This window comes from Megalobrama amblycephala, unplaced genomic scaffold, assembly GCF_018812025.1.
Source record: "Megalobrama amblycephala isolate DHTTF-2021 unplaced genomic scaffold, ASM1881202v1 scaffold399, whole genome shotgun sequence".
In the NCBI taxonomy this organism is placed as follows: domain Eukaryota; kingdom Metazoa; phylum Chordata; class Actinopteri; order Cypriniformes; family Xenocyprididae; genus Megalobrama; species Megalobrama amblycephala.
In genome coordinates this window covers 116083-188171 of record NW_025953357.1, presented here as the reverse complement: position 1 = coordinate 188171, position 72089 = coordinate 116083, and the positions used below count along the sequence as shown (strand labels likewise).

Below are 72089 nucleotides of genomic sequence, written 5' to 3'. Positions count from 1 at the left end.
TTTTTATCAATGTTCGAATGTAGGTAATTTTCATTAAAAAAAAGCAACAAAAAATCTGAGAAAACTGTGTTTTTAAAACTACATCTGAATCATATTCAGTACAATGTTCAAAGCACAGATGCAGTAGATTGCTTCCATCAACACCCCCAAAGCTTCACAGTTCTGTACCACTACCTGGATTGACATTTCACTTGGTAACATTAGGCAGTTTTCATTTCTATGCTGATTTATTGTTGATGATCACATTATTTTCATATGCATCTGCTTACATATGAGACGTGTCTCTTCTTCGGCTGTGTTTTAATTGGGAGATTCTGTACGCATTCAGAAGATGTGTCATAGCACCCCAAAGTGTATGACAGTGAAAACACGGAAAGCCATAAAATCTTGTCATTGCCGATTGTGATTGTTTTGTTTGTTGATTGAGATAATTGAAGTGAATGTGATTTGATTTCAGTCTCAAGCTGATCACACAGAGCATCAGATTAAACAGCAGTTTGAGAAGCTTCATCAGTTTCTCAGAGATGAAGAAGAAGCTACAATCACTGCACTGAGGGAGGAAGAGGAGCAGAAGAAGCAGATGATGAAGGAGAAGCTGGAGGAGATGAACAGACACATCTCAGCTTTTTCACGGGGAAACAAAGACATGGAGGAGATGATGAAAGATAATGACGTCTGCTTTCTGAAGGTTTGATTTCACATCATTGATTGATTGATTGTTTGAGTGATGATTGATTGAGTTCTTGATGATTAATGGTGTGTTTGTTCTGCAGAAGTTTCCAGTCACAATGGAAAGGTGAGTGATCTGCTGGTGTCTCTGGTCTCTCTGATTCTGATCCAAAGCCACTGCAGTTCTGACTCCTGAATGTTCTTCCAGACTTCAGAGCTCAGAGCTGGATCCACAGATGGCTTCTGGAGCTTTGATTCATGTGCCAAGTTACTTGGGCAACCTGCAGTTCAGAGTCTGGGAGAAGATGCAGGACATTGTCCAAAACAGTGAGTCTGGAGAAGATCTGTGCTCTTACACACACTGGAAATGGGTGGACATGATTTACATGACACAAAAGCACTAGATTATTTCAATTTGCAGTAAGTGAAGGTGGTGAAGGTGAAGGTGTCGAGGTCGTGGAAGAGACCGGTACAGTATAGAGTTTTCAGCCCCCAAATGTCTACATATTGAAACAACATGGTTACGAGGCGATGAATCTGGTGGAAGAGATGCTTGCGGGCTATCTTTCACCCGAGTCTGCATCCCTGCATCCTTCAAATTCCAGACGCTACCCACCAAGCCGCTAAGAACAACATCAGCGCTGGTGGCTAAAGCTTATGCGGCAGCAGGTCAGGCAGCGGCATGTCTACAAGCGATCATATCAGGCCGACTTGATGGGGGAAATTGACGAGAGCGGGGAAGCTAGTTTTGAAGCAATTCAGGAGTTGAGGAAGGCTACTGATTTGTCTCTCCAGGCCACCAAGGAGACGGCCAAAACAATGGCTGTTCTATGGCACGTAGAGGCACCTATGGTCGAACCTGTCTGATATCAGGGATAAAGACATGAACATCCTTCTGGATGTGCCGCTGTCTCCTCTGGGCCTCTTCAGCGACTCATTTACATCTGTCATCGAGAGGTTCCAGGAGACAAAGAAACAGTCTGCGGCCTTCCAAAGATTCCTTCCTTGCCACTCTCAATCCCCTGAGGCTGCTGGGCGGGAGCAGCCTCGGCAGTCAGCCAGCTCCTCACACTGAGGGCAGCAAAAACAGTGTTGCCACCCATGCTCCCCTGCAGAAGGCTTGGGGACAGGGACGGGTGACACAGTCGAAGTCTTCACAGGATAAGACAGATCTGAGGACTGTCATTATCGCAAAGAATGCTTCAAAGAGGTCCTGACACCAGTGGCATGAAAACTTTGAGGACAGCCCCCTCCGAAGAGGGTCCTATATCACACTCCATGGTATCCGCCCCTCCTCAGTGCCCTCAGGGGACTGTTTTGCCGCAGCGGTCTCCACCGACCATCTGAGGAGGGCCGGCCGACATTTAATTTGATTGTTCCCTGCCGGTTCGCCGCTTCAGGGTGCCGAGTGGAATGCTCAAAAAACACCATGAGTGGTCGCTTGGCTCAGGGTCTCTGGGAGGACCATCTACTTTACTGGCACATAAATCGGCTGGAAATGATGGTGGTATTTTGAGCTCTCAAATATTTCCTCCCATACCTGAGGGGCCATCTTGTGTTGGTCCTCACGGACAACATGTCAGTGGTCTCCTACATCAACCATCAGGCGGGTCTGAGGTCTTGGCACCTGTGCAATTTGGCCCATCGGATGGAAGTCGACTTATTTGCTTCGAAAGAAATGACTTTTTGTTCAATGTGGTTTTCTCTCATGGTGCAGATGTGACCAAGGCTACATCTGTACACATTTCCCCCAATTGCTCTGCTCCCAGGAGTTCTGGAGAGGGTTCGCCGGGACAGGGTCCATCTCATATTGGTAGCCCCGTTCTGGCCAACCCGAGTCTGGTTTGCAGACTTTGTGTCTCTTCTCGACAGCTCTCCCTGTCAAGTGGGCTGCATGATACTTTACCCCCACCTGGAGTCGCTCCTTTGTGTGACTCTTCTGTGGGAAGAGATCCCTTAGTCATACACTGTGAGGTACTCTGAGGCTTAGGCCTTCTCTACATACAAGGACTCTGGCCTGGGACCTGACTATCATTTTGGAAGTTTTAGTATCCGCTTCCTTTAAAGGACTGGACTGCTGCTGAGTGGTTCAAAGTTATGTTCTCTGATAAAAGTAAATTTTGCATTTCCTTTGGATATCAGGGTCCCAGAGTCTGGAGGAAGAGAGGAGAGGCACACAATCCACGTTGCTTGAGGTCCAGTGTAAAGTTTCCACAGTCAGTGATGGTTTGGGTGCCATGTCATCTGCTGGTGTTGGTCCACTGTGTTTTCTGAAGTTTTAGAGCACTTCATGCTTCCTGCTGCTGACCAACTTTATGGAGATGCAGATTTCATTTTCCAACAGGACTTGGCACCTGCACACAGTGCCAAAGCTACCAGTACCTGGTTTAAGGACCATGGTATCCCTGTTCTTAACTGGCCAGCAAACTCACCTGACCTTAACCCCATAGAAAATCTATGGGGTATTGTGAAGAGGAAGATGTGATATGCCAGACCCAACAATTCAGAAGAGCTGAAGGCCACTATCACAGCATCCTGGGCTCTCATAACACCTGAGCAGTGCCACAGACTGATCGACTCCATGCCACGCTGCATTGCTGCAGTAATTCAGGCAAAAGGAGCCCCAACTAAGTATTGAGTGCTGTACATGCTTATCATGTTCATACTTTTCAGTTGGCCAAGATTTCTAAAAAATCCTTTCTTTGTATTGGTCTTAAAGCTGTATTGTATTGGTCTTAGCTTTCAGCAACTACCGACAAGTGACGGCAGTCGGTCAGAAATCGCGCCACAGAAAAAAATGGCATGTCATGTGACTTAACCAAAGCACATCATTGGCTAAACTAAGGTCTTCTCTTACCAACAAAAAAACGAGAATGTTCTCTTAAGGAGACGTGGCAAGTGTGGCAAGGAAATGAACACAAAGAGTATGTTGCCATATGGCAGCACTATGCGGTAGAGGGTTAAATACTAATAATAAAAATGAGTGTGTAACTAATAACACTGACAGTGATCAGAGGAAAATGTCTGATGTGTTTGATCAACAGAACGAGTGTCATAATTCATAATAATCTGTGTACGGTTCACTCTTGATCATCATATGAACATCAGAATAAAAGTAGATGTTGATTGTGTCTCATCAGCTCCTGTGATTCTGGATCCAAACACTGCAAATCCATCTCTTGCTTTGTATGATGATCTGACCGGTGTGAGATTCAGCGAGAACAAACAGCCGGTTCCTGATAATCCAGAGAGATTTGACCGGTGTCCCTGTGTTATGGGATCAGAGGGTTTTAACTCAGGAACACACTGCTGGGATGTGGAGGTTAAAGAAAGTTCAGCCTGGAGTCTAGGAGTAACTACAGCATCAAACCAGAGGAAGGGAAGTGATTTCTTCAAAACTGATGTCTGGTGTGTGCATTACGATCAGTACAAACAGTTTCTATCATCTGGTATCCGTGTCAAACGGAATCTTGATCGTGTGAGAGTTAATCTTGACTATGACAGAGGAATGGTGTCATTCTCTAATCCTGTAACTAACACACATATACATACATTCAAAACCACCTTCACTGACACACTCTTTCCATTCTTCTGGTGTTATAATTCTTCCTCTCTGAGGATCTTACCATCCAGTTAGTAAATGTTACTGTAGGTCTAGGGTGTATTACAGACAGGTTAGGTTAGGCATCCAGGGTAAGTGAATAACCTCAATTTTCAGCTCCAAAAAGTGAGGTAACTTGGGTGTGAAAGTAGCCATACCAAGTTATTCTCTGAGCATAACCTGCGCTGCAATTAAACACACTCCAATCTCAATTAAACACACCTGAAACGTCTAATCAAGGCCTAATTAGGCATACTAGAAACTACCAAACTAACAAAAAACAAAAAAATTGTATTGACCCAACCAAACTCATTTCTTTTGAAGGAGCTAAATTAAATTAAACTTTAACAGAACATTACCTTTAAAAAAAATAACAACAGAAAAACAGTCTTATTTTACTGGTAGTTACAGAATTATTACTAACAATCTCTTGCAGTTAACTACATGGATGAATTAATGTAACGATATATCACTTCATCAGCATCTACACAGTTAAAGTAACCAAGTAAAACTTCAAACTTTGTGCTTTTCAATAAAACTGCAACATCCAAACCTCTGTTAATTCTCAATAAGAAATGTTGTATAAAACATCAAGTAAACTGGATAGTAATAGATGCAGAGATCTAGAGAGATCTGTTAGTGCTTAATGTTCTGTTCCTGCCAGTCATTTGACTTTTGTTTTTTTGTTTTTTTACATTGAATGTATTTGATCGTAATTCAGAGAATACCTGTAAAATAAGTTTTTTCCCACCCTTTTTTTTAAATTAGGATATTTTACTTTAATTTTATGGTTTTTGTTTGGCAGCCACTGCTGCCAGACATTTGACCATTTTTTAAAGTATGTTTTTAAAGTGAAGGTGTTTGATCATAATTGGTTTATTTAAGTTAACATATTTTACAGGGCTTTTTTTGTCTGCCTGTCATTTGACCTTTTTATCATTTAAATGTTTTTTTTTAACTGTTTAATTACAGATTGTTTGTGTAATTTTGCACTCATTTATATAAAAAATAGAAAAAAATAATGTACATAAAATACAGTATTTTTCTGTATATGAAAAAATGTGAATTACTGTAATGTGTCATTAATGTCATAATACTTAAAATAACAGTGGAGTTGTTAATTTACAGATATTGTTGAGATTTGGGTACAATTTTAAATAACAAACAACTGTATAAAAAATCAGTTATTATCCATAAAATTAGCATAAAATTTTAAAAAATTTAAAAAATTTAAATTTGTTTTTTTTTTTTAATTGATACCACACAAATAACATTTTCTAAGTTGAATTGACAAATATTTTATTATCATTATTATTGTCTAGGCAGAGGCATAAATTGGCATCTATCTCTATGGAATAATTTCAATATTTAAGCAGTAATAATAGAAATTATAACAGACTGTGTAGTCTCAATTATGCATATGGAACTTTTGATATAAACTATTATTTTGTATTTACAAGAAAAAAAAAAGAATTTATGGTTGGAAAGCATGAGTCTTTGTCAAAAAACAAAAAAACAATAAACCGTAGAATAAACAAATGACTTTTTTTCTGATGCCTCAAGTTAAACTGCATTGTTTCATTTACCTTCTATCACTGTCCAAAACATTTTGAAGCAACAAAAAGGGAAAATATCCAGCCTGCCAACTGTATGCAATTACAAGTGCAAGAGAAGTCTGAGTATAAGCTCCTTGGCCATCACTTGACTGCTGCTGAATTTGCAAGTTGGGTGTGTAAGATCCAAAACTATAATAACAATATTGATTTACTAACAGCAAAAGTGGAAGGGTCTGAAGTAAACCAAGGAGAGATCAGCCTCAAGCCTCCTTTTCAAAGGTTTACAGACATACACATACTCATTTCGCTGGCACCCCACACACATGTGAACAAAATGCAATTTTGATTCATTTATTTATTTATTTTTAATTAATGCTTCTTTTCTTTTTGTGTCATTGATTTTGTTGCATTCAACATGTTACTTTAAATATATAACACTTAATATTTGATGATATAAGATGATTCGTTAATTGCATTTCATAGATTATGTTTTCAATAAAGCATTTTCAATGGGTTTGTAAAATATGGTTTAAGCATGTTTGGCCGTAGTTTTGTTGCATTTTCACTCTTCTGATCAGCAGGTGTCACCAGAATGTGGTGTTTTGCATTATTCAGTTAAGCATAAATAAACTAGTAATTAATTAATTTACTTTTTCACAATTATGCATTAGTTTATGCATGCTCCAGGAACGTGAATGACCTCTTATTCTAAAGATAGGTTCTTATTTACACTATTGGTTTGTTTAGTTATTCAGTTATTCAGTAAATCAGTTTAGTCCTATTAAATAGAATCATCCAACACAATGGAATGGGTTTCCACAAAATACTTATTTGGTGAGGAAAATACAGAAATCCTTTTCTCCCCCTCTCAAATCAACAGTAGTTCTGTGGGTTGGCTCGCCATCTCAGTTTCTGAAGAGTTGATCCAAATATCCAAAGGGAAAATATTCTGACCTGTTCATACAAACAGTGTATCTTGAGTATTAAACAATTAAAATAAAATATAACACATCTTTTCCACATCTTATAAATACCATTTTCAGTAAATATGTAACACACATTGACAAATCGTCATATACAATTGATGATACCATTTTAGACCTAATTGAAATATTACATTACATTACACTTCCCTTTTCAACAATTAATGCACATAACCATTTCAGAACAAGAATATGTAATGTAACATTCAATTTAAATTAAATGAACACAATGTTATTTGGACACTCACCAAATCTGTTGTTTTTCTTTTATTATTATCCTAATTTACACAACAACATTAATAAACATTTTGCTGCATAATTTCAGCATTTTATTGGAATTATAATTATTGCAATTTATATTGTTTTATAGTCAGGCAATTTCTGACCTGTGTTACACCTGCTATAGGAGAGGAAGAACTGTCTAACAACATGTTCGTTAGACACTATACTGACTAAGCTATTGAAAGATATGCTTCCAGAAGTCCTAGATCCTCTTCTAATTATTATTAATTAGGATACATACTGTACAGAAAACTTTTAAGCTGGCTATCATTAAACCACTTATTAACCCTCATGTGGTGTTCGGGTCATTTTGACGTGGATAAGATTTTCTTTTTCCTGATAATACTGGTTAATGTTATCACATTGGACTGAAACTTTGTGACTTTTTTTCACACAGGGTATAACTACTTCTCAAAATGTTTTTTGATAAATTTTGTACTTTTTGGGGGGGTTAGGGAGGGGGTTCACTTTGTCACTCTTGTGGTGTTCCCGGGTCAAAAATGACAGTCTTACAAAAAATTGCTTATAAATATCTCATTATGCTATATTATCACCAAATATTGGATTCAATCTTTTTGTCAACTTGTTTTAATTTAGGACTGGTTTTGTATTTCTTTTTGCATCTGATTAATCGTAGGCCTCATTTATCTGAGAGTAGGCACCTCAGATTTTGAGTGAAAAAAAGTTTTTTTTGTGGATAATTTTGTCAATTTTACAAGAAATTTTTGAAAAAAAAAAAAAAATTGCATTGTTTATCACACAAGTGTGCTTTAATGTTTAAGCAGGAAATGTGTTTTGAAATGTTTTTATTTATTACAAAAAGGTATAAAGTCACACTTGTGGTGTTCCTGGGCAAAAATGACCGGCCTACAAAACTGGCCTATAAATCACTTGTTACACTATTTTTCACCAAATATTGGATTCAATCTTTCTGTCAACTTGTTTTCTTTAAATTAGGACAGGTTTTGTATTTCTTTTTGCATCTGATTAATCGTAGGCCTCATTTATCTGAGAGTAGGCACCTCAGTTTTTGAGTGAAAAAAAGTGTTTTTTGTGGATAATTTTGTCAATTTCACAAAAAATATGAAAAAAATTTGCATTGTTTATCACACTAGTGTGCTTTAATGTTTAAGCAGGAAATGTGTTTTGAAATGTTTTTATTTATTACAAAAAGGTATAAAGTCACATTTGTGGTGTTCCCGGTCAAAAATGACCGGCTTACAAAAAATTGCTTATAAATCTCTCATTATACTATATTATCAACAAATATTGGATTCAATCTTTTTGTCAACTTGTTTTATTTAATTTAGGACTGGTTTTGTATCTCTTTTTGCATGTGATTAATCGTAGGCCTCATTTATCTGAGAGTAGGCACCTCAGATATTGAGTGAAAAAAAGTGTTTTTTGTGGATAATTTTGTCAATTTTACAAAAAAATATGAAAAAAAATTGCATTGTTTATCACACTAGTGTGCTTTAATGTTTAAGCAGGAAATGTGTTTTGAAATGTTTTTATTTATTACAAAAAGGTATAAAGTCACATTTGTGGTGTTCCCGGTCAAAAATGACTGGCTTACAAAAAATTGCTTATAAATCTCTCATTATACTATATTATCAACAAATATTGGATTCAATCTTTTTTGTCAACTTGTTTTATTTAATTTAGGACTGGTTTTGTATCTCTTTTTGCATGTGATTAATCGTAGGCCTCATTTATCTGAGAGTAGGCACCTCAGATTTTGAGTGAAAAAAAAGTGTTTTTTTGTGGATAATTTAGTCAATTTTACAAAAAATATGAAAAAAAATTGTATTGTTTATCACACTAGTGTGCTTTAATGTTTAAGCAGGAAATGTGTTTTGAAATGTTTTTATTTATTACAAAAAGGTATAAAGTCACACTTGTGGTGTTCCCGGTCAAAAATTACTGGTTTAAAAAGAATTGCTTATAAATCTCTCATTATGCTATATTATCATCAAATATTGGATTCAATCTTTTTGTCAACTTGTTTTCTTTAAATTAGGACAGGTTTTGTATTTCTTTTTGCATCTGATTAATCGTAGGCCTCATTTATCTGAGAGTAGGCACCTCAGATTTTGAGTGAAAAAAAGTTTTTTTTGTGGATAATTTTGTCAATTTTACAAGAAATTTTTGAAAAAAAAAAAAAAATTGCATTGTTTATCACACAAGTGTGCTTTAATGTTTAAGCAGGAAATGTGTTTTGAAATGTTTTTATTTATTACAAAAAGGTATAAAGTCACACTTGTGGTGTTCCTGGGCAAAAATGACCGGCCTACAAAACTGGCCTATAAATCACTTGTTACACTATTTTTCACCAAATATTGGATTCAATCTTTCTGTCAACTTGTTTTCTTTAAATTAGGACAGGTTTTGTATTTCTTTTTGCATCTGATTAATCGTAGGCCTCATTTATCTGAGAGTAGGCACCTCAGTTTTTGAGTGAAAAAAAGTGTTTTTTGTGGATAATTTTGTCAATTTCACAAAAAATATGAAAAAAATTTGCATTGTTTATCACACTAGTGTGCTTTAATGTTTAAGCAGGAAATGTGTTTTGAAATGTTTTTATTTATTACAAAAAGGTATAAAGTCACATTTGTGGTGTTCCCGGTCAAAAATGACCGGCTTACAAAAAATTGCTTATAAATCTCTCATTATACTATATTATCAACAAATATTGGATTCAATCTTTTTGTCAACTTGTTTTATTTAATTTAGGACTGGTTTTGTATCTCTTTTTGCATGTGATTAATCGTAGGCCTCATTTATCTGAGAGTAGGCACCTCAGATATTGAGTGAAAAAAAGTGTTTTTTGTGGATAATTTTGTCAATTTTACAAAAAAATATGAAAAAAAATTGCATTGTTTATCACACTAGTGTGCTTTAATGTTTAAGCAGGAAATGTGTTTTGAAATGTTTTTATTTATTACAAAAAGGTATAAAGTCACATTTGTGGTGTTCCCGGTCAAAAATGACTGGCTTACAAAAAATTGCTTATAAATCTCTCATTATACTATATTATCAACAAATATTGGATTCAATCTTTTTGTCAACTTGTTTTATTTAATTTAGGACTGGTTTTGTATCTCTTTTTGCATGTGATTAATCGTAGGCCTCATTTATCTGAGAGTAGGCACCTCAGATTTTGAGTGAAAAAAAAGTGTTTTTTTGTGGATAATTTAGTCAATTTTACAAAAAATATGAAAAAAAATTGTATTGTTTATCACACTAGTGTGCTTTAATGTTTAAGCAGGAAATGTGTTTTGAAATGTTTTTATTTATTACAAAAAGGTATAAAGTCACACTTGTGGTGTTCCCGGTCAAAAATTACTGGTTTAAAAAGAATTGCTTATAAATCTCTCATTATGCTATATTATCATCAAATATTGGATTCAATCTTTTTGTCAACTTGTTTTCTTTAAATTAGGACAGGTTTTGTATTTCTTTTTGCATCTGATTAATCGTAGGCCTCATTTATCTGAGAGTAGGCACCTCAGATATTGAGTGAAAAAAAGTGTTTTTTGTGGATAATTTTGTCAATTTTACAAAAATATATGAAAAAAATTCGCATTGTTTATCACACTAGTGTGCTTTAATGTTTAAGCAGGAAATGTGTTTGGAAATGTTTTTATTTATTACAAAAAGGTATAAAGTCACACTTGTGGTGTCCCCGGGCAAAAATGACAAACAAATAGCCTATAAATCACTTGTTACACTATTTATCACCAAATATTGGATTCAATCTTTTTGTCAACTTATTTTCTTTAAATTAGGAGAGGTTTTATATTTATTTTTGAAACTGATTGATTGTAGGCCTCACTGATCTGAGCTTATATTGGTCAAAAATTACCAGCCATTGAAAATGAATGGGGAGTCGAAAATTATAGAATCAATTAGTGTTCAGGAGAGTGTTTATCATGTTTATGTTCACATATATACATGTGGACGAGAAAAAATAAAGGCCTTGGACCTGTGCAAGCATACTCGTGCATCCGTGCACAAACACACGTTCATGTACACAAACACACTATTTTGAGTACAAAACCTGTCCTAATTTAAAGAAAACAAGTTGACAAAAAGATTGAATCCAATATTTGGTAATAAAATAGCATAACAATTGATTTATAAGTTATTTTTCTGCAGGCCGGTCATTGACACCGGAAACACCACAAGTGTGATAGGGTTTTCAACACAGCACAAGGTTTAAAAAAAACGCAACTTGATCCTAGATAATTAGTCAAATACAGGTTGATCTTGACTCTACTTTTTTTTTCTTTTTCTTTTTTTTGTCAAAAAATACTAGAAAAGGCAGAATTCTCACAACTATGTTCCTTTTTAGAAAGAAATAGTATCTGTGAGGATTTTCAGTCAGGATTTAGACTGTACCATAGTACTGAGACTGCTCTCGTTAGAGTTACTAATAATTTTTTTCTTATCATCAGATTGTGGTTGTATCTCTCTATTAGTGTTGCTGAATCTTAGTGCTGCATTCGACAATTTCAATTACAATATTCTTTTGAATAGACTTGAAAATTATGTTGGCATTAGTGGAATTGCATTGTCATGGTTCAAATCTTACTTATCTGACCGTCATCAGTTTGTAGAAGTAAATGAGATGACATACCGATTGTTACAACCTCTCATAAAAATAATGGCTCAAAGGAAAGAGAGATTACATAAACAAGAATGAATAAATGAACAGGTGCGTCCACCTGAGAGAGAGAGAGAGAGAGAGAGAGAGAGAGAGAGAGAGTGCGTACATGCTCAAAAGGATAGAGCAACACCATGAAAAAAAAAGGCAGAGGCAAACCAAAAAGACAAGACACAGACCAAGCCACAGACTGTAACACCGATCACAAGTTAAATATGGAGAACCGCAAGGCTCAGCACTAGGACCGTTGCTTTTCACTCTGTACATGCTACCCTTGGGAGATATCATTAGGAAGCATGGCGTTAGTTTTCATTGTTCCGCTGATGATACTCAGCTCTATATTTCGTCTCGTCCTGATGAAACTGACCAATTCACAAAATGTACAAAATGCATAGCTGATATTAAAGAAAATTGGATAAAGAAAATCCCTACTATTTAGTTCTGAAAAAGCATAGGTTTTAGTTATTTGAACAAAACAAAAACCCACAATACTGTCTAACCCTTGATGGCTGCTCTGTTAAGTCTTCGTCGTCAGCTAGAAACCTGGGTGTGCTCTTTGATACCAATCTTTCATTTGAAGGCCATGTTACTAGCATCTGTAAAACTGCATTCTTCCATCTTTAAAATATATCTAAACTACGACATATGCTCTCAATGAAAAATGCAGAACAGTTCGTTCATGCATTCATGACCTCAAGGTTAGATTACTGTAATGCTCTACTGGGTGGTTGTTCCTCCCGCTTGATAAATAAACTACAGCTCGTACAAAATGCATCAGCTAGAGTTCTTACTAGAACTAGGAAGTATGACCATATTAGCCCAGTTCTGTCATCACTGCATTGGCTTCCTGTTAAACATCATATAGATTTTAAAATCGTGCTACTTACTTACAAAGCACTAATTGGTTTAGCTCCCCAGTACCTTCACGGCTATTGCATTCTCAAAATTCTGGACTTAAATCCAGTGTGTGGACTTTTTACACCATTTCTCCTATTTCCATTTACCAGAACTCATTTTTATTAATGACTACCCCCACCCCCATCCCTAAACCTTAGTGATTTATAGTGCATTTACACTTTATGAGCACATATTCCCTGGGATCAAACCCACGATCGCATGATCACATGATTGCATATTGTTATTGCAATTCTTTACCAGTTGAGCTATGCAAAACCTGAAATGTGACGCAGATAAAAGGGAACAATGCATTAAAATGAAAGTGTCCTGTTGTCAATAGGGGTGCAACTTTAGTAAACGCTCCTATGAGTCCTATGAGTTGAGCTGCTGTACAGCCAAAACAAACTTGCTGCATAATTTTCTTGTTATCACTATAAAGCTTTGAAACAATCTATATTTTAAAAGGCACTATATAAATAAAAGTGACGAGTAATTATTATCAAGATTATTACTTTCACTTCTAACTGGGAATTATTTCTATAAGTACTTTTACTTGAGTACAGTGTTTGATATCCACCTCTGCTTGCATCTCAGACAATGAGCACGATAAGTGTTTATTGCTCGGACTTCAGCATGTGAAGAAATCATTCTGACAAAGATATGAACATGACAGGCCCTTTAGAATCTCTGTCACAAATAAAGAGAACTAAATAAAATTCTTCTAGTATTTTCATTATCAAAATTTTTCATTGTTCTTCAATGTTCTTTGGTGTTTAATTCAAGGCTTATAGCATTATACTATCAGTGCAAGATTTGTTACCATTTAACCTGAAGAACATGCTGTTGTTCTTTGACCAAAAGGTGATCATAAACTCCACCTTTATACAAACACTTATCAGCAAGCGACCGACTCATTTCTCTTTTCTGTCATACCGACTCTCTTCAAGAAATAAAGAATCTGCGATCAGTGAAGAATGAAGAGAAACACTTTATAGAAGGATTTTTTTTCAGACAGCAGATCTTTGTGATTTTTGAAACCATCATTCAGAAAGTGAAAGTATAGTTTAGATTTCTGGAGCTTAAACAGTGAAAATGGCTTCACAATCTGTAGGACAGCTTTCTTGTCCTGTGTGTCATGAAATCTTCAAGGATCCTGTTCTTCTGTCATGTAGTCACAGTTTCTGTAAAGAGTGTCTTCAACAGTCCTGGAGGACCAAGAAAAATCGGGAATGTCCTGTCTGCAGGAGAAGATCCTCAAAAGAAAATCCTCCTCCTAATCTGGCATTAAAAAATTTGTGTGAATTGCTCCTGAAGGAGAGAAAAGAGAGGCGTTCATCAGGATCTGAAGAGCTCTGCAGTTTACACAGTGAGAAACTCAAACTCTTCTGTCTGGAGGACAAACAGCCTGTGTGTTTAGTGTGCTTTACTTCACAGACACACATCAATCACACATTCAGACCCATCAGTGAAGTTGTTTCATCATATAAAGTAAGACAAATGTTTCTGGTTTCACATGTAAAGAATAATAATTAGTGATAAACACAGAAATCACATTCGTGCACTTAATATTGCTCTCTGTCTTTTTATTCAACTTCATATGACATGGTGGTAAATACTTTTTCACTGCATTTTTTTCCCAGGGGGAGATCAAAACAGCAATAAAGTCCTTACAAGAGAAATTTCAACACAATGAAAAAATAAAAGGAGAGTTTGAGAAAACAGTTCAACACATCAAGGTGAGGAAACAAAATTGAGTCATTTTCATTAGCTGGAGGATCACTATTTACAGTTATGATTTATATTTAATATAATGGATTCCAGTTCAGTCTGCTTCTAGATCCATTACACTGTTAAAACAACAACAACAACAACAACAACAACAACAACAACAAACAGTCATTGACTGTAAGCTACGGATGCCAAACAGAAACTGTAAAATGAATGTAAAATATCATATATTAAATAAAGTGCAAATAAGCACAGGTTCTACTTTTCAGCACAATGGTGACCCACAAAATTGTTTTTTTCTTTAACTCTGTGATTCAGATACACATTTGTTGTATGGTAGAAAATGCAAGGAAAACTCTGATCAGACGATGTTGGTCATTTTTAACGATATTGTAGTTGTCATGTAGTGGCCTGATTCACTGATACCAGCCAGAGTCTAATTGTGTAAAATTGATTAAATTGATTAAATTGTGTAATATTACTTCCCAGGTGAAAAAAGTACACCTTCATTTTGTACTTAAACTCTATTTTCGTGCAACAATTTTGTACTTAATATACTAAAATTTATTCTTTAGTACTTCTCAAGATAATCTTAAGAACATCTAAGTCTACTCAACTGTGCTACCCTGGGTCAACCACTTTTAGTGCTATTTAGCACCTTTTTTGTTTAGAGTGTGTTGTTTGAGATGATTGAAGTGAAAGTGATTTGATTTCAGTCTCAAGCTGAGCACACAGAGCATCAGATTAAACAGCAGTTTGAGAGGCTTCATCAGTTTCTCAGAGTTGAAGAAGAAGCTACAATCACTGCACTGAGGGAGGAAGAAGGGCAGAAGAAGCAGATGATGAAGGAGAAGCTGGAGGAGATGAACAGACACATCTCAGCTCTTTCACACACAATCAAAGACATGGAGGAGATGATGACAGACAATGACGTCTGCTTTCTGAAGGTCTGATTTCACATCATAGATTGATTGATTGATGATTGATTGAGTTCTTGATGATTAATGGTGTGTTTGTTCTGCAGAAGTTTCCAGTCTCAATGGAAAGGTGAGTGATCTGCTGGTGTTTCTGGTCTCTTTGGTTCTGATCCAAAGCCACTGCAGTTCTGACTCCTGAATGTTCTTCCAGAGTTCAGAGCTCACAGCCGGATCCACAGATTTCTTCTGGAGCTTTGATTCATGTGTCACATTACTTGGGCAACCTGCAGTTCAGAGTCTGCAAGAAGATGCAGGACATCGTCCAAAACAGTGAGTCTGAAGAAGATCTGAGCTGTTAAGGCTGGAACACAGTACATGACTTTTGCTCATATTTTTGCCCTGAATTTCAATCTGGGTGAGGTGACAATAGTTGACGAAAATCTGTGACAGTCTGCAGATTTTGGCCAGTCAAAATTGACAAAATTCACAGCTAATTTTAGAACACACTTTGTGTGTGATGCATTTCTACTGAATACAGTACATTACAGTCATATACACTGACCAGCCAATGGAAATCAAGGGCACAAAGTCACAAAGTTCAAGAAGAACCAACCACGCAAGTACTATACTGTTAGTTCAGATCTTGATTCATTCATTATTATTATAATATTCATCATTATCCAGGGCTTGACATTAAAGCTTGACTGGCATAAATAGCCTGAACATCAGTAAGCTGAGAACGACTGATTATTTGCGGCCTGTACTGGCAAAATCAATCGCAATGAAGAATTTTCAACCTTCAAAATGATCTATGATTTGTTGGAATCTGACAAAAATTACTGAGCTACACCTGTTTTGAAGTCGATAGAGTCAGCAAAGTCAATTTTGAAAAATGCTAGGGCTGGGTCTGCCTACTCCAGGGGCAGAGCTTGCAAGTTCACCACCTGGTCCTGGAAGGGAGTGGTTGGAACTTTGGGCACATATCCAAGCTGAGGTCTCAATATAACGTGAGGGGAAGCCGGCCCGAATTCTAGGCACGATTCGTTGACTGAAAATGCTTGCAGGTCCCTGACCCTCTTAAAGGAAGCGAGCACATTCAGGAGCACTGTCTTAAACGACAGATGTTTCAGCTCAACTGACTCAAAGGGCTCGAAGGGAGCTCTCTGTTGACCTGACAGAGAGGTCCAGAGAGGGAATGAGGTGAGGCCTAGAAGGGTTTAACCTCCTGGCACCTCTGAGGAACCTGATGATCAGGTCATGCTTTCCTAGTGCTCCTTGTCCTTCCTGATCTTGCACAGTGTCTGTGCGAGATGGCTCACTGGAGGAAACACATATTTGCATAGGCCCCTGGGCCAGTGCATCCATACCGAGGGTCCCCTCGGTCAGGGAGTAGAACAACTGGCAGTGAGTGGATTCGTGGGAGGCAAACTGGTCTACCTGAGCGTCCCCGAATCGGCTCCAGATCAGCTGGACCACCTGGGGATGGAGCCTCCATTCCCCCAGGAGCGTGAGCTGTTGTGAGAGCACGATTTGCAACATGCGACGGGAGCGTAGACCATCCTGGTGGTTGATGTATGCTACTGTCGATGTGATGTCTATCCGGACCAGTACATGCTTGCTGTGCAGCAGCGGTCAAAACCGGCACAGGGCAAGGAGTATTGCTAGCAATTCGAGGCTGTTGTCATGCCAGAGTCATTGGGGTTCTGGCCTGATGCAGCATGCCCACTGCATACGGCACCCCAGCCAGTGGTGGGGGCATCTGTTATGACAACAATATGCCTGGACAATTGTACTAGGGGCACTCCAGCCCATAGGAAAGCAAGGTCCAACCACGGGCTGAACATACGGCAACTCCTTGTAATGATCACATGGAGCATGCCCTGGTGCCAAGCCCACCTTAGGACTCGGACGTGAAGCCAGTGCTGAAGCGGTCTTATATGTAGCAATCCGAGCAGCGTGACTGGGGCTGCAGATGCCACATGCCCCAGGAGCCTCTGAATTGCACAGTCATACTGACCGAGTCTGTCTCCACACTGAGAAAAGAGGTGCTCTACACAGAGAAGAGCTTGCTCTTTTACCAGTTGACCCGAAACTCCAGATGGCTGTGGTGCCTGAGCACCAGATCCCTTGTTTGCATGACTGATCTCGAGAGTGAGCCAGAATGTGTCAGTTCTCAGTTCTTCAAATGCGAATGCCCACCTTTCTGAGCGGGGTAAGGGCAGCTTCCGCGGCTTTGGAAAGATGCGGGTAGGCAGGGACAGCCTAATGGGGGGGACCTAGTACTTGTATGCTCGACCTTTGAAGCAGCGTGCAAAACGGTCTGTCAAGGTGAAACAAGAGTATGTGTGCTCCAGGTCAATTGCTGCAAATCAATCATGGGGTGAATGCACACAAGGATGCATTCTTGTGTGAGCAACTTGAATGGAAGCCTGTAAAGGGCCCAATTTAAGACAGGCAAATCCAAGACTGGCCATAAATACTGTACTTGCTTGTATAACCTTCATCTCCAGCAGGAACACAATCTCCACTCACAGAACAGGGGTGTGCTTGTCTGCCATGAGGCAAGCAAGACACCGCTGAACCTGGGGGATCGCCCTGCAAACTGAATTGCACAGCCAAGTCTGACTGTCCAAATGGGCCAGCGGGATGGGCTGGGAAGCTCTCGTGAGTCTCCCAAGGTCCGTACAAGTTGCACCAAAGGGACAACAGACGTACCCGCGGTGGGCAGCGAGGGTGCTTGGGCCTGACTCGGAAAGCACAGCATCCCGAAGTAGAGACAGTGAGTGTGGTGCAGCTGGATTTATGGGTCCCATGAGGGACTGGCTAGGGAGGCATGAGGAAGCAACACATCCTGTATTGCACATTCCCTGCCTGTGGTGAAAAAACATGGGCTGGGAAGGAGGAAGCAGAGCGTTGCTCACTGCCCACGTACACCTTGTATGACCAGAGTCTCAGTAAACCGTGGCCATTGAGAAAGAGCCGTTCCTTGAAACTCTGGGTCACCCATCCCAGGGCTGCCTCACTAACCATTTAAGTTTAGTGGTGACCTGGGGACAGGCTGCATCACCTTCCTGTAGAGGACTTGGCCTCATGGCTGAGTAAGGTGAAGCACTGCTTGCAGGGGGATGTTCTTGGTGAGAAGCTGACTGGACCACAATGGTGGAATGTCTGCTTCTGCACTGTCAGGAACTGCTGTGCAATCCCGCCAGTGTTGCCAAAGAGATCACCTTGTGAGATGGAAGCGTTAAGAAAGCGCACTTTGTTGACATCTCGCATTTCAGCAAGGTTTAGCCAGACCTTTTGCTTTCCTGGACCACCAATGTGGACATCGTCTGGCCGAGGGCCTGTGCTGCAACTTCTCTCGCCCAGAGGGCAAGGTCAGTCACCATGCACGGGTCCTGCATCAACCCCAGCTCAGAACTACCCTCGTGCATTGCCTTGGCCAGCAGGATGACCATAGCATGCAAGAAGGAGGCGGTCTGTCCAACAGCACTGTGAGGCTTAACAGCTAAAGCTGCCATCACCTCACAGGCACTGGATGGGAGACACAGGTGATTCCACCAGGTGACAGTACTCTGCAGGCATAAAAGCACCGTAGTTGCACAGTCTACTTGATGTAAGGACTTAGCCTATTTATTAGCTCAATTTAATTGTTACAGGGAATAAGAATTGAATCAACTGTAAATGATTCACTGTAAATGATTCAGAATTAATATTTAACACTTCATCAATTATTCGTCCAGCGAAAATTGAGGTTAGAGTATTTTACCAATTCTGGACAAAATATTATTCTGCGGCCAACAGTAACAATATTTTATTATGATTATTGTTATTATTGTAGTTATTATATTATAAGCAAGAGGTAACTTTGATCTTTAAGTTTAAGACAGTAATTTGATACACAGCACAAGAAACTCGTATATGTGAAAATCAAAACAAGATTTATTGACTACTTCTAATGATTACAGGAAACTAAGGCTAAACACACACACACACACACACACATACATACATGCACACATACATTCGCGGAGTTGATGAGTTATGAAAAGTCCCAAGTTCAGTGCTAACTTAACTCATAACCTGAGGAAAATCACAAAAGCAGAGCTTTGGCTTGATTCTTTAGGTTTAAAGGAGTTTCACCAGTTTCCAGCAAGAGAGAGAGAAGTTTGCTTGTACCTGCGTTTGCTGTGACAGCTGAGGTAATCGGGTTGTTCCGTGACTCGTGTACAGCGGAATCCCGTTCTGGATTGGCTGTCTTTCAGGTGACGTCTTCTCGGGAAAGCCCTGTGGGTTGCGCGGAAGCTTTGAAGGATGCTGCTGGCTGGTGTGGTGCCCTGTTCTGAGCGCCTGGCTTGAGCGGCTCTCTTCTTGGGAGACTTTGGTCAGATATTTCACGAAGTGTTTTGGAGTCTGGATGTGACGGCTGTCGAATGATCAGCGGCGCAGCTCGTGGTTGAAATCGGGTGTTAGATGGAAAATCAGCCCCGGTCAATCAGTTATCAATGACCCATGCGACTTTTCCGCCGTGGTCAAAGTAGCGGTGTTTCGGCTACCGGCTTCTGACCGATTTCGAGCGATTTCTGACCGACTTCTGACTTCCAGCTTCTGACCTCCAGCTTCTGACCTCCAGCTTCTGACCTTAGCTTGTTCGGACAGCAGAGTTTTAAGGGAGCGATCCTCCAATGAGACGTTGCTACGGAGATTAGACACGCCTCGTCTATTGTCTATTGATCACATCGCGTGATATCTGCAGAACATTCTCCTGTTTTATTAACAACTTTATAAAGTTTCTTAATATTTTCCTGATACTGAATTTCAATGTTTCATTCACACAGAATTACACAGAATTATAAATTCTGTATTTAGAACTCAAACATGACACTTCTTACACACATATTACTAGACTGACCTAATTAAAACAATGATTACAATAATGCATTTGAAGAAAACCCACATATTGAATACATTGAATAGACATGTTAGTAATTACATTGTATTATTCTGTATATAGTTTAAAAATGATCTCTTAATGATGGTCCATTTGAAATTCAAGATTGAGTCTGTAAGCATAAAGTCATTGAACTTTGACCGGAGTCACGAGTGACCGGGTCACGATGGACGGTCAACACAAGGGAGGTATTGATAGGACAGATTCGTCTTTAAATCCGTTGATGGGTCTTTTCCTGTTCCGTCCGATAATACAAGAGGGTTTTGTGAGAGAATCTATAGATTTAATGTGATCAGATCCACGTGATGGGTTCTGATTAGTTTATTGCTGATGAGCTAAGAAGTCCTTTAGACAGAGTCCTTTGTTAAAAGAAGTCACGTCATCACTTCAGGAAATGGATCTTTTGGACCAAATGAAGCTTTGTTCAATCATGCCTCTGGCTGATGAAGCCATTTGGTAACGTCTGTCGAACGAGTCCCTACATTGAGTAACCCCCATGAACCCCCTGACTGCCTCAGAGACAAGGGGGAGAGAGGAAGAACTTTGAACAGATTTTGGCACTAATGTGCTTCCATACTGCCAAAGCTCTTCATGCACTTCCAGGAAGAAAGGCATAGGGGCGGGGCAAGACGATCTCTCACGTCACACTCCGAGCCCCACTTTCAGAAGGAGTCTGAGTGTGCGGCAGCCCAGGAAAGTATGGCTGTCAACTCTGAATTCGATTCAGCATGAGCAAACTCCACTGAAGTGGGAAACTCAGCTTCATCTTCCTCTCCAGAGAACAATAGCCCTCTCACTGATGCAGCTATCGACATCTGATCTTCATCTGGAGCGCCAAATAATGTGCTGGGTTGCCATGGCAACACGCGCTGTCAGCAGGCAGCTCACCGGCACACGACACGCTGAGGAGCGGGAGATCCACGGGAGTTTCCCTAGCAGAAGGCTCTCGCTATAACCCTCTGTCTCCCAAAGTGTTGAACAGACCCGCAGCTGTGCTTTTACACACAAGCAGCGGCTGGGCAACAACAAAGGGGACTCAGACCTTTACGAGAAAGGAGAGTTACGACCTGCATGTCGATGCAATCATGGTCCTTCGAGAACATGAATCACCCACGAATGCTGCATCCACATGGTGGGCATGTGAGACAGCGATCGTGGCCATCAGATGAAACCAGGAAACGACAGCATCCAGGAATGCACAGACTGAGAGGCATCTTTAAAAAGATGCTCGCTGCCGTGCTTGATCTTTTAGGGAAATACTCATAGCCGAAGCACCCATGGGTGAATGCTGCCCTGTGTAAAAAGCAAGCTGGATGCAAACACAGCTAGAATGCGCCATCACACCTGGTGATCAGGTGTTGCTGGTTGTGTTTTGACATAATCATCATCATTTTACCTGAATCACTGATCTCATTTGGAGCCTAATCTCAATACATACTTGCTTACAGCAGTCCTGTGATTCTACAGCATAAGATCCAGCATTTTCAATACAAGCAGAGAGATTCTTAAAAGTTGTTCTGATTACAAAACTTAGAAAAATTCTTTCATTTTGACACACAGACATCAATAATCTTTAAAACTGCTTTCACTCTTGAGTGTGCACTCAAATAAACTCAACAATTCCATGTAGTAATATTTTTTTATTATTCCTTTATTTAACCAGGGGAAGTCATATTGAGACTATAGTCTCTTTTTCAAATTAGTATAGTGTTTTTTTTTTTTTTTTTTTTTGTCCAATGGAACGAATATTTTTGTTTAACTTTTTACTTATTTTTGTGTGTGCTATTTGCAGTTACTCATTTTGAATGGTTGATTTGTAAAGAGGTCATTTTAATACTTCTAACTCAATTCTTAAGAGATGTTGAATTTATTGTAACATTGATTGTAATCTGTTGACACAATTTTGTTGAGTAAATAATGTAATAGCACTGACAGTGATCAGAGAAAATGTCTGATGTGTTTGATCAACAGGACAAGTGTCATAATTCATAATATTCAGTGTACGGTTCACTCTTGATCATTATATGAACATCAGAATAAAAGCAGCTGTTGATTGTGTCTCATCAGCTCCTGTGATCCTGGATCCAAACACGGCTCATCCAGATCTCATCCTGTCTGATGATCTGACCAGTGTGAGATACAGCTTATATCAACCTCTTCCTGATAATCCAGAGAGATTTGACGAGTGTCCCTGTGTTCTGGGTTCAGAGGGTTTTAACTCAGGAACACACTGCTGGGATGTGGAGGTTAAAGAGAGTTCAGTCTGGAGACTTGGAGTAACTACAGCATCAAACCAGAGAAAGGGACGTGATTTCTATAAAACTGATGTCTGGAGTGTGTTTCATGATGAGGATGGCGTGTGTGAATCACCTGAGAATGAATTTCAAGTTAAACAGAAGCTTGAGCGTGTGAGAGTGAATCTAGACTATGATAGAAGTATGGTGTCATTCTCTGATCCTGTAACTAACACAAATCTACACACATTCACAAGCACCTTCACTGAAACAGCCTTTCCATTCTTCTGTAATTCTGATTATCCCTCTCTGAGGATCTTACCTTTCGATAGTCAGTAAATGTTACTCCTGTATGTCTGCTACTTTAATCATGTTTCCAATATTTAATCCATATCTCATGAGTAAGAGCACTGTTGATCTGAGTATCTGTATGGCTGTGATTGGACCACAGCTGATCACATGACTGATATCCAGCACTACAGCAACACTCACACTTTCATATTGCTTTAACACAACAGTTCAATAAACAGATGTTTTTACTGTTTAATGAAAACTGCTGCCTGATTCACAACCTGGTACAACTGTTCCTTTAAAAAAATGAAAAGAAAAGCCAATAGCACTGAGGGGGAGGGGTTAACAACCATTCAATATTTTTTAGGTGGAACGGATAGTTCTGCGAATAAGAAGCTTCTGAAAAAGGAGTTTGAGTCAGCCTCATGTATTGTGTACATGAATTTGGGCACTAGTTAAGTCAAGTCAAGTCACCTTTAGTGCTTTTTACAATGTGTCAAAGCAGCTTTACAGTGAAAACAGGAAAATATTTTGACTGTACAGCAGTTCTAGAAGAAAAGAATGTCATTGTCCAACTAACATAAATTCAGTGATGATTCATTTATGTTGTAAAGATCATTAGTTATTAATTTAGTTCATTTATCTATACAGCAGCTCTGGAGAAAACATTGATGTCATCGTCCAGCTCAGTTCAGTTCACATACCATAGTGTCAATGCAGGCAGATCAGAAACATTGTTGAATATCAAGTGTCCCCAACTAAGCAAGCCAGATGTAACAGCGACAAGGAACCTTCTCCATCAGGTGACAAAAATGGAGAGATTTAGTTCCATCTGGTTGAAGATTGGATTCATGAATCTTCATGAATAATGATGTGATTCACACCTGAGAACACAAAGACCTGCATAATGACTTGCATAATGACCTACATAACAAGCCATTTCAGTCAGGTAGGCTAAGTGAGAGAACACTAAAAAAATCAAAGTATAAAGTAGGGTTTTTTGGTAGTTTATTCAGAATATAGTAAACAATATACATTTTGAAGCAGGGTTGAGCCTGGTCAGGTCCTGGATGGGAGACCTTGGAAGACTAGAATGCTGCTGGAAGAGGTGTTGGTGAGGCCAGGAGGGGGCGCTGCTCTTCCTGTGGTCTGAGTGGATCCTAACACCCCAGTAGTCACCATAAACTGTACTGTAAAAAGGGTTCATATAATCCTCAGAGTCTGTCTTAGAAGGGTGTAAGCCTGGTGTAAAATAGTCCCTACAGCACATCTCCAACCCCTCACACACAATCATTGTAGCGTAGTTAGTTACACATAAAGGGATAGCACTTTATTCAGTTCTTATAACTTGTGTGGAGCAGCTTCTTTACATAAATCCAACATATTCTGAAAGAAAAGGCTTTAAGGTCGAACACAAGCACATTCGTATTCTGAATTTTACTGTCAACTGATTTTGTTGGAGCTCAAACAGTGAAAATGGCTTTACTAAATGTATCTGCACTTTTTATGTGGAGAACCAAGAAATCGCAGGACTGTCCTGTCTGCAGGAACAGATACTCAGAAAGAACAACCTCTATATAGCCTAATTGTGCGTTATACAGTGCATCCGAAAAGGACTCTGCACAGCGCTTCATTTTTTTCCACATTTTGTAATGTTACAGCCTTATTCCAAAAGGGATTAAATTATTTTAATTTCCCTCAAAATTCTACAAACAGTACATTGAAGAAAAAAAATGTACATAACTATTCATGGCCTTTGCTCAATACTTTGTTGAAGCACCTTTGGCACCAATTACATGATGCTACAAGCATGGCACACCTATTTTTGGGCAGTTTCTCTCATTCTTCTTTGCAGGACCTCTCAAGCTCCATCAGGTTGGATGGGGAGCGTCGGTGCACAGCCATTTTCAGATCTCTCCAGAGATGTTCAAGTCTGGGCTATGGCTGGACATTCACAGTTGTCCCGTAGCCACTCCTTTGTTATCTTGGCTGTGTGCTTAGGGTTGTTATCCTGTTGGAAGATGAACCGTCACCCCTGTCTGAGGTCCAGAACATTCTGGAGCAGGTTTTCATCAAGGATGTCTCTGTACATTTCTGCATTCATCTTTCCTTAGATCCTGACTAGTCTTGCAGTTCCTGCCACTGAAAAACATCCCCACAGCACCACCATGCTTCACTGTAGGGATGGTATTGGCCAGGTGATGAGCGGTGCCTGGTTTCCTCCAGACATGATGCTTGCTATTCAGGCCAAAGAGTTCAATCTTGGTTGATCTCATGGTCAACTTCAGGCGGGTTGTCATGTGTCTTTTACTGAGGAGTGGCTTCCATCTGGCCGCTCTACCATACAGACCTGATTGGTGGAGTGCTGCAGAGATCTTCTGGAAGGTTCTCCTCTCTCCACAGAGAAACGCTGGAGCTCCGTCAGAGTGACCATTAGGTTCTTGGTCACCTCCCTGACTAAGGCCCTTCTTCCCTGATCTCTCAGTTTGGCCAGGCAGCCCACTCTACCCTTACGAAAAAGAAGTTTACTTCAAGTTCATTTTATCAAGTATACTTAAGTAATGTTAAAGTATATTTTTTAAGTATACTTTATGTAGTAAGTATAATAGTATCAATGTACTAGTAGTAAACTTGTAAGTGTACTATTTTAATACCGCTTGGGACTAAATTGGCCCAACTGAAGTATACGTTTAAGTGTACTATAAGTGTAACAGTAGTAAACTTTAAGTTCGTTTCTCATTTGTACTGCATCTGTACTACAAGCGAACTTATAAGTATACTAGTAGTTTACTATTTTAATACTAGTAGTACATTTTAGTATATAAATTGAAATATACTATCAGTAAACTACTAGTTTAGTGTACTTGTAAGTATACTTGTAAGTTTTCTTTAAGTGAACATAACATCACACTTATAGTTTACTTTTTATATATTATTTGTGGCAATTTAAGTATACTACTATGTTCCTATTTGGGTATTATATTTTATACTTGAAATACCTTTAACTGTATTGAACTCTTTCCATTTTAAAAACATTTTATTCTAGCTTCATGAATCCTTTTTTATTAACACTCAAATGTGGGTAAGTTTTTTTTATTAACACATAAATGTGGGTAACATTTTAAATAAAAAGCTGAGAAAATTGCATTTTTGTCAAAGACTACGTCCGTGTGGGATTCAGAAAGATGATCAAACACAGGTAGAGTAGATCGAGTCCATAAACACCCCCAAAGCTTCATAGTCCACAAAACGTTTGGCAGGTTTTATTTACATGCTGTTTCATGTTTATGATCACTTTATTTTATATTTGCATGAGTAATCTTCTATCGCTCGTTTCAGCTTCTTCTTTTCCTGCGTTTTGATCTGGAGATTCTGTACTCTTTCAGAAGATGTAAAACAGCGCCCCCCTACCATTATATAGCCTGAAAATTCAATCAATGGTGAGCAAAGAGGGAAGTAAATTCCTATGTACACTACCAGTGGACTAGCCTACACAAAAATTCAGATACTCAGAATTAGGAATTTATCTGTTTCTTTATAAATCAATATTTTCAAACAATGTACTTTTATGTTATACTTTTACAAATATATCTCGATCATAGACTGAGTCCAAGTATAGGCCAAACTTAGACTTTTCTGTCAGTATAAGTCAAGTATACTTAAGTGCAATTTTAAGTATATTTCTCAGAAGTACATAAAGCATATTTCTGAGAAGTAGACTGAAAGTATACTTTCTTGTTTTTAGTCTAAAAGAAGTAAGCTAATAGCACACTTGAATTAACTTCTTTTTCGTAAGGGTAGGAAGAGTCCTGGTGTCACGGACTCAGTCACACTCTGTTTTGTTTTGGTTGTCATCTGTCACATGTTCTCCTCTGTTCTATTTTCCCACCATCATCTATCACCATGGACTCTAACAATATCATTCACAGCTGTACGCCATTTTGGTTAATTAATCTGTGTATTTAAGTTCCTGTTTTCCCTGTGTTCATTGTTCGGTCTTGTCTTTCCTGAGTTGTGTTGCGTTTCTGCCTGTACCTGTTGGATTTCACAAGTAAAGACTTATTTTGTATCTAATCTCTTTCGTCGTGTGTTCCTGAACAAGCAACCCTAACACCTAGTGGTTCCAAACTCCTTCCATTTATGAATGATGGAGGCCACTGTGCTCATTTTTCTGTACCCTTCCCCAAATCTGTGCCTCTATACAATACTGTCTCGGAGGAATTTAATCCCTTTTTAGGTTGTAACATAACAAAATGTTGAAAAAGTGAAGCACACATGAGGCATTCCTGAAGGAGAGAAATGAGAGGGATTCATCAGGATCTGAGGAGATCTGCAGTTTACACAATGAGAAACTCAAACTCTTCTGTCTGGAGGACAAACAGCCTGTGTGTTTAGTGTGCAGAGATTCACAACAACACGACAATCACAAATTCAGACCCATCAGTGAAGTTGTTCTATCATAGATTTATGTCTGCCCTTACGAAAAAGAAGTTTATTCAAGTGTGCTATTAGCATACTTCTTTTAGACTAAAAACAAGAAAGTATACTTTCAGTCTACTTCTCAGAAATATCCTTTATGTACTTCTGAGAAATATACTTAAAATTGCACTTAAGTATACTTGACTTATACTGACAGAAAAGTCTAAGTATATTTGGCCTATACTTGGACTCAGTCTTTGATCGAGATAAACTTAAAAGTATATTTGTAAAAGTATAATATAAAAGTACATTTATTCAGAAACTCTTGATTTATAAAAAAAACAGATAAATTCCTAATTCTGAGTATCTGAATTTTTGTGTAGGCTAGTCCACTGGTAGTGTACATTGGAATTTACTTGTCTCTTTCCTCACCATTGATTGAATTTTCAGGCTATATAATGGTAGGGGGCGCTGTTTTACATGTTCTGAAAGAGTATAGAATCTCCAGATCAAAACGCTGGAAAAGAAGAAGCTGAAACGAGCGATAGAAGATTACTCATGCAAATACAAAATAAAGTGATCATCAAACATTAAACAGCATGTAAATAAAAACTGCCTAACGTTTTGTGGACTATGAGGACTATGAAGCTTTGGGGGTGTTTATGGACTCAATCTACTCTACCTGTGTTTGATCATCTTTCTGAATCCCATCCGGACGTAGTCTTTGACAAAAATGCAATTTTCAGCTTTTTATTTAAAATGTTACCCACATTTAAGTGTTGATAAAAAACTTACCCACATTTGAGTGTTAATAAAAAAGGATTCATGAAGCTAGAATAATTTTTTTTTAAAATAGAAAAAGTTCAAGTACAGTTAAAGGTATTTCAAGTATAAAATATAATACCCAAATAGGAACACAGTAGTATACTTAAAATGCAACAAATAATATATAAAAAGTAAACTATAAGTGTGATGTTATGTTCACTTAAAGAAAACTTACAAGTATACTTACAAGTACACTAAACTAGTAGTTTACTGATAGTATATTTCAATTTATAGACTAAAATGTACTACTAGTATTAAAATAGTAAACTACTAGTATACTTATAAGTTCACTTGTAGCACAGATGCAGTACAAATGAGAAACGAAACTGTGAACTAGTTGTGCACTTAAAGTTTACTACTGTTACACTTATAGTACACTTAAACGTTTACTTCGGTTGGGCCAATTTAGTCCCAAGCGGTATTAAAATAGTACACTTACAAGTTTACTACTAGTACATTGATACTAGTATACTAACTACATAAAGTATACTTAAAAATATACTTTAACATTACTTAAGTATACTTGATAAAATGAACTTGAAGTAAACTTCTTTTTCTTAAGGGTAGCCTGTCCAAGTATAGGCCAAATATACTTAGACTTTTCTGTCAGTATAAGTCAAGTATACTTAAGTGCAATTTTAAGTATATTTCTCAGAAGTACATAAAGGATATTTCTGAGAAGTAGACTGAAAGTATACTTTCTTGTTTTTAGTTTAAAAGAAGTATGCTAATAGCACACTTGAATAAACTTCTTTTTCGTAAGGGTATGGAGCATTGTGGGGCCCATTGCGCTGCTTGCGGACCTTGTGTGCACGGATAAGATCTCTCCCTATGAGAATGAGAATATCAGCTGCAGGATCCAGTGAAGGTATCTGAGAGGCAATGGTTTGAAGATGAGGGTAGTAAGCAGCGGCTTCAGGAGTAGGAATTTTCATTCTATTCACTGCATGAAAAGAGGTGTATCCGTACTAGGAAACTCCTGTATACACCACTGATTTTCTCCTGTATACACCACTGAAGTTAGGATACTTCCGTAATGATACCAATTCGGATGTATCCTGGTCAAGGGATATTTCTGTGGTACATACAGCCATTTGTTGCCATGGCAAGTAATCCACTCAAGAATTTTGTCAGGAGACATTTTCACACCTCAAGAGCCCTTTGCACTTCACACCTTGACACACCTCTGCTGTCCCTATTGGTGTTTTTTCTCAACTTTGATTGTTTGTTTTAAACAAAAACCCACCCAAAACCCTGAAAACTATTGGGACAGTACCCTGTCAATTTCCTGATACTAGTATTTGATTGGTCACGGTTTTCATTTAGCCCAACCCAAGCCCTCATAGCATAGTGACTTGATTGGTTTTGGCCAGCTATGTTAATAAACCTTAACCACCCCACACCACCCACTATACAACCCAACCCCCTCAAAATGGAAAACAGAATGGATTTAAAAATTCTTTTAATTAAAATTAAACCAAACACTTAAAGCATTAAATATATAAAACTATATAGGAACTGTACAGGGGAAAAAGTACTTTTATAAAATTTAACCAAACACAGCAAACACAAGCAATATTATAACAGTTACAGAATATAAAACAAAATAAATGTAACTTATGTACACAAAGCAAAGTACTTTTATAAAATTTAACCAAACACAGCAAACACAAAGAATATTATAACAGTTACAGAATATAAAACTAAATAAATTTAACTTAATATGTACACACAGCAAAGTATTTAAAATTTAACCAAACACAGCAAATACAAAGAATATAAAAAAATAAGTTGCAGAGTATGAAACTAAATAAATCTAACCTAATAAGTATACAGAGTAAGAATAAGACAAATCAGAAAAGAGAATAAGTGAACAAATGTGCAATTTGTGGTGCAATTATTAAAACTGCAAAGCCAGTGCAGTTTAAAGTTCAAGACATGAAGGTCCATCATGTCCATTTCCATTGGCCTTAACACGCTGATGATGTAAAAGAGTGTAGCACATGTCTGCTTCCAATCTGCGCTGAAGCTGCTGACAAAGTTCTGACAATTGTGGGTTCCTGTGAGATGGAGACCTCACAATCCACACTGGCCTTCCATCAACAATGGCATCCTCCTCATCAGACATCAGCTCCACCGTTGCAGTCTGCCAAAGCTCTCTCTCTGCATCTGTTTGAACAACCTTGGACCTGGAATCCAGCAACTGGAAAACACACAATGTGTTAACCACTAAAAAAACACCCAGAAATGTATCAAACTTAAAGGAACAGTTCACTTAAAAAATGAAAATTCTTTCATAATGTACTCACTCTCATGTTCTTCCAATCTTTTTTGGGCTGCCCTTGTGGTTGCTTTCTCAGTCATTTTAGCATACTGCTTGTGTTCCTCTGAAGTGCGTGGGACCTAGGATGAACGGTCAAAGCCAGAGTAGTCAGTTTTCTAGTATAGGCACACAATGGCTAACCCCCTCCCAGACCTGGCTATGAAAACAAAGCCAGCACCTCCTGCTAGTGAAAACCCTTCACACCTCACAGCTAGCTGGGAGAATTCCTAGGAAACTTTCACCGATTCCTGTATACATCCACATACATCAGGTTTCTGGAAGTTTTACAGAGTTTACATTCGCTGCTCAACGCTGCTGCCTGCCTGTTGTCTGACCTACGCTCTGAGCTTCGTGGAGTTTATCCTAAATCCTTCTCTTTATTCCTATTCACATAATATAACTTTCTTATTTTTCACTAGATTACTTAACCTATTGCATAGTATTACTAAACGGAACGATTTATTACTAGCAATCCACCAGCGTAATCACCTAGTGTTAGCCATAGCCCGCTAGCCTGCTAGCTACCGTCTATTTTCTTTTTTCCTCTAAACTAACCTTCCTTGTCGATTTAATGGCGGATTTATCCGATGTATGTTATTCTGATCTGTCCTCGCCAGATCGGGAAGCTGTGGAGACTTTGCTGCCTGGCATTCATCGATCCACCGTGAGGTACAGCGTCTCGCACATCACCCTTGCCCCAGGCACCGGCAAGCGACCGAGACATCCAGCCAGCGAGTCCCATGTGCGATGCAGTTTCTCGGACGGCGATCATCAAACACACGGTCAGTCATGTCCGACGATTATAATGTGTATTAAATTCAACATGTACAGCTTAGCTCTTTCTGTCAGCAGTGAGACTTACACATGTGATAAATGCAGGGATATTGTCAGGCTGACAGAGAGAATCTCAGAATTAGAGACACGCATCCAAACTTTAATTGAGGATAGTGAGAATGAAAGGGCCTTAGATACTGCTTTGGATGCGACTAGCCTAGTAAACACTGCACATTCGGTTCCGGTTGTAGAAGCCACGCAGCAGGCTAACTGGGTAACTGTGAGGCGGCATAATGGCAAGAACAAACACCACTCTTCCGTTCCGATTAGAACATCAAACAGGTTCTCCCCACTCAGTGATGCACCCACTGAGAATCCTGTTGAAAGTGCCCTAGTTATTGGCGATTCTATTTCACGGAACGTGAAAATAGAGACACCAGCCACCATAGTCAAATGTTTGCCGGGGGCCAGAGCACCTGACATCAAAGCAAATTTAAAAGTGCTGGCTAATGCTAAACGTAAATATTCTAAAATCATTATCCACATCGGCACAAATGATGTTCGACTTCGCCAGTCGGAGATCACTAAAACTAACATTAAAGAGGTGTGTGAACTCGCAAATTCAATGTCAGCAGAAGTAATTTGTTCTGGCCGTCTTCCTGTTCGTCGGAGTGATGAGATAGTTAGCAGGTTATCATCACTCAATGGCTGGCTGTCTAACTGGTGTCCGCAGAATAATACAGGTTTCATAGACAATTGGAAAAGCTTTTGGGGCAGACCTGATCTGTTGAAAAGAGATGGTATTCATCCCTCCCGGGATGGTGCTGCTCTTCTATCTAGAAATTTGGCAAATAGTCTTAGAGCTGAAACATGACAAACCAGGGCCCAGATCAGGACGCAGACAAACTGGCTAAACCGACCGTCTGCAAGCCGCCTCACGTCACAGAACTCAAATAATTCACAGCACATAGAAACTCTTTCACCTAGATATTATCAGATAGAGACTGTGTCTGTACCTCGAACTAGTAAATACAAAAAACTTCCGAAACCTTTTAAGGGTAAAAATTTAATTGATGTTCAAAAAATTAAAATCACAGATAAATCAGATAAACAAATGATAAAGCTTGGGTTACTGAATACTAGATCTATTTCTTCAAAAGCACTTATTGTAAATGAAATTATCACAGACAATAAACTAGACTTGCTGTGTTTGACAGAAACCTGGCTAAAACCAGACGATTACATTACTTTAAATGAGTCTAGTCCTCAAGGTTATGATTATCGACACAATCCTCGACAGAAAGGCAAAGGGGGAGGTGTTGCTGTAATTTATAGTAATATATTCAGAATCATTCAAAAGAATTTCAAATATAATTCCTTTGAAGTGATGGTGCTTTATGTAACATTATGTAAGTTGACATTTGTGCTGGCTACTGTATACAGGCCACCAGGGCACCATACTGACTTTATCAAAGAATTTGCTGATTTTCTATCAGAGTTAGTACTGGCTGCGGATAAAGTCCTTGTTGTTGGCGATTTTAATATCCATGTAGATAATAATAAAGACGCATTTGGATTGGCATTTGCAGACATTTTAAACTCTATTGGAGTTAGACAACATGTGTCAGGACCCACTCATTGTCGTAATCATACCCTAGATCTAATACTGTCGCATGGAATTGATATTGATGCTGTTGAAATTCTACAGCAGAGCGATGATATATCAGATCATTATTTAGTTTCGTGTATAATACAATTAGCCAAGGCTACAAAACCACCACCCAGCCATAAATATTGTAGAACCATCACGTCTACCACTAAAGATTGCTTTATAAATAATCTCCCCGAGCAGTTTCATCACCTTAGTATATCTGACAACTTAGAAGAACTCGATGCTGCAACAGAAACTATTGGCTCTCTCTTTTCCAGCACATTAGATGCAGTCGCTCCTTTACGTCTAAAGAAGATTAAGGAAACTAATCCAACGCCGTGGTATGATGAGCACACTCTGGCTCTAAAACGAGCTGTGAGAAAAGCTGAACGTAGTTGGAAGAAAACAAAACTAGAAGTTTTTCGCCTTTCGTGGAAAGAAAAATGATTGAGTACAGAACGGCTATAAGAAATGCTAGATCTACTTATTTTTCAAATCTCTTAATAGAAAACAAACATAATCCTAGGTATTTATTTGTACCACACAGTGGCTAAATTAATTAGAAACAGAGATTCAACTGCTGACGTTTCCATAGAGCACAGCAGTAATGACTTTATGAACTTCTTTACTTGCAAGATTGATAATATTAGAGAGAAAATTATAAACATGCAACCATCTACAGTTTCGCTTCAGACAGTGCACTGTAGTGTCCCTGAGGTAAAACTAGAATCATTCGCCGCTATAGGAGAGGAAGAATTATCTAAACTTATCAAATCATCAAAATCAACGACATGTATGTTAGACCCAATGCCGACTAAACTACTGAATGAAATGCTTCCAGAGGTCGTAGGTCCACTTCTTGATATAATTAATTCATCTTTAACACTAGGATACGTGCCAAAAACCTTTAAGCAGGCTATTATTAAACCTCTTATTAAAAAACCTCAACTAGATCCGAGAGATTTTGTAAATTACAGGCCAATCTCGAATCTACCTTTTCTGTCAAAGATACTAGAAAAGGCAGTTTCAACACAACTGTGCTCCTTTTTAGAAAGAAATGGAATCTGTGAGGATTTCCAGTCAGGTTTTAGACCATACCATAGTACTGAGACTGCTCTCGTTAGAGTTACAAACGATCTACTCCTATCATCCGATCGTGGCTGTATTTCTCTATTAGTGTTATTAGATCTCAGTGCTGCTTTTGACACTATCGATCACAACATTCTTTTAAAAAGACTTGAAAACTATATTGGCATTAGTGGAATTGCTTTGGCATGGTTCAAATCGTACTTATCTGACCGTTATCAGTCTGTAGTAGTTAATGAAGAGATGTCGTATCGATCACAAGTTCAATATGGAGTACAACAAAGCTCAGTACTAGGACCGTTGCTTTTCACTCTGTACATGCTGCCCTTAGGAGAGATAATTAGGAAGCATGGTGTTAGTTTTCACTGCTACGCTGACGATACTCAGCTCTATATTTCCTCGCGCCCTGACGAAACCTACAAATTCACAAAACTAACAGAATGCATAGCTGACATTAAAAACTGGATGACAAGAAATTTCTTATTATTAAATTCAGATAAAACTGATATCCAAATCTTTGGACCAAAAACTACCTCACGAAAAAACCTTGAATACTCTCTAACACTTGACGGGTGCTCCATTAAACCTTCGTCCTCAGTTAGGAACCTGGGTGTGCTCTTTGATACCAATCTTTCATTTGAAAGTCATGTTTCCAGTATCTGTAAAACCGCCTTCTTCCATCTAAAAAATATATCTAAATTACGACATATGCTCTCAATGACAAATGCGGAACAGTTGGTTCATGCATTCATGACCTCAAGACTAGATTACTGTAACGCTCTACTGGGTGGTTGTTCTGCTCGGCTTTTAAACAGACTACAGTTGGTCCAAAATGCGGCAGCTAGAGTTCTTACTAGAACCAGAAAGTATGACCATATTAGTCCAGTTCTGTCAACATTACATTGGCTCCCTATTAAACATCGTATAGATTTTAAAATCTTGCTACTTACTTATAAAGCTCTAAATGGTTTAGCTCCCTAGTACCTAAGTGAGCTCTTAATGCATTATAGTCCTTCACGTTTATTGCGATCTCAGAATTCAGGCCAGTTGATAATACCCAGAATATCAAAATCAACTGAAGGCGGCAGATCCTTTTCCTATTTAGCACCTAAACTCTGGAACAATCTTCCTAGCATTGTTCGGGAAGCAGACACACTCTGTCAGTTTAAATCTAGACTAAAAACACATCTCTTTGCTCTTGCATACACATAACACATTATCAATACATTAACATTTTTCAAATCCGTTAAAGGATTGTTACGCTGCAATAATTAGGTCGGCCGGAACCGAGAACACTTCCTATAACACTAGATATACCTATACATCAGAATAAGAATGACATCTACGCTAATATCTGTCTCTCTGCTTATCCTGAGGTTTGCCGGGTGCTGGATCCAGGCTGTATCCAGATCAGATGGAGAACCTGTGTCTGGACCTGACTACAACGTAGCCCAGGAGACAATGGGCCTACAGATCCAGTTCTGGCTGCATCTATAATTCAGATTTTAATCCCCGTATCCGCTTACATATATTTATATATAATCTATTTTTAATCTCAATTATAAAAATGTATAATTCAGATTTTGATCTCCATATCCATTTACATATATTATATATATCTTCCAAGGGGTTTTTTCCCTCCTAGGACTTTTTTCCCAGTGTTAGCGCGCTGGGTTTTTCTCCTAGGGTTTTTTTTCCACCCCTGGGAGTCAGCCAACATTGGCTTGATGTAGCACCATCTTGTATATGTTACATATTACCACGCTTGTTTGTACAGCTTATTTTTAACCACTTCCATTTTTTCTGTGCTTCTAATATGTAAAGCTGCTTTGAAACAATTACCAATTGTAAAAGCGCTATATAAATAAATTTGACTTGACTTGATTTGACACTTGCATGATTTTGTTCAGTAACGGTCAACTTCCGGCGGACAGACACAAAAGACAAGCTAAGCATTAACATTCCAGGTTTTATTAATCGATTTTGCCGTTATAAATTGATGAATCTTTAAATCGTTTCCGTTCACTTCCGGCCATCAGTATTCAAATGGCAGATCACAGTCTGGTGTTGTGCCAGGAAAAAAAAAAAAAAACACTCCATGCCCTGGCGTGAAAAGCCAAGTGCTTCTCTGAAAGGGCTGAAACCCCAGTCGAGGGAAACATTTTAATATAGTCTCCTTAAAACCAAAGGATTAACAGCCAGCACTAATCATTATCATTCTCATACTAGATCACATTTTCTTCTCATTAAAGTCCAGATTTAATTAGAAAGTGTGTTTGAATATTGTTTAGCTTTGTTTTTTTTTTAGCTTAGTTAGGACTAAGCTGGTAAAGAACAGGGGCCTATACCATGAAGCTGGATTATCTGGCTAACCAGGTAAGTTTCAGATTAGTTTGCGCCAATCCTGGGTTTTAGGTACGATGAAAGTAACTTGACTTTTAGCGGTGTTCATCGCCATGGTAACTTATGCTCCATGGCTAACCTGCTCTGGGGCAGGTTATGTTCTGGGTTAGAGATCTGAAACTGAAATTGGACCAATCAGATGTAAGCTACGTGATATTGACACACCCAATACAATAAAGTCACTCCCCCAGTAATTACTCCAAATTATTATTATTATTATTATTATTTTGTTTTGTTTTGTTTTGTTAGGTCAACTTAGAAAATGCACTTCATGTGGACACATGATAGTGGTATTTAAGATTACAGAATATAACTGAATTCAACCAACCTAAAAAAAAAAGGTTTTTGAAGCAACTGAAGTAGATTTTAACTGATTTCTTCAGCAAGGTAAAATTGCTTAATAAGTTTGATATAATCTTTTTTGTTTTATATGATTAAAGTTATTTTCCACCTTGATATAAACACACTCAAAAAATGAACTTATTGCCCTTTCCCAATTTAATTGAAGAAATTATTACACCCAATTAATTCAGTAAATTCAAAATAAATCAGATAGGGCCACAGCAAACTTGAATAAAGTTTGAGTCATTATGTACAACAAGCATTATGTCAGATGTTAATTTCCAGAAAGTCATTTGTTTTCTTAGAGATCATCTGTGTCCAGGATCTTGGCACCAGCCTTGCATTCTGTTTCACCCAGACATTCCCATCTACAGTATGTCAGTGCCATAAACTGTACTGTATAAAGGGTTCATATAAACCCCAGAGTCTTTCTCAGAAATATTAGAGGTGAAACCCTGGTGTAAAATATGGACCCCTCACCAATATTATTTGCTTTATTTAATCATTATTTCCTGTTTATCTCTCTAAAGCTGCTTGGAAATTAATGACTTGACATAATTTGTAATGATACACGTTTCGAATCAGTTGTACATTTTCACCACTAGATGTCAGTAAAGCCACCTCAATCTCTCCTGCTCACTGAGACAGCAACAAACTTTAAACAGGCAAACTGAGGAGCTTCTGTTTAATCAATTTATTAAGTGACTATTAACATCTTGATTAAATAACTGAAAATTGGTAAAAGTAACACTATGTTTGTTATATTCTCTTGCTGTCTTTCTCTGGCTGTTGTAACTTTGTGTTTATAAAAATAAGTATTTATGTCTAAAACAACTACAGAATTTATAAGCCTTGTTATAGAGCTATATAGGAATCTAGTAGTTACACCATTGGAATACACCATTTTTTTTCCCCCACCAGATTGCACAAATCTGCCTTCAAAAATTGTATTTTAAATGCATTGTTTATATAAATACTCCTTTAATAGAAAAGTAATATAACATTATTGAAAATAAAAAATTTATTCTTTTCAATGGCAAAAAAATTATTAATAATATATTAATACCATATTCTCTCAAAATACAAAATAAAAAGATAAAATATTATTGAACAAATATATACTACACTAATTTTACTGAAAATAAAAAAGTTACATTTCAGGTGTTCGGTCAGTTTTGAGCAATAGCAGAGGCTTAAAATAACACCGAAGCAGTGCTGGAGTTCATGAGGTTATTAAATGATGATTGAGAATTAGTGAAAATGAACACCCAATAATAAAGAATAAAATCACTATAGGAAAGAGAAACAAACAGTTATACATGCAGTGAGCATTCATTGGTCCCCCCCACCCCTCCACTGTGGTCTCTGTATTGAAAGTCATGTGATTTACCAGAAAGATAGAGCAGACATCTGATGTCTCTGTAATATATAGATTTTTTCTGATTGGCTGACATGAATGCTGTGTAATGCCAGGCTACTATTTAAGCCCACACTGCAGTGGCAAAAGAACACAGCAGAAGAATTCAATAAAGCAAGACACATCTCTTATAACATCCAGCAGAAAACTCGGTTTGCTGTTTGGAACACAGATTTCCTCAGGTTTGACTTTTTTTTTTACATTTGCATGTATTTGTTATTTGACTTTATTAAAACCTAACTAATAATTTCTGATTTATGAGACATTATTGGAATGTTAGTTTAGTCTCTCTAATCTTGGTTTAGTCAGAATGTATGTTTTGTTTTATGCCTCACACTGGTTATGGGATGCTCTAAAAATAGAAATATGATTCTGCTCCACCCCTTTAATCTCGAAAGTGAAAGTGCATGATTTCTACTGCTATTTTTGTTCTCTTAATCCACATTTTATATATTAAATCGATGGTTTAACAGTTTCACATGGAATATTGTTTAAGATTTGAATAAGGCATATATACTATGAACAAGCAGTTCAATTGTAATGCTTGTTATTAACTTTGCTTGTTTTTGGTTTCTAAAAGCTGATAGTAATGTTAAAAAATATATATATAAATTAATTCAAAAATAAAAATAAACAAATTCAATGCAATACCACATTTGTGAGATAAAATCAGCTGTCAAACAGTAAATAGTCAATCACTGAAGAAAAGAGAAACACAAGAACTAAAACTTCCTGCCACAGCCTTAGACAAAATCAACTGAAAGACATTAAATCTCTCTTATTATAAACCAGACTGACTATATTTCTGTAATTTGTCTACAGTTCAGAATTAACAGAGGTTTATATTGTGATGTTTTTTTTAAAAGTTTGGTCATCATTATGGTGATCTGTGTTTCATTTCATTGGGCAGTTTGACTCTTGGCATTTTATGAGCTTGTGGTCTTTGTAACAGTGTTTACCAAAACACATACTTTATTGCAGAGAAAACCAGAAACAGAGTATTATATATTAAAAATGATATATTATATTATATATATAAAAAAAAAAAGAAAACTGTAGACACACCCACAAAAACCAAAACACAATTTGTTTGAATTCTATACTATGGTAGCTTCCAGCATGCATTGGGACATTAGGCATGTCACCATTGTTGAGATTCATATGCTGATTCTTGATGTTGGTGTGTCTGAATGCTGCACATTTAAAAAAAAAAGAAAGAAAAAAAAAGTGATTGGCCGTTCAGACACACGCATCAAGAATCAGCTTATGAATCTCAACAATGGTGACATGCCTAATGTCCCAATGCATGCTGGAAGCTACCATAGTATAGAATTCAAACAAATTGTGTTTTGGTAAACATTGTTACAAAAACCACAAAATTACATAAAAATCCTTCTAAAGGAAAACTAAACTAAAGGAAAAACTAAAGGAAACGCTGATCACCATAATGGTGACACAACATCTAATTGAAACATCAACATTCAAACACCTCTTAATTCTAAAACAACAACAACAACAACAAAAACTGTAGCCGGAGGACAGAAATAAAGTCAGTCTGGTTTATAATAAGAGAGATTAATCTTCCTGTGGATGAAAGTCAGTTGTTGTTCTTGTGTTTCTCTTTATTGTGCTCATTATCATCAGATGCTGTCAATAATCAAACAATCATCACTTTATTAATCTCTTAATTATCTAATTAACACTGCTTTGGTGTTTCTTTTAACACACTGCTGGTGGTTCCCATATGAACACTGATCAGTGCTAATTTAACAACTGTGAATTTACTGTGTGTAGTGTACATTATGAAATATGTTTTCTTTTTTTCTGTGTGTGTTTGTTGTAGAACATAATCGAGGTAAAATCAGAGCCAAGGAAGTTACTGTCTATCTGACAGATCCTAACAAACTCATTGATGTGAGTAAATCTTTCTGTTTCTGTTTAATTGCCCGGTTTCACAGACAGTGCTTATCTTAAGCCAGACTAGGCCTTTGTTAAATTAGGATATTTAAGCACCTTTTATAAAAATGTCTTAGAAAAAACATTACTGGTTTACATCTAAAACAATGCCATTCCCGTAATCCATTATTAGCCGCTCCTGTGTCAGAATCACATGCATGCGGCGTGCTAGTCACATGTTCAGCGTCGGACAACACTGAGTCGGTGTTCTGACGTAGAAGGAGAATGACTCAGAAGAGAAGATATAGTTGAATAAAGTTGTTATTTTTGTTTTGTTTTTGCGCACAAAAAGTATTCTCGTCACTTTATGACATTGAGGTTGAACCACTGCAGTCACATCGATTATTTTATTAATGTCTTTAATACTTTTCTGGACCTCAAAAGACGTAATGACGTCGCTGCCTATGTGTGGATCAGAAACTCTCAGATTTCATCAAAAATATCTTAATTTGTATTCTCAAGACTTACTAAGATCTTACGGGTTTGGGACAACATGAGGGTGAGTGATTAATGATAGAAATTTCATTTTGAGGTGAACTAACCCTTTAAAGGTGCCCTTGATTCAAAAATTGAATTTACCTCGGCATACTTAAATAACAAGAGTTCAGTACATGGAAAAGACATACAGTGAGTCTCAAACTCCATTGTTTCCTCCTTCTTATATAAACCTCATTTGTTTAAAAGACCTCAGAAGAACAGGCGAATCTCAACATAACACCAACTGTTAAGTAACAGTCGGGGGCTCCGCCCCCAATATTTGCATATGTCATTGCCAGCTCATATTCAAGCCATTAGAAAGGGCAGAACGTCTGTATGTGCACAGCAGAATCAACAGACTAGGTAAGCAAGCGAGGACAATAGCAAAAAAGGGCAGATGGAGCAATAATAACTGACATGATCCATGATATCATGATATTTTTAGTGATATTTGTAAATAGTCTTTCTAAATGTTTCGTTAGCATGTTGCTAATGTACTGTTAAATGTGGTTAAAGTTACCATCGTTTCTTACTGTATTCACGGAGACAAGAGCCGTCGTTACTTTAATTTTTAAACACTTGCAGTCTGTATAATTCATAAACACAACTTCATTCTTTATAAATCTCTCCAACAGTGTAGCATTAGCCGTTAGCCACGGAGCACAGCCTCAAACTCATAGAGAAACAACCGTTAACATCCAAAATAAATAATTTACTCACATAATTCGAAGCATGCATAAAGCGTGCATGACGAACATCTTGTAAAGATCCATTTGAGGGTTATATTAGCTGTGTGAACTTTGTAAATGCGCTGTAATATAGTCCAGAGCTCGTGTGGCAGGGAAGACGCGATTGGCAGGGGGCGGGGTCAAGTGTAAATCAGTGCATAGTTAATGATGCCCCAAAATAGGCAGTTAAAAAAATTAATTAAAAAAAAACTATGGGGTATTTTGAGCTGAAACAGACACAATCAGGAGACACTTTAGACTTATATTACATATTTTAAAAACATGTTCAAGGGGACCTTTAAGCCTTGTCTGTGAAACTGGGGTAATGAGTTAGAATAATTCCTGAATTAAGAAGAATTTTGACACTTTTGATTGTTTGTTTGATTGCTTTAGCCAGGAAGAAGAGAGGATCCTTTGCTGAAGCTCTTGAAGAAGCAATAAAACCAGAGTCAAGACAGAGAGATTTGTTTAAACTTTTGTTTGAAGTTTGAACTGTGTACAAAACCAGCCTTCTGATGGAAATGGTAAAAAAGTGGGGAGAAACCCTTTAGATTATATAAGTAAGGATTTGTTGTTGTTTTTATGGCGTTGACCGTTTAGAGAAAACTAAAAGAAAGATTGGAAAGAGATTTGTTATTTAAAAATCACTGTAGTTGTTGGCCAGCAGCTGATATCAAACTAGCAACACAAGAAACTGATTTAGATTCAAGCAGAAGACGTTGCAGGGGTTAAGATGAAGAGAATTATGATGAGTGACGAGAGCTCTGAAGAGCATTCGAGCGAATACATTCTGATCCCTTTCTTTAAAATGTATGGTAATATATCTGACTCTGATGTTGATCCAAATTCAACTGACGAGTCAACCTATAAATTAGTCAACGGATGTCCTTCGTATTCTGACGTAAGGATAAGAAAATCGTATGTCATGTCATACAACAATAAAACCAAGAACGCTGAATGGGTGTATGAGATACTGAACAAAGACACTCTGAAGGAAAATTGTAAGGCGCACGGGAGCTTTGGAAGGAATGAATTTGAGGAGAAAGACTATGTACAAGGTCATCTTGCTGCGGCGGCCAATCACAGGTGGTGTCAGGAAGCCTATCATGACACTTTTTTGATCAGCAACATGGTACCACAGAAAAAAGACTTAAACAATGGCGACTGGAAAACTATTGAGAATTACAGTCGAGAAAAAGCTATGAATGATGAGGTCTGTAATGTCCATGTGTACTCTGGTCCACTTTACCTGAAAGGGAAAAAAAATAAAGAGGGTACTAAGGTGGAGGATTTCTATGATCATGCTGACCTCAGTACACTGGAGCGGAAGGGAGGGAAAGTAACGCCAACTCACTTCTTTAAGGTGATAATTGTGGAGAATAAAGATGGGACAGTAAAAGAGCCTGAATGCTATGTGATGCCCAAAGTGAATACAGATGATGTAGCTGTTGAAAAATTTGACAAAAAAAACATTGTAAAAATCAAGCATCGTGAGTATATTAAGACAATAGAGAAACTCTCTGGGCTGAAATTCAGAGAAGAAACCCCCCCCAATGTGGTAACGAAGGACTGTATAAAGACAATTACAGGAGAAGGAGAAAAAGGAGAGTCATGTAGTGCTAAAATAAAAGTCAGAATAAGTTAAAAAAAATGATGATACCAGGACCGTCCCTGTCTAATATCCTTGTTAACTCTACTGTTATAATAAACGCTTTATGGTGATGTTTCATAATCATGTCATGATGTAAGCAGAGTTTAAATTAATCTGACAGAACATGTTGTCAACAACTACATTTTTAGTTTATGTCAACTTTGTTATGTGAAACTAAAGTACTAAATGGATGTTTTGTTTGTTCAAATGAGACGGTTTGCAAAACGCAAGTGAGCAGAAATCAGCGTTGAACAAAACTCAACAGATCAACATGACTTTAAATGGATTCATTGCTCAACACTTGTCAACAAGCTTATTGACACTCTCCAAAGCACAAATCTGGTCCTGTCTCTCATGTGGTTCCCCCTGTCATTATCACCCTTGGGAACCACCAGATGGTTTGCATGTACAAATATCTGATGTGTTCAGTAAATTACTCTATTATCCTGATGACGCTGGAACAGTTGTTATATGTATGTGTTTATATATATATATATATATGTGTTTGATCTTCCCTTAAGAGTGAGTTTAGATGAATGGACCATGTGAAGATCAAAAGAGGGAAAGTTGCAGTTGAATCACTAATAATCCCATATACTGTACATAATTCTATATAGATGCACATCATTCAAAAAATGCTTTCTCATGCTTTCAGAAATGTGTCTCATGATCTTAAATACCTCTTAATCTGAGATCTTATGCTTAAATGATTGAAATGAATTTAGTCTATAAACATATAATATTTATGTATTTCCTCACAGAACAAATATTGTATGTGTTCTGGACACTTGCTGCCTATATCTGTGCTATTCAGCTCAATTTATCTCTTTATATCTATGGGCTGTCAAATCGATCATTGCTATTAATCATGTCCATGCTTAAAAGCTTAAAAAGTATATATAATGGATCTGTGCTTTGATAAGAAGTTAGATATTCTTCACTCACATTTACATCATAATTCTGTATACTCTTTATTATCACATGTGTTTGCACTGATTCTGTATTGTAATCATTTTACAAGTAGCAGGTTGAAACTGGGTCTGTGATTGTGACACTTTTAAAAAGGAAATGTGAAACTAGAAAATACGAATGTCATTTTGACAAGATCAGCTGAAATAAAACCCCTTTACAACCTGCATCTCTGTCTACTTATTGATAGTCCCAATAGGACTGTGGAAATCTGTAAAACTTTGCAGTAATCAACTGGCAGCAGCTTCATCTGCAAAGTATACTCTTGTTTTTACTGTTGTAAAAATGATCTGTAATCTGTAAAAAAAATATCTGTGAAATGCTGGCAGCATTTGCACTTAATTATATAGGTATCTCACATCCCTAAGCCTAAGCTGGTCAGGCTGGTTTTAGCTGGTCTACCAGCCTGGTCATGGCTGGTTTTAGAGGGGTTTTGGTTAGCGAGGAGACTAGGAGGCTGGGAGACCAGCTGAACACCAGCTAACCCAGGCTGGGAGACCAGCTTGACCAGCTACTTCCAGCCTAAACCAGCTAAGACCAGCCAACCAGCTCAGGCTGGTTTTAGCTGGATTTTTCAGCAGGGACAAAACCAGGTAGGATGAACGCAATTGTTTTTCCATTCTTGTATGCCCTATTTTTGCTGTCAACTTTCCTCTTTAGACTCTTTGATAGTGGCATTTTCTCTCACCAGAGCTTAAATGTTAACATCACTCTGCACACGATGTAATAACATACCTACAGCGCACAAACAGTTTAAATAAATGCTGTTTAGTATTTGAGGATGCCAAGGAATAATTCTGAGTGTAAAAGTAGGCTACGTCAAATAATTATTACAATAAGTTAGGCTCCATTGTGTAACAAAAATATTAAAATACACATTTATTATTTACAATATGGAAAGAGGAACATAGTCCGTTAAGAGCATGACTCAAACGTGCCATTAATGGGCTTATTCAAGTCTCCTTTGACTATGTTCTGGCCCGCCATCTAGTGGTGAAAATATTTTTTGGCCCGATGCCAAACTTAATTGCTGACCCCTGCATTAAAGGATTAGTTCTCTTTCTAATAAAAATGTCCTGATAATTTACTCACCCCCATGTCATCGAAGATGTTCATGTCTTTCTTTTCTTCAGTCGAAAAGAAATTAAGGTTTTTGATGAAAACATTACAAGATTATTCTCCATATAGTGGACTTCAATGGAGCCCAAACGGTTGAAGGTCAAAATTACAGTTTCAGTGCAGCTTCAAAGAGCTTTAAACAATACCAGACGAGGAATAAGGGTCTTATCTACAGAAACCATTGGTCATATTCCTTAAAAAATGAAAATGTATGTGCTTTATAGACACAAATGATCGCATCACAAGTGCTTCCACCAGAACGCGATTCCTATCCTTCAAAAAGCTTATGCTGAATGTCCTACGCTTTTCCTATTCAACTTACGGAAAAAACAGAACTGGCGCCGCGTTCGTTCCATAAGTTGAATTGGGAAGGTGTACATTCAGCGTAAGCTTTTTGAAGAATACGACTGATAGTTTCGCCAGATTTTGACCTTCAACCGTTTGGGGCCAATTGAAGTCCACTATGAGGACATGAACATCTTGGATGACATGGGGACATTTTTATTATAAAGTGGACTTTAACAAATGAAAAATGCCGGAAGTAAGTTCTATTACCTGTTCGTGGTCAGTCAATAGACGCAAATAAAGACTAAATGACAGCTTCTGATATATTTGTTTAGTGATTTATTTCATTCATCTCCTTCTTGCAGGTGTAACTTTGTATTGTGTGATGTAGTCCAGCGAAGACGTGTTTAGGGCAGGTTTTACAGGAGAGCCGCGAGGCTACTGGCTCGACAGTGGAAGCGCGGCATGATTTCGGCCTCTGTGCTCACGCTGGCCAGTGGAAATGCAGCTAATGGGTGAAGATGGCAAAAGAAGACTGTACATTCGCGAGATGGACGTATGCGCATTACTTCGAGATGGTCAGATAATCACTTTACCTCTACCATACTTTAAGAGACTTGGATAGATTGTGATTCTGTGATTTTGTGATTTTTTTTTTTTTTTTTTTACTTATAATTAGAAAGCCAGATATGTCACATTATAATAAACTCCACAATAAAATCTTAATTTATTGAATTCACAATATTCAACCATAAGCAATGCGGCAGTAAGATTATGTGGGGGTCACCATCTGCTGATGTGTACATAGTTTGTTAGAACAATACATTTGTGCAGTGTAAGTTTTGATTTGTGTTATGTTTAATTAATACTTGTGTATAAATATATTTATTCATTGGAATGTTTTCTTTTATTTGGTCTAAAGCAGATGATGGTCTTTGCTCAACTGATAGACCAGCAGAGAGATCATATCAAAGCAATGCAGAACAGAAGACAGCGGGAGCTGTTTGGAGCAGGTCTGAAACCATCTCAATGCAAACTCACAGAGGAATCTGATCCAGCATCGGAAAGTCAACTTTCAACTCCTAGCACAGATGTAGCTTCTTACTGAATTAGGGGGAAAAAAACTGTTGCGCTAATTCAAACAACAAGGAAACCAAGGATGATGTTTTGGTGAATGAGAACGAGGATGCTTTAGTTGAAAATTGTGAGCCGCAAAAAAACATTGGCTACTATAAGCTGCATGTAGCAGATGTTAAAGAGAATGAAAGATGGGTAGATGGTCGTCAGTCAACTGTTGATATTAAGCAAGCTTGTGGCAAAGCCCAAAGAATGAAAGGAAACTCAAAAGACAGATCATCTCAAAGCAATGCTAAACTGGCAACAATGGGACCTGCTGGGGGAGATGAGCAGCATTCTGGAGCAAACCCCACAACATCTAGCTATTACACTCTAACAAATTGCGTCAGTCAGATCCACACTGATCGCAGTGATTCCAGTCATCCCTTTAGCCAGAACAGGCCTAGTTAGAATCAGTAGTTAAAGAAATAGAAAATAGAGATGGACAGACAACAGTGACCTGTCAGGGAGAAGGTGTGAATTCAACACTACAAAATGTTAATAAAGAGTCAGAATCAGCCCATAACTGATTCTGATAATAAGTTGATTATTGATAATGATGGTATCGATTGTTTACATCAGACAAAGTAAATTACTGTATATGTCTCTGATGACCCTGAAAGGCAGAAATTTGCATTTGATCTTCCCTTATGAGTGTGTTTGGATGAACTGACCATCTGCAGATGAAAACGGGCAAAGTTTTACTAAAGCCGGGTTCACGCTGGACGATTTTAGCCATGATTTGGCCACTTTAGACAAATTGTGCAATCTGCCAATAGCCAATGATTAATGAGCAGTGCGATCAGATTTCACCTCAGATGAAATTCTGACAGTGTCAGAAGATTTGAGACGCAGTCCAGCAGATGTTTAACCATCAAATCAAACACCAACAGGAGCGCAGAACCTGCTGACGCTATTAGTCCGACGACAACAAACCACCACTTGCTCCACACTCATTTTTCTTTTAAAGACAAGCCATGATCAATATAAAATATTGTTTTTCATATCTAGCCACCATTTCAATCCTGCCTGTAAATGCAGCTCTCAGTCACCGAACGTGTCGAGGACTGATGATGTAAAACTCTGGACGGGTCTTCCTGCTTGCGTTTGTAAATCTGGGATCATGTTAGTCCAGTCTGACAACCAGCAATCGTAAAAGTGTGCGCTCGGCTTAAGCGTGCAGTTATATCACAAGTAGTTAAAAATCCCATACTGTATGTGCAATATATATAGATGCACAACATTCAAAAATGTTTTCTCATGATCTTAAGAGGACGACTTGAGCCAAATAGCACCAGCAAGTGTCAATCAATATTGTTTAGAAATATTCTCATGTGGAAATATTATGACATGTTATGAGGAAGTGTGTGCAGTTGTAGACTGAATAAATTAGCAGTTCCAGTTGTTACCACTAGGGGGTGTATATATGCTTATGCTGAGAGGGAATTTCAATTGATTCAAGCTTACGTTATTATAAAATGAAGTTTATGAGTGTTTCCAAATGAGTATCTGAGTGATCTGACAGCATTTAATGAGTGTTTTGATAAGCAGCTGTACATTCACTCATATTTATTATTTATTATTCATATATCTAGTTATATCTACTCTTGCTCTGAGATGTAATTGCTGAATCTGTATTGTAACTGTTTAGCAGGTTGAAACTGGGTCCATGAATGTTATATAAAAATATAAATATAAATGGATGTAAAAATGTCACCATATCCGGTAGAACAAGATCAGTTGAAATAAACTCCATTTACATCCTGTACTGCTGTGTCCTTTCTATTTCCCAAATCACCTCCAACATCCAGGGGCGTTTACCATTTTGTGAGCCCCAAGTCAAGTCAGGATATGATCCTCCACACCCCAATATTGCATTTTACTTTGAACTGCAGAACAGTAGGCCTACAATGAAAAATAAATAAATAAATGTGTTGTCAGTTCAACTTAGAAAATGCACTTCATGTGGAAACATGATAGTGGTATTTAAGATTACTGATTATAACTGAATTCAACCAACTTGAAAAAAGAAGGTTTTACTGAAGCATAACTTTAAGTAGATACAAACTGATTTCTCCAGCAAGGTAAAACTGCATAATAATTTTATATAATAAAAGTTATTTTCCATCTTGATACAAAACACACTCAAAAATTGAATTCATTATTCTTATCCAATTTAATATATTATTACACCCAACTTAATTCAGTAAATTCAAAATAAATCAATTTTGCTGGGTCTAATTGTGTTCATCATCAGGCACAATGTATATAATGAAGCAGTAAGTAAAGACAGATGTCAGTATTGAGCAGAAAACACTTGAGTGTCCACACCTGAGCACAAGCTCTACACTTCAGCACAATGGTAACCACAACATTCAATAACAGAAGCTCCTCTATATGTCCAACATAACTAAACTTTAAACAAAACAAATGAAAAAAAAAAAAAAATTGAAATCCCTAAATTTACAAAATTTAATGCAGTCCCTTGCAAAGCATGCATCCTACAGACCCACTGCCCAGGGCTGCATTTGTAAGCTTAAGTAGACTGCCACCAGTGGTCGCAAAGATCCACTTAGGCTTACCATGCTTTTGAGATATGCAGCCCCAGGGCACTGGATCTGTAGTCTTTAGAAGAAATACATAGACAAAAATAAATGTACTCTAGTTTACACATTTTGTATCAATATTAAATAAAACTGTTGGATGAATTTAGCTGTTTTATACATAGTTATTTGTAGTTTTAAAAATACCCTGTATATTTGTTCACAGTATCCACCATAATCTGTCTAGTCGACAACACCCATAATGTGTTACCGTTTTTAAAATTGCTTTCACATGATTTCTGAAACCATGGCTCCATTTCTCAAAACTCTACAAACCAAACCACAAAACACACACGACATGCAAAACATTGCACATCTCTTGCAAACACTATTTTAACTCTTTTAAAAAATGTGTTTTTGTATAGTAACTCAGCACTCTAGGAACGTTAATTTGTAACATTCCAAGAACATAAAACTGTTCAGTTTCCTTAATGTTAGTAGAACGTAATTTAAAGGTTAGTATGATGATCATTCAAACACCTGCTGTGAACAAGCACTGAAAGAAAGAGAAATAAGAACACAAACTACAACTTTCATGAGCCACTGCCTTAGATGAACTGAAGATAAAAAACATTAAGGGCCCTATCATACACCCGGCACAATGCAAGTGTGTTTTTTGCTAGTTTCAGCCTGACGCAGTTATCGTTTCCACGTCCTGTGCCATGTTGTTTAAATAGCAAATGCATTTGTGCCCATTTGTGCGCCCATGGGCGTGCTGGTCTGAAAACAAGGTGTGTTCAGGTGCATTGTAGGCTCGTTACAATTTTGAGGCAACTGAAGTAGACTGTGCCATTGACCAACTGAAACCTGTCCGCAGCCATATCACCCTGTAGCCCCAGACTGGTTGCCCACTGAAGCTAAGCAGGAATGAGCCTAGTTAGTATCTGGATGGGAGTCCTCCTGGGAAAACTAGGTTGCTGCTGGAAGAGGTGTTAGTGAGGCCAGCAGGGGGTGCTCACCCTGTGCTCTGTGTGGGTCCTAATACCCCAGTATAGTGATGGGGACACTGTATTGTCAAAAAGCACTATACTTCGGATGAGACGTTAAAGGTCCTGACTCTCTGTGGTCATTAAAAATCCCAGGATGTCCTTCGAAAAGAGTAGGGGTGTAACCCCAGACATCCTGGCCAACATTTGCCAATTGGCCTCTGTCCTTCATGGCCTCCTAATCATCTCCATATACTGATTGGCTTTATCACTCTGTCTCCTCTCCTCTCTGGAGCAATATGGCTGCCGTCGCATCATCCAGGTGGATGCTGCACATTGGTGGTGGTTGAGGAGATTCCCCCTTCCGCATGTAAAGCACTTTGAGTACCCAGAAAAGCGCTATATAAATGTAACAAATTATTATTAGTATTATTATTATGTTTAAAGTCAATGGAGCAATATGTGTTCCCTTTCAGTCGGTCACGTTCGACGTACGTCAGTAGTGACCGACGAATTGGGATATCGCTTAGAGAGCCCTATCATCTTCGTGTAAACTAAAACAAGCCAATGGAATTGGCGTGCGATATTTGCATAATGCGCACCGCCCCCGACAGGTGTATATAAATAGGAAGCAGATGCAATCGCACTCTGTCTTTCGCTTCGGAGCCATTCACTGGTGTCCTGTTTTAGAAGACTCCTTTCTTCGTTTGTTTTATTCTAAAACATTGCCTCAGAAGAGGATTTACAGCGAGCTTTCAGTGCTGGTGAAAGGGCACGTTCAGCGAGGTCGCGAGTCTCCGAGGAGCTGAGCTATAAGCTCGAAAACTGCTGTTTTCACAGCAACACAAAGAGTGTGTGCGTGTGTAGCGATTTGGGCCGGTTCCTCGGTGTGTCAGGGAGTGGTGTACCTGACACATCGCGTCGCTCCCTGGGTGCTTCAGCACGAGTGAGTTGACTTCCCCTTCTAAAAGAGCTTTACAGACGAACCCTGACAGTATGTCATTTCGTCTGTGCGTTAATGGGTGCGGTCGTTCCCTGGTCCCTGCTGATGGGCACAATCGTTGCATCTCGTGTTTGGGCATTCTGCACGCTGAAGCAGCTTTTGTGGATGGTTCATGTTCCCATTGCGGGAACATGACTATCGCGATGCTGAGGTCGAGACTCTCCTTCCTGAAGTCTCAGGAAGCGGGGGTCCCCTCTCCTATGCCGCGTACGACCGTTTTTTCCGGCCCCGGGAACCGGAATGACGGTACGGCGCTGTATAGGAAGGGTGACCGGAGGATTACGGTCAGGGCTTCCCCGCCGAGCGGAAACGCTCCTCGGGCCCCTGCCGCCTCATCAGCACCGCAACCCATCGTGCCACCGTTGGTTTCCGCTGGGCCCTCTACGGACTGTCCAGCCGTTACCTTTGGTGTGCTGGCGGCGGATCGGATGTCGATCGCTGCATCGGAAGGTGAGCCTGAGTCCTCGGGGGAGGATTCGGACGCGCTGCCGCCCGGGACGGTAGCGTTGCCCGAGTCGGATCCCGAGCTCACGGCTGTGCTCTCCCGGGCCGCCTTGTGCGTCGGGCTTGAGTGGAACCCTCCACCCTGTCCCGGCCCATCTCGGTTGGACGATTGGTACTTGGCGGGGGGTCGCGCTGGTCAAATCCAGCGTCCCGCCCCAATGCCTTTCTTCCCGGAAGTACACGATGAGGTGACCAGGTCTTGGCAAGCTCCGCATGGGGCTCGTACAGGGCCTGGTCCCTCGTCCGCCTTCACCTCCCTGGACGGCAGGCTAGCCAGGGGGTACGCGAAGATCCCGCCAGTCGAGCGGTCTGTTGCGACGCAGTTGTGTCCAACGGCCGCTGGCTGGCGCGGTGAGCCGCGTCTCCCGTCCCAGGCCTGTGAATTCTCAGCCGGTCTGACTGAGAAAGCTTACAGTGCCTGTGGGCAGGCTGCCTCTGCCCTGCACGCGATGGCCCTTTTGCAGGTCTATCAGGCAAAAGCGCTGTCGCAGATGCCCCAGGAAGGTCCTGACCAACAGCTGCTTGGGGAGCTGCGCGCTGCCACTGACCTTGCCCTCCGGGCAACGAAGGTGACAGCGCGTTCTGTTGGCCAGGCGATGTCTACTCTGGTAGTCCAGCAACGCCACCTCTGGCTGACCTTGGCAGACGTGAGGGAGACCGACAAACATCGGTTCCTGGATTCCCCCGTGTCTCCGGTCGGCCTTTTCGGCGACGCGGTGGAGAGCTGTGCCCAACAGTTCTCCGCTGCACAGAAGCAGGCTGAGGCTATCAGACATGTCATGCCACGGCGGTCCGCTGCTGCCTCCACCCAGCCGCCCGTGGCTCAGCCTCAGCCCGCTCGTCGCCGAGGGCGCCCGCCTGCGTCTTCCTCCGCCCCTGCTAAGTTCGGCAAAGCAGCAGCCTACACCAGCCAAACAGCAGGGTGCCGGGTCGCGGACGTGGTGCCCAGCCCGTCTCTGCCAGCCAGGTGGCAAGCGGTCGGGGAAAACTCGGCCCTGAGACGGGCGACCTGGAGCGGAAGGTTCCTGCCCTTTGGGAGAGTATTCCATCTGCTCTCCCACCCCCGGAGGAGGGCCGGGGGGATTTTGTGGCGGCTGTCTATCTACCGCCGCTGGCTCTCCGGAGTCCAGCGGTACCCACTTTGCCACAAAAAGAGCAGTTTCCTCAAACTCCAGGTCACAACAAGGGGTGTCTGCCAGTGTGCCAGGCTCCGCCTCGCTGCTGTCAGCTCCCTCCCCATTCGCCAGCAGGTGGCAGTGTGATGGTGCAGACCGCGTCCCGTGCGCCGTCTCCCATGCACACTGCTGCCTCGCAGAGTCCGACCCCACTCCGGGCCGCCCTCAAGCCGTCCGAGTCGGGTCCCTCTCTGCCTTGCTGCCTCACCCCCGGTGCGTCTGTGGTGCCTTTGGTCCCGCTGGCTCAGTGTCTGGAAGCGTGGATAGCGCTCCCCAGCCTGTCCAGTTGGCTCATTCGTACTATCAGACTCGGCTATGCGATTCAGTTCGCCCGGCGTCCCCCGGTCTTCAGGGCTGTCCACTTCACTCAGGTGTCGTTGGACAGTGCTCCTGTTCTCCGGGTGGAGATTGCTGTCCTCCTGGCGAAGGGTACAATCAAGCCGGTCCCTCCAGCCGATATGAAGTCGGGGTTTTACAGCCCCTACTTCATTGTACCGTAAAAGGGCGGTGGGCTACGGCCAATCCTGGACCGTCCCCAGGATTGGTTTGCAGCAATAGACCTGAAGGACGCATACTTTCATGTCTCGATTCTGCCTCGACGCAGACCCTTCCTAGGTCGGTCTGCGTTCGAGGGTCGGGTATGTCAGTACAAAGTCCTACCCGACATGGTTGTAGCTCCCAACCGGTTGGGTCTTCAGGTCAACTGGGACAAGAGCAAACTCGCCCCCGGGTAGAGGATCTCTTGTTTCGGTCTCGAGCTAGACTCGGTCGCACGGACTGCGCGTCTCACCGAGGTGCGCGTCCAGTCGGTGTTGAACTGCCTGAGCTCGCTCAAGTGCAGGACAGCGGCTCCACTGAAAGATTTTCAGAGGCTCCTGGGGCATATGGCATCTGCAGCCGCGGTAACGCCGCTCGGATTGCTTCATATGAGACTGCTTCAACACTGGCTCCGCGGCCGGGTCCCGAGATGGGCGTGGCAGTGCGGCACGCTCCGTGTCCCCGTGACACCGAGCTGCCGTCGCACCCTTGTCCGGTGGTTGGACCCTTCGTTCCTGTGGGCCGGAGTACCCCTCGAATGAGTGTCCAGGCACGCTGTGGTCTCCACAGATGTCTCTGCCACGGGATGGGGGCCACGTACAACGGGCATGCAGTGACAGGTCTTTGGACGGGGCCTCAGCTGCATTGGCATACCAATTGCCTCGAGTTGCTAGCGGTTCGTCTTGCGCCGGCCCGCTTCAAGGAGCTGTTGTCAGGCAAGCACGTTCTAGTCCGCTCACTAAGCACTGCGGCTGTTGCGTACACCTACCGTCAAGGTGGTCTACGCTTCCGTCGCATGTTGCAACTCGCCCGCCATCTCTTGTTGTGGAGTCAGAAGGATCTGAGGTCCCTTCGGGCCACTCGTGTCTCAGGTGTGCTCAACCGTGCAGCCGACGAGCTGTCACGGCAGCATCTACTTGCGGGCGAGTGGCGGCTCCACCCCCAGGCGGTCCAGCTGATTTGGCAGCGTTTCGGCGAGGCCCAGGTAGTCCTGCTTGCCTCCCCGGAAACTGCCCTCCGCCAGTGGTTTTATTCCCTGACCGGCGGCACGCTCGGCACGGATGCCCTGGCACACAGCTGGCCCCCGGGTCTGCGCAAACATGCGTTTCCCCCAGTGAGCCTTCTCGCACAACTCATGTGCAAGGTCAGGGAGGACGGGGAGCAGGTTCTGTTAGTGGCTCCGTACTGGCCCACTCGGACCTGATTCTCAGACCTCATTCTCCTCGCGACAGCCCCTCCCTGGCCGATTCCTCTGAGGAGGGACCTCCTGACTCAGAGACGGGGCACCCTGTGGCACCCGCGTCCCGATCTATGGAACCTCCACGTGTGGTCCCTGGACGGGATGCGGAGGTTCTGAGTGATCTCCCGCAAGCGGTCGTAGACACCATCACTTCCGCTAGAGCTCCTTCCACTAGGAGTCTCTATGCGTTGAAGTGGAACCTGTTCGTCGAATGGTGCGCCTCTCGCCGAGAGGACCCCCGATCATGTTCGGTCGGATCCGTGCTTTCCTTTCCTGCAAGAATGGGTTGGAGCGAAGGCTGTCTCCCTCCACCCTGAAGGTGTATGTTGCCGCCTATCGCCGCACATCACCACGCAGTTGAGGGTAAGTCCCTGGGGAAACACGATCTGATCGTCAGATTCCTGAGGGGAGCGAGGAGATTAAATCCTCCTCGCCCTTCCTCCGTACCCTCTTGGGATTTGACCCTGGTTCTCACAGCTCTCCGGGGTCATCCCTTTGAGCCTTTGCAATCAGTCGACCTGAAACTATTGTCTCTTAAGACGGTTCTTCTGGTTGCATTGGCTTCCCTGAAGAGGGTAGGGGATCTGCATGCATTTTCGGTCGACGAAACGTGCCTAGAATTCGGGCCCGGTGATTCTCACGTTATTCTGAGACCCCGGCCTGGATATGTGCCCAAGGTTCCTACCACTCCCTTCAGAGATCAGGTAGTGAACCTGCAAGCGCTGCCCTCGGAGGAGGCAGACCCAGCCCTAGCTTTGCTCTGTCCCGTCCGCGCTCTGCGCGTTTACGTGGATAGAACGCGAAGCTTCAGGACCTCAGATCAGCTCTTCATCTGTTACGGAGGCCAGCAGAAGGGAAAGGCTGTCTCCAAGCAGAGGATGGCCCACTGGATAGTGGATGCCATCGCCTTGGCGTATGAATCCCAGGGCGTGCCTTGCCCGCTCGGGTTGAGAGCCCACTCCACCAGAGGGGTGGCCTCTTCCTGGGCGCTGGCTCATGGCGCCTCGCTGACAGATATTCTGTAGAGCTGCGGGCTGGGCGACACCCTAACACGTTCGCTAGGTTTTATAGCCTACGTGTAGAGCCGGTATCCTTCACGTGTACTCGCATCCACTAGTCGGTAGACGTGTTGTACCCACTCTAAGTGTCGGCTTGCAATGCCATTCCCGCCACTGGCCGGATACGTGCATACTTTCACTCCAGTCGCGTTCCCCGCTTGGCGAACCCTGTCGAGTTCCTCCGCCTCCCCTTCGGCTCGGACATTGCGGAGTGTCTGATGCCAGGCCTACATCCGTCGCTGACGCTGTCTGTTGGCTGGGGCCCATATGTCGTGACCCCTCTACGTGAGCGGTCCCATATGTGTATTCTCCACGGTTTAAAACTCCCTACGGGCCGAGTCCGTGTCTTTCCCTTAGCAGAGCCAGCTCTGCTGTCACCTGTCAGATGAGTCTCCCCCTAACCAGGTGGAGCCATCCCAGGGACTCCATATGCGTACTGCCCCCCCGGGCCAGTCCATGTGTGTATTCCCACGTAAACTCCTCCCCCATTGGGTAGGTAGTGGGTTCCGCAGCGTCCCTTACGGGTTCGCTTCCCCAGTGTGTCTAGTTTACTTAGTGGGTAGTGGTTAGACAGCAGTAGACTCTCTCGGTGTAAGCTCGCCCCCTTCACCGCCAGCCGGTGCTATGGGCGGCTGAGCTTGTGCTGGGCACTGGAAGGGGTTTCGTAACTGTGGCGCTTTAGTTGGGATCCCAATTCGTCGGTCACTACTGACGTACGTCGAACGTGACCGACTGAAAGGGAACGTCTCGGTTACGTATGTAACCCTCGTTCCCTGAAGGAGGGAACGGAGACGTACGTCCCGTCGCCACAGTTTCTGTACCCTCGCTGTAGTGCGGACACCAGTTGTCTCCTCAGCGAAAAACAGAGTGCGATTGCATCTGCTTCCTATTTATATACACCTGTCGGGGGCGGTGCGCATTATGCAAATATCGCACGCCAATTCCATTGGCTTGTTTTAGTTTACACGAAGATGATAGGGCTCTCTAAGCGATATCCCAATTCGTCGGTCACTACTGACGTACGTCTCCGTTCCCTCCTTCAGGGAACGAGGGTTACATACGTAACCGAGACGTTTTGTTATTTAAAGGGTGCGTTATAAAAATGCGCCTATATGCAGAACACACGTACACTCTGTTTATTACACACACAGGGACACGCAGCAGCACACAAACATGCCAAAAATTAAAAATAAAAGGATTACCATGTAAAAGATTATTATTGTGTGCATAAAGATAAAAATGCTTTGGTGGAAGCCGGCTTTTCCCGTAGATGTTCTTTAACCCTTAACCGCGAGCAGATCCTAGGGTGACCACCCGTCCCGCTTTACGTTGTAACGCACAGCATTTTGACTCCTTGTCCCGCACGTCACATTTTGAGAAATTGTCCCGCATTTTCATCAGTCTGTTGGTTTTTAATTATAATATTAAGAAAACATGCATGCGTTCTTTTGCCTTTTTAAGAAAGATTTTATTTATTATTTTTGCTGCAGTTTTTCACCTAACAGTGCTTCGACAGAAGTAACTTCCCGCCTACACAAATACAACAGCCGTCTTTTAAATCCTATCCAGTGGTTGAAAAGAAAGGAGTAAACATGGTCATTAGGTTGTGATGGCTGTCAATCCAAATGTGGAGCGGAGTAGAACTGTTGCAAAAATAGGGTGACCAGACTGGATTTTGGTGTTCTGTCCCCGACTGGAGCTGTCCCCTGGAAATGTCCCGTTTTTACAGCTCGATCAAAACAACCGGCTTAGGCTACATTGCAAAAAGCCCAACGAGAATACAGCAGCCTAATTCTATTGGCAAATTTCTGTATACAGTAGCTAAAAACAGCTTGTGAAAATTAAAATATTAAATTCATTAATGTTAAAAAATATTTGTTAAATGCTGTTAAATATTTATCCTCTTATAGGCCTATTTATGTTGTTTTATTTTTGTAATGTAGTGCTTTTGTAAAGTCACACTAATGTTATAACAGGAATATTGTTTTGAACTGCTTTTACAGTGGTTACTATTAATCGTGTAAAAGTTTTTTTTGGTGAATTGTATTAAAACCAGAGCAAAAATCCTAATAATAAAATTACATCATAATTATTAATGCAAAAATAGCCTATAAGGAAACCACAACAATTAAAAACAAAAACATTCAAAAATGTATTGTCCCTGTTTTTTAAATAGATAATAACAAATGAGATTTTGGTGATATTTTGACCACTCAAATAGGAAATGTCACCAGTTTCCACCAATCTGGTCACCTAATTCAAAAATAGTTATCTGCATGATGCCTGCTGCCTTTAGTGTCAGTGTTGAATTTAAATGACATGTAAAATAAAGACATGTTATGTTACATTGTGATGGTGTTTTCTAGAAGGGACTAAAGAACAAAGTATTTTTATTAGCTGAAAGGCAGAATACAAATGCTTTTATTAAGTTAGATAGATAAAACAGCTTCAGGTTGTGTTTTAGTGTTGGTAACATGTCCAACATTGTCCCACTCAAACTTAGTAATCGTCCCACATTTGGTTTGTTTAATAGTGGTCACCCTAGCAGATCTGTTTCCTCACTAGCAAAGCCTTCAATATGTAAATAGCGAATAGCTTTAGTCCATGTGCTTAGATCATTAAAATAAGGCCCTAAATCTCTGAAGATCTCAGCAGAGGATTGAACAACTCCACAAACAGCATTACCAGCTTCACTTATTTACTAAGCAGACTCACTTTATTTCTGTTAGACATCTACAGCAGCTCTTATTGAGAATTAACAGAGCTTTAGATATTGACGATTGGTTGAAAATGTTTAGTTTGAAGTCACCATTATGGTGATCAGTATTTGCTTTAGTTGGCGTCTTGACCCTTGACTTTTGATAATTTACTTGCATATAAACATTGATCAGTAAACATAAGCAGAATCTCAATCTAACCTGAATGACACACAAGAACAAACCTATTGTGGAAACTCAAACATGTTGTGTAACACACAAGAATGAACCTCGATGGTCACATATACGTTTAAGCTTCTGGAAGTGGTTTGTTCTTGTGCATTATTCATGTTCGGTTGAGCTTCTGCTTATGTTTGCTGAAGCTCCACTCAATCACTCACAGCCCAAGCAAACGCTCCACTCATGTACCACTCACGCTCACCAGTAAAACGATGTTTGCATAAATCGTGCTCCAATATTACATTTCTATGTACTGTATATGTGTTAAAGGCTTTGCTGATGCTTTTAAGGCATTGTTGGGAGTGTTTTTAACACATTACAGTGGGAATATCACACTAACAAAAATTAGCTGAGCCAGGAGAAACTGTGCATCTCTTCAGTGAGATGTGTTTCAGTGAGATTCTCACAGACAGCGGAAAGCACACGTACCCTGTTCATTTTCTCTATTTTACAAAAGCACAAGATTTTGTTGTTATTATGAGTGTGCACAAATAAAAGTATACACTTTGTCTTTAAACTTATCTGTATGGCCAAAAATTACAGAATATTTTAAGTTGTTTCCGCTGTCGTGAGGAAAAAATCCGGCAGAATGCACTAGCATATTTAGATTCATATTTATAATTGAATATTATAATATTACTTTTTTTAGTTTCATCTGTGTTGATTATGAAAAGTGAACAGCATGAGTAAGATACATTCATCTTATATGCACAGTATACTGGGATGGAGTGGGTCAGACATGATTTTGAGCACTTCTGTTAAGTTTTGTTTTGTAGAAAGCCTTTCTTTAAAGTGAATTTCATTTTGTATAAATTGTATCTTAATTTGAATCAATGTTTCATCAACCAATTCATCAGCCAATAAGAAGCAAACCAAGAATGCTGGACGTGGATTGAAGTGTGTAACAAACAAACCATGTTTTCATGTTTCTACGTCTTTCTGTTTTTAATGAATTTCTTGAATATAGTTTAGAATTACAGTAGGCCTATAGATAGTTATGATATGTGTGTCTTTAAAGCAACAGGCTTGTAGCTATAAAGTGGTACAAATAAATATAATGTGACTTGACTCAAGTGCTGAATTGCAGAGCTTGTGCAAACATACACTATGATCAGATCAGACACTTTCTTACAATGTTTTCATCGCTGTCATATTTATTATGTGTTTTTGTTATTGAGAGGATAATATAATATTCACATATTCATCTAAACGGCGCTCTCAGCAGCACGGACAAAGTCGGGATGTTCATTAACAGTATATAACAACATGAGGGTGAGTAATTAATGACCATCCCTTTAAACACAACTACAACACAGTTGTCATCATTTACACACAAAGACTCAAAATAGTTCACACTCGTTTCTAATGATGTGATCAAACAACCTGTTGATCATCATGTCTTAAAGTTATGTTGTTTTTTTTAAGAGCATGGAGTGTAGTGTTGTCCTGCCTATTTATTTTGGTAACTTGGTTTGTGTTTTGTTTTTCGTTAGGGAAGGTAAATGTACTTTATTTTCATATTTACTTAGGTTATTTAATCCCTTCCTCTTTTCCTTTCTAGATTTGTTTTGTTTGTTATTTTGGCCTTTGGACACCTTGAAGAGATGCTCTCTTTCACTATTTATTTTAATAAATTCAATCATTTTCCTTAAGTAGTTTTGTGCATTTGTTTGATTATCAACCAGAGTGATTTCAAACTGGGATTCCACTACCACAACCCAGCTTAAACTATTACAAAATAATCTTGGACTTTGGGATATTTACAGGATTTTATTGGCAACGTAAATACTGTGCTTTGGTGAAATTACAAACAAATTGCTGTAAAATATTGTAACGAGGCAGACTCGGGAAGATCCATTCGCAGCTTTATTTTAATATCGTAGTCGTACAGGCAGGGGTCAGAAAACAGCAACAGCAATGTAGTAGGCAAGGCAGAGTCAGAAACGGTAACAGGCAACAGATCAGGGCTGGCGGCAGACAAAACAAGGGTAATCAAAGTCCAGGCAGAATAGTCACAAGGCAGGCGGCAGACAGAGAGCGGAGGTCCAGGGCAGTCCAAGGTCATACACGAGAGAATCAATACACAGGGGAAAACGCTCAGAAATGAATGCATAGCAAATCAAGACTTTGCGAATAATGAATGGTGCTGAGAGTCATTTATAGTCCTGGGAAAGAGCAGCAGGTGGAAGTGTGGGCGTGGCTAATCAGCCCAGTTACGGGGTATGGGAAATGTAGTCCATGAGATGACTAGTACTCCGGAGATGGTGCCCTCAGGTGGTGATCGGAGGGAGCCACAGAGACTGTTTCTGTGACAGAGCCCCCTCCCTGCGAGCGGCTCCTGAAGCGAGGAGGTGGTCGACGCCGGGGTCTACCTCGAGGACGAGGGGCCGGACGCTCCGGATGAGTCCTGTGGAATTCAGCAATGAGATTGGGGTCCAGTATGTCGTCGGAGTTGACCCATGATCGTTCCTCCGGGCCGAACCCCTCCCAGTCCACTAAGTACTGCAGCATTCTGCCCCGGCGTCTGGAGTCCAAGAGCTCCTGAACCTGGTAAACCTCCTCGCCCTCGATGATGACTGGAGGGGGCCTCTGATCACGGGTCTCCTCTAGGACCTCCTCTCCTCTCGGACCACCTGCGGGCTTGAGCAGAGACACATGGAAAGTGGGTGAGATACGGTATTCTGGTGGAAGTGCTAAACGGTATGATACTGGAGTGATCTGTCGTGTGACTCTGAATGGACCCACGTACCTGGGACTTAATTTCTTGCAGGGTAGGTGCAGACGGAGATCCCTTGTGGAGAGCCATACCCATTGGCCGGGTTCGTAGTGAGGTTGTTGACGACGGTTGCGATCCGCCTGTTCCTTGGATCGTCTTATGGCCCGCTGCAGATGTACGTGTGCCTCGTTCCATACCTCCTCACTCCGTTGCAGCCAGTGGTCGACGGCGGGTAGATCGGTGGGCTCTCCAGACCAAGGGAAGAGAGGTGGCTGGAATCCCAGGACACATTTGAAAGGGGAGATGCCGGTGGCAGGTTTGTGTAGGGAATTTTGTGCATACTCAGCCCAGAACAGGTAGCGACTCCAGTCCGCCTGGTTCTGATGGCAGTATGACCGTAGATAGCGTATAAGTTCCTGGTTGAGTCTCTCCGCTTGCCCATTGGCCTCTGGATGGTAACCGGATGTCAAACTGATATTAACGTTGAGTCTTTGGAAGAAAGCTGCCCATAGTCGTGATGTAAACTGAGGTCCCCGGTCCGACACAATGTCCTCTGGTAGGCCATAAAAGCGGAATACGAAATTGCAAAGATGTTCAGCGGTCTCCAAAGCCGTGGGGAGTTTTGGTAAAGGAATGAACCGGCAGGACTTGGAGAAGCGGTCAACAACAGTGAGTATAGTAGTATGTCCTTGTGAATTGGGCAGGTCCGTAATGAAATCGACGGCGATGTGGGACCAGGGACGCTGTGGAATGGGGAGTGGTTGTAATAGGCCGGCAGGTGATTGACGGGATGACTTGGTGGTTTGACAGATGACGCAGTTATGGATGTAAGCGGTGATATCCGAGGCGAGAGATGGCCACCAGAACCGGTTGGACACAAGGTGGATGGTCGCAGCGATGCCTGGATGCCCGGCGCTGGGTGCGGTATGCACTTCCTGGATTACCCGTTGGCGGAGAGGGGCTGGTACGTATGTATGTGTTGCTGGGCAGTCATTAGGTGGAGGTTCAGCCCTCTGGGCTTCGGTGATCTCGGACATGATGTCCCACTGGATGGGTGCGACAATGATCGAGGTAGGTATAATTGGTTCGTTGGGTAATGGGTCGGCACAGGATTCGAACTGTCGAGATAGAGCGTCGGCCTTAGTGTTCTTGGACCCGGGTCGGTATGTGACTGTGAACTGGAAACGAGTGAAGAATAATGCCCACCTAGCCTGGCGATGGTTGAGACGTTTGGCGGTTTTCAGGTATTCAAGATTGCGGTGATCGGTGAGCACTGTGAATGGATATTTACTCCCCTCCAACCAATGCCGCCACTGCTCCATAGCGGCCTTCATGGCCAGTAGTTCGCGATCTCCGACGTCATAGTTCTGTTCAGGCGGAGTGAGTTTGCGAGAGTAATAGGTGCATGGAAATAACTTGAGAGGGTTGCCTTGTCTCTGGGAGAGGATCGCCCCTATGCCTGTACTAGAGGCGTCAACCTCAACAATGAACTCTCGCTCTGGGTCTGGGTGATGCAGAATGGGTGCAGTGGTAAACAGATCCTTTAGTTTCTGAAATGCGGCGATAGATACAGGTGACCGGGCCAGTTGTGTGCTTGCCCGCTTTAGCATGGAGGTGAGTGGAGCTGCTGTCAGACTGAAGTTACGTATGAATCTGCGGTAGAAATTGGCAAACCCCAGGAAGCGTTGTAGTTCCTTTACTGATGATGGACGAGGCCATTTTAATACTGCCTGAACCTTGCTGTCGTCCATGGCAATGCCCTCCGCGCTGATAACATAACCCAGGAATGTTGTAGCAGTTTGATGAAATTCACATTTCTCCAGTTTGGCATACAGCTGGTGATCTATGAGTCTTTGAAGCACAGAGCGTACGTGACGAACATGGTCGGAATAATTCTCAGAGAAGATCAGAATATCGTCAATATAGACAATCACCCACCTATTGAGCATGTCCCGGAAGACGTCGTTGATAAATGCTTGGAAAACTGAAGGACTATTGACAAGCCCGAAAGGCATAACCCGGTATTCGTAGTGCCCGGATGTTGTGGAGAAAGCAGTCTTCCACTCGTCCCCCTCCCTGGATGCGAATGAGATTATAGGCGCTGCGGAGATCGAGCTTGGTGAAGAGCCGAGCCGTGCGTAACTGTTCCAGAGCGGAGGGGACCAACGGCAAAGGATACCGGAACTTTACTGTGATGTCGTTCAACCCACGATAATCTATGCAGGGTCTCAGACCTCCATCCTTTTTCTTTACGAAGAAGAAACCGGCAGACGCCGGCGAAGTGGAGGGTTGAATGAAACCTTTAGCCAGTTCCTCCTCTATATACTTCTTCATAGCCTCCGACTCAGGTTGGGATAGTGGAAATATACGCCCCCTGGGGGGCATAGAGCCGGGGATCAGTTCTATAGCACAGTCACTGGTGCGATGCGGTGGAAGTTGTGAAGCTTTGACCTGACTGAAGGCCTCGACCAGATCCTGATATTCGTCAGGCAGTTTATTCATGAGGTGAACAGTTGGCAGGTGCTTTCCTGAGGGATTCGGGGCGTGTGGGAGACTGGATACAGGTTTGCTGACAACGCTTGGACCAGTGGGTAATCAGGTTGTCCGACCAGGAAATCTGTGGGTTATGTTGTTTAAGCCATGGAGAGCCGAGAATTAGAGGGTGTTGAGGGGATTTAATGAGGAAAAAACGTATTGTTTCTTTGTGCAGCGATCCAATCTGTAAGGTGATGTCATCACAAGTGTAGCGAACTCGTCCAGTCCCTAGAGGGCGTCCGTCTAGCGCCGCCACTGACAACACAGAATTGCAGGGTATTAGTGGAAAGCCGTGAAAGCGAGCAAAATCCAGGTCCATGAAATTGCCTGCGGCACCAGAATCGATCATTGCCTCTGTCTGAATTACCTTCTCTTGATATGATAGCATTGCAGTTATTGTGATGTTAGAGGAATTAAGGGCCGAACTCACCGCAGTAGAGCCGCGACTGGTAGGTCTCGTGGGACAAGAGGCTCGCATGTGGCCCGATTGACCGCAGTACAAACACAGGCGCAGTTGCATGCGTCTATCTCTCTCCTCCGAAGTCAGGTGAGTGGTGCCGATTTGCATGGGTTCGGGTTCAGTGGGCGAGGCTGTGGTGGTATGAGTAGATAGGGACCCTCTGCCCGGACGTCTTGATCTGATTAAATTGTCTATGCGAATGGCGAGATCGATAAATCCGTTCAAACTTCTCCCCTCGTCGCGACAAGCCAGTTCAGATTGCAATTCCATATTTAATCCCTTGCGAAACAGCAGCTTGAGCGTGTCCTCGACCCATGTTGTTTGTGCTGCTAGAGTACGGAAAGTGAGTGCATACTCCGCAGCTGTCTGTTTATCCTAACGGAGAGATAGAAGAAGCTCACCCGCTTCCTTGCCCCCCTCGGCGTGCTCGAAGACCTCGCGGAAGCACTGAAGAAAGGATTCGAGCGTGGCGTGCGAGGTCCTACCGCCGACCCATACTGTTGTAGCCCACTCCAGCGCCTTTCCAGTTAGCAGCGAGCAAATGAAAGCGATGCGACTCTCCTCAGTGGGATACAGCGCGGGCTGTTGCGATATAAACAGGGAGCATTGAAGTAAGAAGCCCTTACATTTCGCTGGGGAGCCGTCGTATTTCTCAGGGAAGGCGAGACGAGGGCTGCTGGTGGTGTTCTGGATCGGAGCGGCAGCTGCAGGAGGCGTGGGTAATGGCGGACTCATCTCCGCGGGCGTGACGCGCATTGTTTGGAGCGTCTTTACAAGTTCCTCGGTGATGGAGGTAAGACGTGTGAGCTGTTGTTGATGAACGGCCAATACACTGGCCTGTGTGGAGAGCTCAGTGGTCAGACGGTGTACAGCTGCTGGATCGGGGTCAGGCGAAGTCTTCTGTAACGAGGCAGACTCGGGAAGATCCATTCGCAGCTTTATTTTAATATCGTAGTCGTACAGGCAGGGGTCAGAAAACAGCAACAGCAATGTAGTAGGCAAGGCAGAGTCAGAAACGGTAACAGGCAACAGATCAGGGCTGGCGGCAGACAAAACAAGGGTAATCAAAGTCCAGGCAGAATAGTCACAAGGCAGGCGGCAGACAGAGAGCGGAGGTCCAGGGCAGTCCAAGGTCATACACGAGAGAATCAATACACAGGGGAAAACGCTCAGAAATGAATGCATAGCAAATCAAGACTTCTATGGCGTTATTTTACTGTCAATTGTCGAGAGCACATTATTGTGACGCGAGAGCATATCAATGTAATGCGGAGCGCAAATCTGTCCGCTCGCGCGGATTTCCTCTGCTCTCGCGCAATCTGTCCGCTCGCGCGCGGATTTCCTTTGCTCTCGCGCAATCTGGACGCGCGCGCTCAAATATACAGTGCTCTCTTATGAACTGCCTCTCCTCTCGCTCAGATATGCGTGTGCACGCTCAAACTGTTTCCTGCGTGCTCAAACGTGTCCTGCGCGCTCAAACTGCACATGTGCGCTCACGAATCTCTCCGTGCTCTTGCAGAAATTAATTTGCTTTTGGATTAAATGCTGTCAAAAGTTATAAACCAATCAGAAGAGACGACTGATCCATGAAAATGCTACGTGGAATCTTATTGGCTGAGCGTGAACTGCGCCTGGAATTCTTTCGACAAAAATATATATTTTTTTCTTTACAATTTAATAATATTTATCAAATGTAACCTAGTCTAACTGCATCACTTACAGTCAACCCCTATTTATCTAAACAAACAAACAAAAAATAGGTAACATTTTACAATAAGGTTTTTATTTGTTAACATTAGTTAATGTATTATCTAACATGAACTAAAATGTGCAATACATTACTGTAATTATTATCTTGTTAACGTTAAAAATACAGCTGTTTGTTGGTTGTTTACTTCACAGTGCATTTAATAATGTTAACAAATACAACATTTGATTTTAATAACGTATTAGTAATGTTGAAATTAACATTTACAAATATTAATAAATGCTGAAGAAGAGCAATTCATTATTAGTTAATGTTAACTAATGCAGTTAAATAATGTTAACGCAACCTTATTGTAAAGTATTACCAACAAACATCTTCTGATTTAAGACCGAACAAGATCAGGGTCAAATCGTCATTCCCTTAATACTTAATGTGGAGATCACATACCACCATTGTCAATTTCTTTTGAGGTCTGGTATAAACATGACATACAAAAATACCTAAGCTCTTGTGTATGCACGATTAAGCAAAAGAACGCGATCTTATTCCTAAATGACAACGATTCGGTTATGTCTATTAACCTTTGAAATTACAATCATACCAGAATATTTAAACCTGCTTTTGCATTGCTGCTGAAGCAGTGGTCATGTAAGCTATATGTTTTAAACAGCTTCACAAAGTGTTTTCAACAACATACTATTGCTACATCTGTGTTGCAAACATTAATATAATGCAAGTATTGCAATAACAATTTATAGTCTGAATATACACTGATTTCAGCAATTAAAATAAGTAGCTAAATGAATGTTGAAACTAATGTTGTTACACTGTTCTGCCAGTAGGTGGTGACCAGTGACTGTTAAAATGTATTTGATGTATCAGAATGTATTTGATGTATCAGAATCATTCATTCCAGACCTCAAAAGAAATTGACTATAGTGGTATAAGTGATCTCCACATTAAGTATTAAGGGAATGACGATTTGACCCTGATCTTGTTCGGTCTTAAATCAGAAGATATTTGTTGGTAATACTTTACAATAAGGTTGCGTTAACATTATTTAACTGCATTAGTTAACATTAACTAATAATGAATTGCTCTTCTTCAGCATTTATTAATATTTGTTAATGTTAATTTCAACATTTACTAATACGTTATTAAAATCAAATGTTGTATTTGTTAACATTATTAAATGCACTGTGAAGTAAACAACCAACAAACAGCTGTATTTTTAACGTTAACAAAGATTAATAATTACTGTTGAGGAGTTTTTTTTGTTGCAGCCTCAAAATAAGTGCCACACCCTCTAGATACTAATTTCCCTATTAGCCTAAGCTCCACCCAACCAATCAAGTCAATTAGGACTCCCCTCAGGCTTTATTAGCTGCACCTGTGCCCACAGCTTCTCATTTCTGTTGTATGTGGCTGTTCTGTGCAGGGGACTGACTTTTACTCCTTTGATTTCCTGCGTGTGCGTAACTGATTATGTAAGTGCTTTTGTTTCATATTTAGAGATTTGGTTTAGGTTTGTCCTAAGTATGCATTTCAAGTTTGTTTCCTGCTTAGGCATGTGCTTAGTTAACTTGTTGTGAGTAGGTTGCCTCATTTCTTGTTTATATGACTGTGGAAGATTTGTACTTGCTTTGTAACTGATTTGTTTATTATTTAAACCTAAAAAACTCTGTATTTCTGTTTCAATTTGTAGAAACCACACGCTCACACGCTCATATATAATATACATACCCTTGGATGTGCAATAAAACCTTGTGAACTGAGTGACTAGACTGGACCTGTTCTTACCGACAGCCCCACTGGCTTCAAACTAGCTACCTGAACATTCCTCCTCCTTACTCCTTTTCATGGTCCTTTGAGCCGGAGCTCATTTGATGATCAGTGGATATGTCTAGTCACTCCCTGCCCTCATTGTCTCCGCATGAGCGCCCACGCCGCCAAGCCAGCTCCCTGCACGTTATGATGATTTTATCCTGCAATATCATCCGCAGTCCCTATCTACAGCAGAAACGCCAGAACAACAACCTTCTTATCCTGCACATATGTCTGGCACTGGTCCTCATTATCAACCCCGGAGAGAGGGTGAGTCTGAGGAAGAGCTAGAAGAGCCGGAACTACCCACGGAGGGAGACACTCAGGAGGATATTCCACATCCCCACTCAACCATTCCATCTGAGAGAGTGCCAACCTCTGAGGCTGAACACCCACGTGCCCCTCCAATAGCTCCTATCACTGATACCCAGTCTGTGCTCCTACAGCAATTGATAGAAGAAATAAGAAATCAAGGCAGATTAATCCAGCAGTGCATGCATGGGAGTAGGAGTAGGGAGTAGGAGGGTAGAAGGTCCTTCTTTCCCTGATCTCACAAGGGAAGATGAAAGCCAGTACCTGATGCTAAAGATGGCCCTGTCCAACTTGTTAGATCCAAGAGAATCAGAACAATACAAATATCACATCCTGTTGGATCATCTAAAGGTAGATCAGGCAAGGAGACTTGCACTGGCTTATGTTTATGCCCCAGATCCTTACACTCAAGCTATACGGGCCCTAGATGAGCGTTATGGTCAACCTAGACAGCTTGCTTTGAAGGAGCTCCGAGCTATAATGGAGATGCCTGTTATTCGAACAGGTGATGGTAGAGGCTTAGACCAATTTGCCCTCAGACTTCAGGCATTAGTGGGCCTCCTCCAGTCCATGGGCCCTGAAGGCCTCTCTGAGCTTACCTGTGGTTCACATGTTGAGCGGCTTCTGGAGAAGCTTCCCCATGAGCAGTTCTGCCAGTTTAAGAGATGTATGAGTTTGAGTAGACCAGGTCCCCTTTCCTATAACCTCCTGGATTTTTCCAACTGGCTGCAACAAGAAGCTCGCTGTCAGCCTAGGAGAGAAAGAACACCTCAGCCTATCAGTCAGCCTTTCCGTCAGAAGTCGTCAACCTCTCAACCATTAAGAGGTACATCCATACTCCATGGTGCCAAAACCTCCTCTCTTGTGACCTCCATTAAAGCCCAAGTTGCCCCACTTAAGGTTAGTCAGCCTCTCCCCCCTGCCTCATCTGAAGGCTGTCCAGTGTGTGCCTACTGTAATTCTACTGAACATCATGTCAGTAAATGTGTTTATTTCCTCCAACTTACCAAAGACCAGAGAACTAACTGGATCAAGGAACAGAGACGTTGTTGGCGATGTGCACGAGATCACTTTGCAAACCAATGTGACCTGAAGGGACGCTGCAGCCAGTGCAACGGGAAACACCTACACATCCTTTGTAACATTAACCAGAGGCAAGTGCAGAATCTATATCTCGACCACCCTAGTGATTGCAATAAAGTACTACTGAAAGTAGTTGAAGTGACCTTGCGCAATGGAGACAGATCCTTAGACACTTATGCCATACTGGATGATGGGTCCGAAAGAACAATCCTTCTGCACCCTGCTGCGCAAACACTTCAGCTAGAAGGAAAACCTGAGAGCCTAAAGCTGAGAACTGTGAGACAGGATGTTCAGACTCTCAATGGAGCTACTGTGTCCTTCAGCCTTATTCCTAAGCTCATCCTAATAAATCCTATGTCATCAGTCAAGCTTTCACTGCTGACAAACTGTCCTTGTCTGAACATTCTCACCCTGTTAAATCCCTCCAGCGGCGCTACTCTCACCTCCGTCAGCTTCCTCTCAAACAGCTTAATAATGTAAGACCCTTACTCCTCTTAGGGGCTGATCAAACGCATCTTATTACCTCAACGCAACCAGTGAAATTGGGCCCTCCTGGAGCCCCTGTAGCAATCAAGACTCTGCTTGGCTGGACACTGCAAGGTCCTGCAAGAGATCTTACTAGCTCTCCTTCTGCTTGTTCTCACTATATCTCCTTTAAATGCCCGCCTGATGACATACACCACAATGTACAGAAGCTATGGCAGCTAGATGCATTACCTCAAAGGAGCATGAAAGCTGTGGTTCGATCCAAACAGGATCACGAGGCAATGCACCAGCTTGAGACCCAAACCATCCGAACACCTGTTGATGGCATCCTACGCTATGCAGCACCTCTCCTCCGTGTAGACCCCTGGCCCCCTCTGAAGGCCCCCAAGGAGGCAGTTATGTCCCATCTCCGCAGCTGTGAAAAGCGACTCTTTCGGAACCCACAACAGGCAGAGACCTATTCCAGAGAGATCCAGAAACTAATTGATGCTGGGTATGTCAAGAAGTTGTCTTCATCTGAAGTGGAAGATGTCGCTGAGTCCTGGTACATACCCCATCACATTGTGCATCACAATGGTAAAGACCGCATTGTGTTTGATTGTTCCTTCTCCTATCAAAATCAGTGCCTGAACTCTCAGTTGCTTCCTGGACCAATCCTTGGGCCTTCCCTCCTTGGAGTTCTGCTCCGTTTTAGGCAGCACAAGACTGCAGTCAGTGGAGACATCAAATCAATGTTTCATCAGGTGCGCCTGTTACCCCAGGATAAACCTCTCCTTAGATTCCTCTGGCGTGACCTGGACTGCAAAGTTCCTCCAACTGTGTATGAATGGCAAGTTCTCCCATTTGGCACGACCTCAAGCCCTTGCTGTGCCATTTACATCCTCCAAAGGATCATCAAAGATGCACAGGCTGATAAGCGTATTGTGTATTCCATACACAATTGCTTCTATGTGGATAACTGTCTACAAAGTCTTCACAGCCCAGAGGAAGCCAAAGACCTCCTTCACAGTCTGCGCACCACCCTCTCCTCTGGTGGCTTTGAAATCAGACAATGGGCCAGTAATGATCCTCAAGTCATCTGTGACCTTCCTCCTGAAGCCAGGTCAGAACAAACTGAGCTCTGGCTGTCACACCATCCTTCCCTTGATCCCTCAGAATCTACTCTAGGCCTCCTCTGGAACTGCCATACAGACACCCTCAGATACAGACACAGAGCCCTTGAATCTAACACTCCAACTATGCGACATATTTACAGAGTTCTGGCTAGCCAATACGATCCCCTCGGCTACATCCTCCCTTACACGACAAGGGCCAAAATCATTGTCCAGCACTTATGGGGAAAGGCACGAGAATGGGATGACCCAAATCTCCCCCATGATATTTTAGAAGCCTGGCTTTCATGGGAAAAGGAACTTCCTAACCTCTCCACCATCATCTTTCCTCGCTGCCTCACACCTCAGTCAGTGGACTCCTCCTCAGCCACCTATGACCTTCACATCTTCTGTGATGCATCGGAGCAATCCTATGGTGCAGTTTCCTACATGCGCATGGAAGATGGTCAGCAGCAAGTGAATGTTTCCTTCCTCATGGCGAGGTCTCGCGTTGCTCCCAAAAAACGGCTGTCAATTCCACGACTTGAATTATGTGCTGCTCTCACAGGAGCTCAGCTATTCAGTCTCCTTCAGACAGAGCTCACCCTCCACATTAGACAGACTATCCTGTGGACTGACTCTACCACTGTGCTCTATTGGCTCACGTCTGACTCTTGCCGTTATAAAGTCTTTGTTGGAACCAGAATAGCTGAGATTCAGGAGCTCACTAAAGGCCAGGAGTGGCGTTATGTTGATTCACAGAACAACCCAGCAGATGACCTAACCAGAGGAAAGCTGCTGTCTGATCTTGGCAGGCCTTGCAGGTGGAACCAAGGACCTGCCTTCCTGTCTCAGTCCTTTGAACTGTGGCCAACTAGCCCTGCTATAGAGCAATCTGATGACCCCATAGAGCTGCGTAAGCCCAGTTTCTGTGGTTCTGTGTCCATCAGTCCAGGCCCCTCTATCCCTGACCCTAGTCAATTTGTCACCTTCCAAAATCTCCTTGACTACATGGCTGCATCCCTTCATGGGGCGGCAAAACCTCCATCAGCAGAGAACTACCATGATGCAAAGATAGCCATTCTAAGACAAGCCCAATTGGAGTCCTTCAAGGATGATTTAGTCTGCCTTGAAACCCAAAAGCCTCTTCTACCTTCAAGCCGTTTACTCTCCCTTGCCCCAGAGTTAGACCCAGCATCAGGGCTCATCCGGGTAGGTGGAAGGTTACGTCGGAGTAGTGATCTACTTCCTGATGCCATTCATCCGGTTGTCTTGGACCCTGCCATCCTATCACAAAACTTATAATTAAGAGCTATGATGACCACCTACAACATCCTGGTCGAGAAAGGCTTTTTGCTGAGTTGAGGAGGCAGTACTGGATCCTTAGGGGCCGTGAGGCAGTCCGAAAACATCAGCATAGATGTCCTAAGTGCCAACAGTTCCGTGCACATCCAATTATTCCCCAAATGACAGATCTTCCTCTGGTTCGCCTTCGCTTTCACAAACCTCCGTTCTTTTCCACTGGGATGGATTGCTTCGGGCCCTACACAGTAAGGATAGGCAGACGAGCTGAGAA

At 41.2% G+C, this 72089-nt stretch overlaps 2 protein-coding genes and 1 pseudogene across 3 annotated transcripts; all 3 read left to right on the top strand.

The window, feature by feature from the left end:
• The first annotated feature begins 583 nt into the window (after positions 1 to 583).
• On the top strand, positions 584 to 4306 carry LOC125261332 (nuclear factor 7, ovary-like). The gene is made up of 4 exons (XM_048179911.1): positions 584 to 688; positions 774 to 796; positions 878 to 996; positions 3810 to 4306. Exons 1-4 carry the CDS (start codon positions 584 to 586, stop codon positions 4304 to 4306), a joined length of 744 nt encoding a protein of 247 aa, XP_048035868.1.
• Positions 4307 to 13668: 9362 nt separating this feature from the next.
• On the top strand, positions 13669 to 22955 carry LOC125261334 (annotated as a pseudogene).
• Positions 22956 to 38119: 15164 nt separating this feature from the next.
• Positions 38120 to 42903, top strand: LOC125261338 (endonuclease G, mitochondrial-like). 2 transcript variants are annotated; one of them, XM_048179916.1, is made up of 3 exons: positions 38120 to 38197; positions 39859 to 39929; positions 41574 to 42903. In XM_048179916.1, exon 3 carries the CDS (start codon positions 41910 to 41912, stop codon positions 42819 to 42821), a length of 912 nt encoding a protein of 303 aa, XP_048035873.1. In that variant the 5' UTR covers positions 38120 to 38197; positions 39859 to 39929; positions 41574 to 41909; the 3' UTR covers positions 42822 to 42903. The 2 variants fall into 2 exon arrangements, with proteins under 2 accessions (XP_048035873.1, XP_048035872.1); XM_048179915.1 differs by having other exon boundaries at positions 41570 to 42903.
• Positions 42904 to 72089: the final 29186 nt, after the last annotated feature.

Coding starts and splice junctions, on each gene's coding strand:
- LOC125261332 (XM_048179911.1), top strand. CDS start 584: ATGAAGGAGAAGCTGGAGGAGATGAACAGACACATCTCAGCTTTTTCA. Junction 689..773: donor ATGACGTCTGCTTTCTGAAG/GTTTGATTTCAC, acceptor TTTGTTCTGCAG/AAGTTTCCAGTCACAATGGA. Junction 997..3,809: donor GCAGGACATTGTCCAAAACA/GTGAGTCTGGAG, acceptor GTGTCTCATCAG/CTCCTGTGATTCTGGATCCA.
- LOC125261338 (XM_048179916.1), top strand. CDS start 41,910: ATGAAGAGAATTATGATGAGTGACGAGAGCTCTGAAGAGCATTCGAGC.